Source organism: Chenopodium quinoa, unplaced genomic scaffold (assembly GCF_001683475.1).
Source record: "Chenopodium quinoa cultivar QQ74 unplaced genomic scaffold, ASM168347v1, whole genome shotgun sequence".
Classification (NCBI taxonomy): Eukaryota; Viridiplantae; Streptophyta; class Magnoliopsida; order Caryophyllales; family Amaranthaceae; genus Chenopodium; species Chenopodium quinoa.
In genome coordinates, this window is record NW_018743574.1 from 7,652,599 (window position 1) to 7,721,547 (window position 68,949).

At 35.4% G+C, this 68,949-nt stretch overlaps 6 protein-coding genes across 7 annotated transcripts; 5 read left to right on the forward strand and 1 right to left on the reverse strand.

The window, feature by feature from the left end:
- Positions 1-10,730: 10,730 nt before the first annotated feature.
- On the forward strand, positions 10,731-14,909 carry LOC110682466 (thioredoxin-like protein AAED1, chloroplastic). Of its 2 annotated transcripts, XR_002503418.1 has the most exons (8): positions 10,731-11,188; positions 11,797-11,843; positions 11,942-12,056; positions 13,387-13,431; positions 13,516-13,575; positions 13,668-13,763; positions 13,901-14,124; positions 14,526-14,909. XR_002503418.1 is itself a non-coding variant. In XM_021858805.1 (7 exons), exons 1-7 carry the CDS (start codon positions 10,868-10,870, stop codon positions 14,015-14,017), a joined length of 801 nt encoding a protein of 266 aa, XP_021714497.1. In that variant the 5' UTR covers positions 10,731-10,867; the 3' UTR covers positions 14,018-14,361. The 2 variants fall into 2 exon arrangements, 1 of the variants encoding a protein (XP_021714497.1); XM_021858805.1 differs by lacking the exon at positions 14,526-14,909 and having other exon boundaries at positions 13,901-14,361.
- Positions 14,910-26,744: 11,835 nt separating this feature from the next.
- LOC110682464 (AP2-like ethylene-responsive transcription factor ANT) lies at positions 26,745-31,144 on the forward strand. The gene is made up of 10 exons (XM_021858803.1): positions 26,745-26,993; positions 27,217-27,667; positions 27,825-28,488; positions 28,605-28,687; positions 28,872-28,880; positions 28,984-29,072; positions 29,166-29,239; positions 29,404-29,454; positions 29,539-29,615; positions 30,172-31,144. Exons 2-10 carry the CDS (start codon positions 27,256-27,258, stop codon positions 30,801-30,803), a joined length of 2,091 nt encoding a protein of 696 aa, XP_021714495.1. The 5' UTR covers positions 26,745-26,993; positions 27,217-27,255; the 3' UTR covers positions 30,804-31,144.
- An 8,408-nt stretch (positions 31,145-39,552) lies between these two features.
- Positions 39,553-41,043, forward strand: LOC110682465 (leucine-rich repeat protein 1-like). Its single transcript, XM_021858804.1, has one exon. The coding sequence runs from the start codon at positions 39,859-39,861 to the stop codon at positions 40,690-40,692; it is 834 nt and encodes a 277-aa protein (XP_021714496.1). The 5' UTR covers positions 39,553-39,858; the 3' UTR covers positions 40,693-41,043.
- A 2,303-nt stretch (positions 41,044-43,346) lies between these two features.
- LOC110682468 (DEAD-box ATP-dependent RNA helicase 16-like) lies at positions 43,347-51,033 on the forward strand. Its single transcript, XM_021858806.1, has 15 exons — positions 43,347-43,602; positions 43,689-43,847; positions 43,941-44,030; positions 44,132-44,260; positions 44,426-44,526; positions 44,718-44,832; positions 45,559-45,690; positions 45,945-46,010; positions 46,158-46,334; positions 48,249-48,344; positions 49,408-49,545; positions 49,858-49,940; positions 50,112-50,149; positions 50,233-50,444; positions 50,585-51,033. Exons 1-15 carry the CDS (start codon positions 43,441-43,443, stop codon positions 50,627-50,629), a joined length of 1,743 nt encoding a protein of 580 aa, XP_021714498.1. The 5' UTR covers positions 43,347-43,440; the 3' UTR covers positions 50,630-51,033.
- A 997-nt stretch (positions 51,034-52,030) lies between these two features.
- Positions 52,031-58,147, forward strand: LOC110682470 (squalene epoxidase 3-like). The gene is made up of 8 exons (XM_021858808.1): positions 52,031-52,552; positions 55,254-55,365; positions 55,495-55,669; positions 55,784-55,952; positions 56,131-56,352; positions 56,599-56,874; positions 57,002-57,280; positions 57,865-58,147. Exons 1-8 carry the CDS (start codon positions 52,046-52,048, stop codon positions 57,967-57,969), a joined length of 1,845 nt encoding a protein of 614 aa, XP_021714500.1. The 5' UTR covers positions 52,031-52,045; the 3' UTR covers positions 57,970-58,147.
- Positions 58,148-58,320: 173 nt separating this feature from the next.
- LOC110682469 (pentatricopeptide repeat-containing protein At3g49740-like) lies at positions 58,321-61,997 on the reverse strand. The gene has a single exon (XM_021858807.1). It carries the CDS (start codon positions 61,011-61,013, stop codon positions 58,821-58,823), a length of 2,193 nt encoding a protein of 730 aa, XP_021714499.1. The 5' UTR covers positions 61,014-61,997; the 3' UTR covers positions 58,321-58,820.
- Positions 61,998-68,949: the final 6,952 nt, after the last annotated feature.

Sequence of the window (68,949 nt, forward strand, 5' to 3'; positions counted from 1 at the left end):
TCATTTCCAGAGCTTCGGATAAGGGGTTACCTTTCTTTAAAGCCCTGAAACTCCCGAAAACAAAAGAGCTCGTTTGGGAGAAAGAGAAAAAAGAAGCCTTTAAGCAGCTTCGGGAGCATCTGGCTCAACTCCCAACGCTGGCTAGCCCAGCAGAAGGAGAAACTTTGTATCTGTATGTGGTCGTTAGCCCAGCCACCATCAGTGCAGTGCTGCTGAAGGAAGAAAGCAAAATTCAGCAACCGATCTATTTCGTCAGTCACACTCTTACGGATGCCGAGACTCGCTACCCTCTACTCGAGAAAGTCGCTTTTGCGGTAGTGGTAGATGCTCGGAAGCTGAGGCCCTATTTTGATTGCCATCAGATAGTGGTCTTAACTGATCATCCGCTGGAAAAAGTTCTCGGCAAAGTTGAAAAATCTGGTAGGCTGGCCAAGTGGGCTTTTGAGCTCACCGAATTCAGCATCAGCTACCATCTGAGGGCTGCCATCAAGGCTCAAGCTCTAGCAGACTTCTTGGCCGAATGCTCGTACCAGGAGGCGCTAGACAATGAAAAGAAAGTCTGGACCGTGTTTACGGATGGATCCTCCACCGAAAATGGTTCGAGGGCAGGGGTAGTGATAACCTCTCCCGAAGGCAAATCCTTTGAGTATGCACTAAAATTTTCTTTTAAGGCCTCGAACAACGAAGCCGAAAATGAGGCAGCAATCGCTAGCCTAGAGTTGTGCATCTCCCTGGAAGCCGAGCATGTCTGCCTGAAAACAGACTCTCAGCTAGTTGCTTATTAGATCAGTGGCAGCTACGAGGCCAAAGAGCCCTCCATGATAGCCTATCTTGCCAAGATCAAATCAGTCATTGCAAAGCTGAGAACTTTTGAGGTTCAGCTGATCCCAAGGGGTCAGAATACTCAAGCCGATGCACTCTCCAAACTTGCCAGTTCAACTCTCACTGAGCTGAACAGATCTGTATATGTGGAAGTGCATCGAGAAAGAAGTGTCGACGAAGCACCTGAAGTGTGCTGCGCTGACCCAAAGCCTAGCTGGATGGACCCCATCCTAGCTTTCAAGCTTCGGGGAGAGATTCCCGAAGATAGGATTTTGGCCTCCAAGATGAAGAGAACCAGCTCAAGGTTCATTGTCTTCAGGGGGGAGCTTCTGAAAAAGTCCTTCTCAGCCCCATTGCTGAAATGCGTGGGACCAACAGATGCAGATTATATCCTACGGGAGATTCACCTCGGCATCTGCGGGAACCATATCGGGGGAAGGACCTTAGCCCACAAGGCATTGAGGGCCGGATATTACTGGCCCACCATGATCGCAGATGCTAAGAAGCTGGTCCGGAAATGCAAAAAATGTCAAAAATACGCACCGGTTATCCACCAGCCAGCAAGGGATCTTCAGCCGATCCTTAATCCACTCCCGTTTGCCCAATGGGGACTGGATATACTAGGACCATTTCCAGATGTTGTGTACCAAAAAAAATGGCTGATAGTTGGTGTTGACTACTTCAGTAAGTGGATCGAGGCCGAAGCAGCCTCGAACATTACAGAGCAAACTGTCAGAAAATTTATCTGGCAGAATATCATCACTCGTTTCGGCATCCCGAGAGTATTTGTCTTCGATCATGGGAGGCAATTCGATAACTTACCGCTGAAGCGGTATACAGATCAGTTCGGCATCAAACTGGCATATTCAGCGGTATGCCACCCGCAAAGTAACAGACAAGCTGAAGCTGCAAATAAACAGATCCTAAATGCCCTCAAAAAGAGGGTGGAAGATCAAAAGTCCAAGTGGCTGGAGGAGCTCCCTGAAACCCTTTGGTCCCTTCGGACAACTGAAAAAGAGGCAACGGGCTATTCACCTTTTGAACTGGTGTATGGTGGCGAAGCCGTTCTTCCAGTGGAAATCGGCTCTGAGAGTTTACGAGTGCACCACTTCTCGGCTGAGAATGAGCGACTGATGAAGGAATCTCTCGATTTCCTCGACGAAGTAAGAGACTCGGCCCGAGACAGAATGGCTGCTTATAAGCAGAGAATCAGCAAATTTTACAACCGAAGGGTCCATGCAAGGCCTCTCAAAATTGGAGACCTTGTCCTTCGAAATGCTGTTGCAGTTCAGAAAAGCCGAATCCATGGGAAACTCTCAGCTGCATGGGAAGGGCCCTACGAAATCTGTGATGAGCTTCAGCCAGGGACATACCGACTTCGGCAGTTGGATGGAACTGAGTTGAAAAATCACTGGAACGCTGATGTACTGAAAAAATATCATGTGTAAACCCTTCGGGGCAGAACAATCTTTGTAAGTACATTTTGAATTAATGAAAGGCCTTGGAGCCACCATTTATATAAATATTTGCAACTTTTTATTCTTTCAAAGTTTTCTTTGTTCTATCTACTCTTTAAGGGTTTTTATTCAGCCTCGTCTGAAACCTTCGCCTTCGGGTAACTGGGTTTCAGATTGCTGACAAACTCGTCTTTTTAAAGAACACTGGTCTTTCAGCTGAAGTCAAACTTCAGTAAGACTTGTTCTCCAAAGGCATGAGTCCATGGACAAGTCTGGGATATTGCCTTAACTAAGCCTTGTATCCCAGAAAGCCATTATCCGAAACATTGCCTTCAGTTGGCCCTGTGTTTCGGATATCCATTTTTTAAAGATAGCCAGAAAATTAAGGATAACAACAACTGTTGGAAATTTTTTATTCAGCCTCGTCTAAAACCTTCGCCTTCGGGTAACTGGGTTTCAGATTGCTGACAGACTCGTCTTTTTAAAGAACTCTGGTCTTTCAGCTGAAGTCAAACTTCAGTAAGATTTGTTCTCCAAAGGCATGAGTCCATGGACAAGTCTGGGAAATTGCCTTAACTGAGCCTTGTATCCCAGAAAGCCATTATCCGAAGCATTGCCTTCAGTTGGCCCCGTGTTTCGGATACCCATTTTTAAGGAATAGAGAAATTGTTTATTCAGCTGAAGTCAAACTTCAATTTCTGGGGGGGGGGGGCAAGAGGCACTACTAGTGCAAGTTTATGTTCAGCAGAATTGAAGAAACAATACCGGAAGCTTTGTACTTAGCATATTTCTCAAATTCAGAAACAGTAAAGCATTCAAAGTAAGACAAATCAGTTGAAGAAAGGAACATCAGATTAATAATTCATGCTCAGAAAGTGAGCTACAAGTTCAAATAAACTAAAAACTATATCGGCAGCCGCCCACAAGCGGAAAATAACAGCTGCCGAAATACGTACAGAAGCAAAAAATAAACTGTTTGTACGACAAGGCAAGCTGAAGCAAAAAAAACAAGGCAAAAATTCAGAAAGCGGCAAGTCTAAAGTTGAGCGCATGATGAACCGCAAGATTCTGAAGACGACTGCCCGAGTTCCTATGCTTCAGCCCGAGGATCAGACTGATTAGCATTGTGGGGCCCCATGGTGGCCTCAGCCCCAGCAGCAGAAGAAGCAGGCTTTGCACTCTGCCGAGCCTCCCTTTCCCTCTGTTCAGCCTCCAACTCCTTTCTCCCAGCTTCTTCTTCGGCTTCCTCAGCCTTAAGGATTTCAGCTTCGATTGGAGTTGCATATTTCATATGAGGGTCTTCGGGATCCTGGACCCATTCAGCACATTTGGACCAGTCCAACTTTGGCTCAGCATGTAGGCAGACTCTTCGGCACACTATGAACCCGTTTCTGAAACCCATTTCATACTCTTCTTCGGTATAGATACGGACTTTGAGTAGAGCCTCAGCATCAGCCAACTTCTTCTTTGTCTCCTCCAAGTCTTCCTTGGATTTCTTTAGCTCATCGGCGAGCTTGGAGGAGGAACCTTTCTGCTCATTCAGCTCCTGCTGAACTTGGGAAGCCTCTGTCTGAGCCTGGGTTAGTTCTTCTTTTTTGGCCATCAGCTGATCCTCAATTTCTTGGAGCTTAGCTCTCTGAGCTTCAGCAGCATTAGCAGCCTCTGAGAGTTGGACATTCCGGGCTTGGAGCATCTCTTCAGCGGCCATTCTACTGGCTTCAAGAGCTTCTAGCTTTTGCTGCACTTCAGCTTGTGCAGCAGCTCCTTCCTGGATTCGGCTCCCAATGGTAGCCTTGAACTTGGAGATGTCCACTCCCATGTGTTCTTGAAGGAATTTTTCCCCTTCCATCAGTGAGGGAAAACTTCCTTCTCCATAGCATCGCATAAGGTTTTAAGGGCTTCGGCAGCTCTCTTTTCATATTCTTCACCCTTCTGCTGCTTCTCTTAAGCCGCTGCTTGCTTCAGCTTAGCAAGCTTTAGCTCCTCCTCAGCTACCTTCTTGTCGTACTCGGCAGCGTCTACCCTATCTTGTAAGGTATCTATCAGCTCTACAGTGAGAGTCTGATTGTGCACGAACTGGAAACAGGAGCACAAGTCAGCCAAAAAAAAAAAAAAAAACTGAATTGAAGAGCTGAATTGAAAAAGAGATAAAGGCAAGGAGAATCACCTGCATCATCAGCAGTTGGTTAGACCTGGCTGGGTCTGGAACTGATCTGCTGGATTCGCCCATCCCAGCAGTGGCCTTTAGCGACCAGATTCTTGCCCTATCTACTTCGGACATGCCAGCAAAATCGCCGAAGTAGGCTGCAACACCTTCTCAGTTCTGACCCCATATGAGGTCCCAGATGTGATATGGGATTGGAATTCGGGGGGCCGAGAAACCAATTTCTCCAGACTGTAGCGTCTGGAAGGAAGGGAAGGATGACGATGGAGCTTCTTGAATCTTGGATGGCTCGACATCCCCCTTCTTCTCAGCAGAGTCAATTATTATGACCTCTTCTTCTTCTTCAGGTGTGAGGACGAAAGCCTCAACCTCTCTTGCAATGTCTGCCGTGAAACCCTCAGCACTAGGCATCACAGCATCCTCATCTCTGTACTCAGCAGCACTCACTTGAACTTCCTCTTGGACCCCTCCCTTAAGTCCGGGAGTTTTCTGATCCACCTCCATCTCGGGAGGTGGCAGAGGGGTCTTTGGAGGTGATTGAGGTGGCGGCCGGGGAACCCTCGGCGATCCATTGCCTTCCTCAGGTTCCCTTATCTCGATGCCGATGGTCATCGGCCTCCTCTGAAAGTCATGCGGGCCGATGATGGCCATTCTTCGTCGCCTTTTCTGAAGCGGCTGCTCATCCATGTCTGAGTCTGAAGACTCTTCTTGTACCTGGTCTTCGGGACGAATAGGGGCTTTCCCTTCTTTATGTCTATTACTCTCTTCGGACTGTAAAAGACAGGGGGGAGGAAGAATGTGAGTAAAAAAAAAACAACAAAAAAAAACACAACAAAACAAAACTAAGTCTAAAAGCTCACCGAGGTCTTCAGCAAAGCCTCGTCTTCTTCAGCTGCCCTAGCTGCAGCTTCTTCTTCAGCAGCCCTGGAGGACCCTTCTCCTCCTTCACAAGCTTCAATAACCCGTGCAACCTCTTCGGCCGTACGGGCAGCTTCAGCTTCTTCGTCTAACAGCTGAAACCAGGGATCCCTCTTCTTCCACCAAGGCTTCTGCCTCTGATACAGAGCAACAACCTCAATTTGGAAATGGGAAGAGTCTAGATGAACTTCCCTATGCCTCGGTTCAGTGATAGAGGGGGCCCGATCAGTTACAACTCGTTCTCGGTTGACGCCAAGAAGAGCGTAGTTAATGCCGACGTTGGTCTCGTCCCGCTCTGAAAAAGAAGAGGGAAAAGGTCATTTCAGCTAGGTTGGCACAGCAGAAAAGTGCGAAGTGAAAACGGAGGAAAAGAGATAATTAAAAGGCCTCGGCCCCAGCCGAAGAAGCTTACCATCCCTAAACTTTCGGCTGAGGCCGACAACTGCTAACATGTTCTCTTGGAAGACATAATGCGTATCGGGGAGCCAAGTCTCCGGGATATGCTGCATTCGACCGCTGCCTCCCCGGTTCGGCAGCTTGCCGAAGATGTTCTGTTGATTAAGGTTCGGATCTGGGCCGTTATCTTCGGGGGGACCTAAACTTCCCATGTCGGGATCAGGCTCAGCAAGATACCTGGGAGCGCTGAAGACGCAAGGGTGGCCCGGGTCTGTGGGCGCCCTAACCCAAATCCATTGACCTCTCCAGTCCTTGTCTGAAGAGTCGTTCGGCCACATGGTTAGGTACTGGGGTCGAGACTCAATCCGGTACCACCCAGAACCGTGACTTCCGTGCCCACTTTGAATATTTGGCACTAGCCGATGGAGCTTTTTGAAGCAGTGCAGGTTCGGCACATACCTGAAGAACTTGCAGACCCATAAGTATGTCATCACCCTTCGGATGCTAATGGGAGTTAGCTGACATAGGGAAATATTATAATGGATCAGCAATTCTCGGACGAATACGTCCAAAGGGAACCTCAGACCATACTGAAGTTGTCTTGTGTACACCCCCACATACCCCGAGGGTGGACGATGGATTCTATCGGATGCCACGGGCATTCGGCACCAATACCCATCAGCTTCAAGGATGCCGTAATGCAACTCAATCTGCTCGGCAAACCGATACTGTTCAGCATTCTCTACCCACCACGAGTAGGGGCAGTTCTTTATCATGGCCGAAGCTACTTCAGCATCCTCCCACTCCGAAAACCCAGGAAGGATGTCCCAAAGGATAGCGGGAACTTCATCGTCCCGCCCAGAAGCGCTCGGCCCCTCCGTTCCCTGAGGAGGAGCCGAAGAAATGGGAGTCGCCCTAATCCCTTCAGCAGGGTCAGGCTCTACTCTCTGTCCATTCCAGGTCCCAATCCTGTTCCTAGGATCGGGAATTGGCCTTGCTCTTCTTGGAGCACGGGCTCTACCTCTAACTCCTCTCACCATGGATGAGTTTCGAAGAAAAAAGTCGAAAAAAAAAGGGAAAGAGTTCAAATTCGAAGAAAAAATAAATTAAAATCAAAGGAATTTACCTTAATCTGAAGCGAAAGTTGTCGATTTACGAATTGGTAGTGACGAGTCTCAGTTTCTAAGCTTAATGCTCGGGGAATTTGCGAAGTTTTGACGCGAGTTCTTGGGCTTTCTCGAGGATTATGGGTTTGTGTTGGTGAATAAGTGAGGAGAGATTACGCGCCTCTAATTATATCTCCAGAAATGGGAATTCTGGGAGTCCGCGTTTCAATTTCTCTTAAACACCCCACCAAGTAACCGTTAAACACACGACCTCGCGATTAAACCGCCCATTATCCGTCCAACTTCCACAATTATTCGCCTAACCGTTGTTATCTCATTAATTACGGTTTAAATTCAAATTTCTTGGATTAATTAAATCATTCACTTCCCTCCTTTTCTGATTAATCAAACCCGACCCGTCATCCTTCCAAATCGGGTCTGGGGGGCAAGTTGTTTGGGTCCAATTTAGTCCAATTGGGCCTAGTCATTAAATGATCCAATTAAAAGCCCAAGGTCAAGGTTCACCTCTCCAATTGTGCTAAAGTCAAGATCAGTCCACAAGGCAAGTCAATTGGGCTAAGGCCCAACTTCTCCATATATGCAAAGGTATAAAAGCCATCAATATTACATTTGTACATTCATTCAAACAAAGCCTCAAACAATTAATTCTCTTGCATAGCATTCTCTTTCTACACACTGTACTGACTTTAGCATCGGAGGGGCCTCCCTCGGCAACAGCCCCGAGGCTAGTTTACGTGTGTTTGCTGTGCAGGAAACCTTCGGCCCAACATCACTTGGACCGAATCCAGTCTTCTCCACTTCATCGGACCTTCGACAAGGTCCCATTATTTTCATCCGAAACACTTGATTTTAGTAATCAGGATTTCTTTAAATAAATTTTGGAAGTTAGTAAAATAATGTGTAAAACAGAGTAAAAGCAGGAGTAAATGTTTTATGTAATAGAAAATTAATTTTGGAACCCGAAATGTAGAAAGTAGGAGTGATTCTAATCATTTTGTAAGAGTAGTTTAGGAATCACATTATTATGATATTATAGACAATAGTATGTGGTTTCATTTTGAAGCAACTTACTTATTATGAATTGCAATTGTAAGTATTTGTGTACCAGAAACACATGCATTTTCACATTATGATAATTATTAAATTATAGTGATGTTGATAAGTTTGTTTGTGGGGTTATCCAGGGAGTGGAAGTTGTTGCACTGCTGAAGCATTTAGGATGTGTTTCCCGGTAAAATTATGCTTCAATTTCAAATAGTTAGTAACAGGAGTAGTGTTTTGCAACCGGTTGATTATATATTTGTACATTTACTTTTTAACTTAAAATCTGATCATAAGTTGACGTCTTGCCCTTAATGGATCAGTTCTAAAATCTTATAACTTGACCCGGTTACTTTCTTTCAGGGAGGAATGTTTGTCTTCGAACTGTTGTATGCTCGGAAAGAGGAACAAATGGGAGACTACGCCCCATTAAACGATGTTTTTAGTGCTTGCGAATTACCACATGTTGCATAAAGCTTATGTAGGTAGTGTTCCATGCAATCAGCTTATGAATAATGTAGTATACGCATTTACTTTAGGAAAAATTGCCCGAAATAATCCCACATTTGGGCCGTCCGCCCAAAATAATCCCACCTTTGGATTATTTTTAAATAGTCCGACCTTTATAGCTAATCCGCTCTCAATGGTCCCAAGTGACCTGTAACCGGTTGAGGAGGTAATTTTTTTTAAAAAAGTTTTATTTACACGTGTCACAACGTGATTGGTAAAAAAAAAAGTTTTAATTTTAACTTTGATTTTAAGAATTGATTAATATTAACAGTTAATTAACATTAATTAACAATTTAAAAAAAATTAAAAAAAAAATTAAACCAGCCACCACAGCGACCCTAGCCACCACAACCACCTCGCCGCCCCTACCAAACGAGGCCCGGAGAAGCCAGCCACACCGAAGACCCCCGCGGGCCGTTCTCCGACCCTCCCTACCCCTTTCCATCGCCACTAATTTACCACAACCATAAATCGAGGCGTGGGAAGGGGATGATGGTCGAAATTGGGGCGTGGGGAAGGGAGGTAGCCGGAAAAGGGCAAAGGGGATGAGATCGAGGGTTTTAGAGAGTTTGCAAGGTGTTGGGTTTGGAGTCGGTGCTGGGGTTGGAGTCGCGCTGGAGTGGGTTGGTGGTTCGGGGGAGGGGGAAGGAGGTCGTCGGCGCTGCGGTGGGATTGGAGTCGTGCTGGGGTTGGGTTTGGGTTGGGGCTGGAGTCGGGGGTTGGAGCCGCGCTGGAGTGGGTTGGGGTTGGACCCCGATGCCGGCGCTGGGGTGGGTTCTGGTGACCGGAGCCGCGGAGGTGGGGACTCAGGCGGTGCTGGGGTGGGTTTTTTTTTTTTGTTTTTGAATTTTTTCTATAAAAAAATATTAATTTTAATATTAATTTTTTGTTGTAAATTTATTTTATTTTATTTTTATTTTTTAGACCAATCACAGGTCGCCACGTGTCAAGTAACTTGATATAACAGGTTACATGACTGATTGGGACCATTTATAGCGGAGTGGGTATAAAGGTGGGATTATTTAAAAATAATCCATAGGTGGGATTATTTTCAGCGGACGGCCAAAAGGTCGGATTATTGCAGACAATTTTTCCTTTACTTTATGACGCTGATCATTTTTTTTTTAATTTTTGCTACAGTATCTAGTAAACAAGAATGATTTTATTACTTATTAATATAGGGGAATTCCTGCCATTTTAGTTAGCAGCAAACGTAATTGCTGGATTAGAACGAACACTGCTGTAAAAAGTTGTGGAAACATGGCATTTTTATGAGGATGTGGCTCATGTTGGTTAGACTTGCTTGCTCCTTTTGACAAAACTAGTGAGATTAAAAGTGTATTTTGAAAGAAAAATGTGGGCTGCTAGAATTATTGAATTAAGATCATTAGGCTTACATCGGCCCAGAGTTTTGAAAATGGAATAAAAGACTAAAAGACTAAAGCTTAATTTGTGGGTCGCAGCCCATGCAAAGAGTCTGCTTTGATTTGTGGGCCAGAAATGAAAAAATTGTTAGATTTTGTAATGTAGGCATTTTCCTTTTTTATTTTGAGAGTCTGAGCATAAGGTGATAGACCAATTGGTTGTTGGTGTAATGGTGATTAAGACTACACTTGGTAAGAATGACTTGTGTTTGATCCCCTGCAACAACAATTGGGAAGGGACTGGAACCTAATTGCCCATAACTGATCACCGAATCTGGATTACCCAAAGAGTGAAATGGATGGAACTAGGGTTGTGCATCGGTCCAAAACCGGATCGGACCAGGACCAGAATGGACCGGAACCCGGGATCGACTTTTTTTGGGGATCGGGACCGGACCGTAATTCCTAAGGAACTTGGAAATATTGTTAGATGAGATTTGCGAGATTCGACCCCTTGTCTTGCCTTTATAAATTAGAAAACTAATCGCTCAATAAAAAATGTTTGTAGCAAGACTTAAACTCGAGACCAACAAGTATTAAGTTATAAGTGTTATCATCTCAGCCATTCATTTATTAATTTTTTTATCAAACAAAATTATAGTTAAGTTTAGATAAGATAATTAGTGTTTAAAAATCCAAAGTCATGAAATTTCAAAATGATTATCAAAACATTGAATAAAAATAGTCAAATACAATTAGCAAACTAAACAAAGTACAAAGTCATATTTAGAGGCATCATCTAAAATACACACCAGTTATATCCTTAAAAATGAGGATTAATAAATACCCAGAAATAGTACTCGTAAATTGTTTCTTTGGCACAACAATTTTTTGGGCTTGTGTGAGTTGTGTCTAATCGTTTAGCCGTTAAAAAAAAACTGAAAGCAACAAGGGCGTGTTTGGTTGAAAACACGTCTCAACTCTGAAGTGCCCAAATTTTTAGGGTGTATTTTTTTATTAATTAATTAATTTCATGTTCTAAAGAGAACAAAAAAAAAAGGGGGGGAAATGGGGTTATTATCAGCAACAGCAGGAATTACTGCAAATCGATATCTTAATCTTCAACCTATTTCTGCAATTCATCAAATTCGGGAAATCCCCTTATCATTATCATCACGTTTACCCACTTCGATTTCCTCTGTTTCTGTCTCGTCTCTTTCATCGCGAGTTCTAACCAGTCCGAATTCACGACTCGTCTCCAAAGCTTCTGTTTCTACTGCTTCTGATGCAGCAGTTTCTGATAATATTGGGAATATTTTGGGTGATGTCACCATTTTCAAGGCTACTGGTGAACCTGTCTTTTTCAAGGATCTTTGGGATCAGAATGAGGTTTGTTCATCTCTTTCCTCAATACCCTTTTTATTTATTTTTTTCAATTTCTTTCGTGGGTTAATTAATTTTTGAACAAGATTGAATGAATTATGATTATTGAATTATGAAATATGATGTATTGGTGTCTTAAATTTTGGAAATTTGATTATTGTTGTTATTATGATTGTCATCATTAATACTCCGTATTACAGTATGTATGAACTGCAGTACTGCACCCAATGATTATGTTAGTTTTAGTATATTCTTGTGTGAGACGGTTGTACTTGTATGATACTGATTATAGTTATCAAGTTTCACTTAAATAACTTTGAAATTAAATAAAATATTGTGTAAAACAGAATATGAGGAAAAATCTAGACTTTAGTGCAACCCAAAATGTAGAAAAAGTTAGTGATTTTAATCACTCTATGGAGGTTAGAGGAATGATGTAAGATGAGTAGTTTAGGAATCATATTATTATGATATCAAGTTAGTTTCATTTTGAAGCATCTTATGAATTGCAATTCTAAGTATCTGGGACCTAAAACACATGCAATTTCATATTATGATAATTATTATATAATAATTATAACCATGTTAATAAGTTTGTGTGTGGGTTTATCCAGGGAGTGGCAGTTGTTGCACTGCTGAGGCACTTTGGATGTGTTTGCTGGTAAAACTGTGCCTCAATCTACTGTATTAACTATTAAAGTAGTGGGGTGTTCCTTTTTTTGGTTAACTGATTTAAGTTTTCCAATGTGTTCTGTGAAGCTGGGAGTTTGCATCAGATTTGAAAAAAGCAATGCCGAGATTTGATGCTGCTGGTGTTAAACTCATTGCTGTTGGTGTTGGGGAACCTGAAAAGGCCCGCTTGCTTGGAGAACGGGTACTTCTTTTTGCTTGCTGTACCTGTTAGGTTTAGAGTCTAGCTGAAGACTCAAATATTTAACTTGAAAATTTGCAAACTGAATAAGAAACATGTTTATGAGTTCATGAAGTGACATGTGAGAAGCCACTTTAATAAATTATAACTGCCTAGGTTTTTATACAGTGGCAAATTTGGATAGACTTTGGTGGTGAGGATAGTTAAAGAATGAAGACTCTTATAATCACGATTCTACTGTATGTCTTAGATTATGCCTTGAAAGAACATTGACCTATATATACAACTGCATCTCAGCCGCAATATGGAAGTTAACAAACTCTAGTGACTCTGCTTGCAAAGTTTACCTTCCTCTTGATCATGTTACACTTTCCCGAAAACTCTTGCATACTCATGTCCTTGGCAATGCTTAATAATTTGGTTGTTGTTTCCACTTAATTATTTTGGGAGCCAGTGAATAGTTATTGTGGTTTCTAGTACTGAGTTAGCAAATGCATCATCTTGCTAGGCGTTGGTTTCTATGATTGTTAGCAATTTTCTCATTTCTTGCAGACTGTCACTACTCATGACTAAAATTTCTTTGAATTTCAGGGCAAATTTCTAAAGACTTTATCTAGTGATCTGCATATTTCATGAATGTGTAGTTTGTCATATGATTTTTTCCTTTGCGATAAGTAGCATAAATATGATTACGTAATTAGTCATATGCTTCATTACTTCATTTGTATTATTACTGAACAATAAGGTTTCTGATGTGTTATTTTGAAGATCATTTTTCACATGCCCATTGGTGTGCTAACATATTATGCAATGCAAGTCCTTTTAGTTAGGTAGAGTGTGGAGTAGGTAGCTGCCTAAGGAGAATCATCCAAAGTCAATTTAGGTATCAAAGCAGTTGTTATCCCTCTATCGTATTTGGAGCGCCTTTCTTACAAACTGTCTGGTCACTTCCTCCTTGCCCACGTTAGGCTCTGTATTTCCATCACAATTCTCACTTTGTTAACAGCCATCCTATTCTTTGCTTTAGACTTTTCCGCATGCCTTAGTGCCTCAGAGATCTCTCTTCAACTTTATGACACTGAAAATCTTTTACGAAGTATTTAGCTTGCCCCAGATTCTTTCTACTCTTCTAGGTGTAACATTCAGAGAGGCTCAAAATCTTTAACTGTGTTCTAGCAATACGCTGGTCAATTTTCTGCTCTTGTTTCAGTTAGGAGAGTTTACTAATCTTGTTATATTGGTTGCTGCTTGTTAAACTTTCTGATCTTCCAGTTTAGGTCATTCAATGCCTTATTTCATTTTGACTCATACTCTTATCATTTTACATATCCAGTTACCGTTTCCTATGGAGTGCCTTTATGCTGATCCTGAACGCAAGGTGAATTCTACTAACAATTATTTGCAGAGATATATTGCTAGTTTCTCATAATACAGACACTCATTGAAATGCTTGTTATTACAGGCATATGATTTATTGGGTTTATATTATGGTCTTGGTCGGACATTCTTCAATCCTGCCAGTGTAATCTTTCAACCCTCTTTCCTGAGATATTGTTTCCCCCTAAGTTATTCAAGTCCACTCAATAATTCACATCCATGGTTTTAATCTGACAGAAAAAGGTTTTCTCAAGGTTTGAATCCCTGAAAAAGGCCGCGGAGAATTATACAATTCAAGCTACACCTAGCGACAGGAGTAGTGTTTTGCAACAGGTTGATTATAAATTTATACATCTACCCTAACTAAAGATGTGATCATATGCCAGGCCAAACCTCTGGAAATCTTGCGGTCTTGCCCATAATTGATCATCTCTAAAATCTATAACCTGACCCTTGTTTCTTTCTTCCAGGGAGGAATGTTTGTCTTCAAAGGGAAGGAACTGTTGTATGCTAGGAAAGATGAAGGAACGGGAGACCATGCCTCCTTAGAAGATGTCTTCAGTGCTTGCAATGTGCCAGTTGCATAAAGCTTATGTGGATTAAGTTCCACGCAATCAGCTGACAAGCTTGTGAATGATGCAGCTAACATATCTACTTCCTGGCGCTGATCAAAATGTTTTTGCTGCAGTATCTGGTAAACAAGAATGCCTTGATTACTTTTATAGTACAATTCCTGCATTTTAGTTAGCAGCATATATAATTGATGGATTAGAACACTGCTGTAAAATAATTCTTCAGTATATATGAACTAGGAACATCTTGTTCATAGTAATCGATAAATTCATTGTGTATATGTTCAGTTCATCCGGGTCCCTAATATCAAACATTGAAAGTTAATTTAATAAAAGCTTTCTAATATCTTGCTACTGCATCCTGCATGATCCCTCAATCATATAAACTCTCAACAAACTTAAAACTGAAACATCTATCTGAAAGTGAATCTTGGATGTTTTTTTAGATTTATAGGCATTGTACTCTGTATTTTTCAAGAAAACTCAGTCTGAATGTTGTGGAAAACTGGCATTTGCTCTACAGGAACACGATTTTTTTTCAAGTACACAATAGCTTACTTTTCGGAATGACCCACTTGTGCGGTGAGATTAGTTGTCTCACTTCAAAGAAACAGAGGGAGAATCACTAAGATATGGGTAGGCTATCACGTACGGAACTTGAAAATTCCACTTTTGGCTCGAAATCCACCACAACAAAGTTTCACTTCTGAGGATGTGGCTCATGTTGCGAGACTAGTTTGCTCATTTTAACAAAACAAGTGAGATGTAGAGTTTGTATTTTGAAAAAAAAAAAAAGTGGGCTGCTAGAATTGTTGAATTAATTAATATCACTATTTAAGGTCATTGGGCTTACATAGGCCCAAAGTTTTGAAACTAGAAGTAAAATACTAAAGCTTAACCTGTGGGCTGCAGCCCAATGCAATAAGTCTGCTTTGAAGAAAAAGAAAAAAAGTTGTCAAATTTAGCCATTTAGGAATGTTGGCATTTTCCTCAAGGTTTTCAAAAAATTGACAAAACAGGGTTAATAGTAATAGTAATTAACTAATTATTAATTTATTATTATCTTCATAATTTCTAAGTAAACATTTTAAGAATATGGTGGAAGAAATTAGCGGATAATAATATAAGAAATTTGTTCAACACTTTCTTGATTCACGAGAACACTACTATACGAATTAAGGAAAATGGGTTCCCTTAACAGAAGCCCTTTCTTAATCTTGTTTTGACAAATTCCACTAATGTACCCTTTTTGTACTACATTACATTTTTATCACAGATTAGGTTGTCACCATGCTCTATTTTTCCTAATTACCATTACTTTTTCTAGAATTTAGTACGATTAATTACTAGCACACATGATTAAATCTTGCATACATTGTTTGTTTTTTTTGTGACTTCCTACATGTTATATTAATAAATCAAAACTAATTTTAAACAATGGGAATAACTTACTCCGTACTAGAAAAAAAATAATAAAAACACGAAGTAATAAAACAAGAAATGTACTTAGGTTGTGATAAGATATCATTAATTTTACGCTTTGTTGTTACACACAACGAAGCGAAAAGAGTAAAATCAATAATAACAACGGGACGAGGGTCCTTTTCACGAAATTCACAAGTCAAAAAATTGTCTTGTGAATAGAAAATGCCATAAATAGAAATATCATCTTAGTTGTATTCATTGTCTAATTGTTTTTATGAAAGAGAGTGAAGATGCACAAAGAGTATAAAATTATAAATGGAGAGGAATTAGCAAAAAAAATTCTCCTGAAAGGAAAGAAATTGGAAATAGACATGAAATGAATATATGAAAGGCACTTATTTGTTACTACTGCTAGTAATTGGAGTAGTTCTTGTCTAAAGCAACCCCACCAACCAACCACTTTGGCAGATGTGATATTAATTTCTAATTTAAAACTTTATATTATAAATTTTATACTAATGTTTCTCATTTTATTACTCAATATTAGAATTTTCCTTGTTTGCATTCTATGCTCTTTTAGGAAAAACAGAACAAATAAGGGTCCTAGGAGTATGGGTGTTTCTGTGATTTGCTTTGGATGGATCAATAATTCATTTACTTCACTTCTATCTTTTTTTTATTATTATTATTATTATTATTATTATTATTATTATTATTATTATTATTATTATTATTATTATTATTATTATTATTATTATTATTATTATTATTATTTTTATTCAATTAGTTATGTTTAGTGATAATTATAAACTTTATATGATATACTAGTTAGAATTTGGATGTGACCAGCAGTCAATGTTTGTGAGAATCGTGGACCCCCTTTGGTTTGGAATCCTAATGGAATGAAACAGAATGTTTGAAAATAATATGCAAATTATGTATGGAGTATATACTCGAATTATTTGGCCTATCTAATTAGCTCATGTGTAAGTTTGCATCTTATAAGGGTACATTGTAATTACATGTTTATTTTTATCTATGATCTAAACAATTAAAGCAAGAAATGTGATTGTCCCATTGTTGTAAACAATGTGTAATTGTAAATTAAAATTAGGGTATGTTCTCATTGACTGAACTCAGATGAACTGAATATTTTATAAGAGAAGAAAATTAGGAGCGGAGCCGAACTGAACTGAGCTGAGCTGAGCTGAACTGAACTGAACTGAACTGAATATTTTATAAGAGAAAAAAATTAGGAGCTGAACTGAGCTGAGCTGAGCTGAACTGAACTGAACTGAACTGAATATTTTATAAGAGAAAAAAATTAGGAGCTGAACTGAACTGAATTTCAACGTAAGAGAACAGACCCTTAAAGGATCAAAGTATTTAAAATTATGGTTGATTATCTTACAAGAATATTGTGTATTGTACTATGTTTTTCGACTATAGTGTACGAAATTCAATCCCACGTCTAAGCATTTGTGAGTTTGATTCGTATTCAATTCCCGGTAGAACTTAGATTATTGAATTAATATTCAAGATGGATGTGTTAAATAACTTTTTGAACTTGATCGAATGTAGGAATCCAACTTTGTTATTCCTTCTTTTGCTAATTTTGCTAGCTAATACAGAATACATCCTCTTATGTCCTTGCCCTAGCTCTTAATAGCCTTATGAGAAAAGAAATAAGGAAAAGGTTGTCATACAATCACTTGGCAGGATGAGAAGATGATAGCTAGGGAGCATGTAAGCATTTTTGTTCCCCTTAAAAGGTACGTCACTCTACTTATAAACTTTATCAGTTTAACTGTTTTAAACAAGACAACAAGATAAATCCTATTGAAAATCGATCATGGTAACTCTCACTACACAATTGCACCATTGTTGATGCTCATAAGAACCTATAAACTTTACTTCGTATGTGCTACAAGTTATGGTCTTTGATCTCCGATCATAAAATACTCGAAAATGATCATCAATTAGTATGTATACGTACAATATTGTGCGTGAATTTGTCAATATGATCTCCAAGTAACAATTAGTTGTGTTAATTTCCATAATCACTAACTTTGATACTGTATTAGATAAGATAGAATGAAGGAAAACATAAAAATCACAAACCAAAAATGATTTTGTTTACAAGTCAATGCATGAGTCAATCCCTAAGTACAAAGGTTAAATTAGGCACAGATAACGAGAAGATTGATACATTCATTCCATAAAAAATAAATAAAATAAAATTGATAATGTGTTATATTTGACATTAGATGAGCATTGAGCAATAGAGCAGTAGTAGATGCAGTATAGCATGCTAGAAAAAACAAAGATATATAAGGGGGGGGGGGGGGGGGAAGCTTTATACAGAGATAAGAATTGAAGGAAAGCAGTTTCTTAATTAGTGATAACAAAATCTAACAAGTATATAGTACTACTATGAACTATGCAGTTCCTACTAGTCTACTACTATCTAGCCTGATCCCCCCATTTATTGTTTTAGTCTGACCATTTTGCCTAAACTACAGCCAAATTTGTGTAGATCATACATTTTGTTCTTTCTTTGTTGTTTTGTTTTAATGTTTTAAGTTCTTACTCAACTCCGGTATAATACTTCCACGGCACTTTGTAGTCGTAGTTGTTTAACCTTATGAGTAATTATCACGGAGTACTTTGTATTACGTGGACACTCCGTAAATATTAGGATAAGTATGACTTTGGTATGGAGTAATTAAAAAAAAGTTGGCTAGACAACTCTAAAAGAAGTACAGTATAATTTACACAGCTATATTAATTTGTTCAATGGAATTAAAGCCAATATTTCTTTTATTTTTTTTATCGCGACATATTTTTATCAAAGAGTAAAATAATTTCTAAATTACTATGAAGGGTCTGTTTACATTTACTTAATTTCATTTCAGCTTCAATCAATTCAGTTCAGTTCAGCTCTTAATTTTCCTCTCTCATAAAATATTCATTTCAGCTCACTTCAGTTCAGTAAATGTGAACAGGCCTGAAGTATAGAATACATTTTCATACTATTTTGTAATTATTTTTCTTTTTATTTATGACTTTCCCTCTATGCCGCTTATTTTTATTTCTCTCATTTTTAAAAATTATGTATTCGTACTTAACTATACTATTTACGTATACAATAATAAAAAAAATAAACGGAGGAAATATATACGAGTCCTAAACAAAGAATGGACAAAAATAGACGAAAATGTCTCGGCAACGGCAGCTAATAAGGCAAAAGAAACGAAAAAAGCAAAGAAACAGAGCTAATAGTACGTACACTCTATTAATAATGCAGCAGATCAGAACACAAGACCTCCCTCAGACTCAGAGGTTTATTTTATCTGCTCGAAAGAATCTCTTTACTCGTATAATTTAAAAGATAGTTGTGAATTGTGAATATGACATGACCCGCGTTTTTGCCTTCAACCCTCAGACGATGACGTTTCAGTAATTTTTTTTTATAAACATCCATCTTTCTTCTCTTCTGCTTTGCTTCAATTAAAGCTGCTTTGCATGCTTCTAGCCCGGCCCATTTACCCGGCCCAAACATACTGCATGTCATGTATGAATGTCTGCATGCACCCCCTGGACTGTTGTCTGAAATGTCTGGGTTTCTTACGTCGCTCTCACTCTCTATTTTTGTTTTGTTTTTTGACTTCAATTTTTCTTAAATTTGTTTTACCACTCCATATCTTCCTTTAGATTTTGTTTTGGATCTTCTGCTTTCAAACGCTTCACTTCTAACTCCCATACTACTACGGATGACTCGTATTCTCTTAACATTTTACGTGCTCATTTTCCTTTCGTTCCCAAGTACTTTTCCATGTAATTTTGTTCATTCTATATTTTTTTTAAAAAAAGTCTTACGAGTGTCACTGAAGTTTTATTCATTTTTGAACCCTTATATGGATTAAATTAGAAATTTCAGACGAGGTTAACAGAACAAAGCTTAAATGCTTGTGATATTTAACTCACTTTGAGACACGTATACTTGTGTTGATGTACTTGTATATACAAGTACCATTTACTTGTATGAAATTACTCTATCAATAAACAAATTAATAATGATTAACATTCCATAAAAAAAAAAAAAAAATCAGCTCATTAATAAAATAATGTACATGGACCACATTGTTGCTCATTATTCCAAACAAGTAATTTGTTCATCTTATAAACAAATAATTGGTCATAGGAGATAGAGATAGGTGTACATAATGTGAAGTTTCATGTAACATAAATTGGCACCACGCTGTAATAATAAAGGAGTATGTTGTAAAAAGAGGGGTTCATTTAATGAACAGTGGAAATTCTATTCCATCATAATAATGTACACCGTATTTGTTTAAGCTTGATTGAATGCATTTTTATCTGTTTCGATTTGAAAGTCTGACTTTCAAGCAATGCAATGCAACCTTTGCAGGGTCAATTTAATTTCATGACGTAGGGTCATCAATCTCTGCATTTTTGTTGAATTATGGATGTCCTTTTTTTTTTTTTTTTTTTTTTTTGAAAAATAAACTTTAGATACAAAAATGGATAAGAAAATTATGAGAAGGAAGTGACACAGTGTTGTTACTAATGTAAAGACGTGTGACTATTTGAGCTGACCCTATTTCATCCATTAAAGACAAGCCTCTCATTGACGAATATGTCATCATCAAGGTGGAATTTTTCTTTAGTTGATATTTTAAAAAAGAAAATTTTGGAGATTTTTTTAGTTTATTGAGTATTTGAGTGTATATCAAAGGTTTAGTATCCAAAAAAACTAATTTGTCAAACATTTTAATACAGCCACTTAAACAAATCAGCTTATATAATCAGATTATCAAACCAATTGACATAATCAACTAATACTAACAAAACTTTATTCCATTTTCTAATAAAAAATACGGTACTAGATTTTGCTTTATACATTATTAAATTATTAACAACATCATTAACCATAAAGATTAAAGACTAGAATGTAGTACAAGTATTACGTATAGACTAGAGTATTGAGAAACGGATAAATGACATCTTTTTATCCTTATGATCCATCTTTAGGTGTTTTATAAAAAATAAAAAATAAAAAAAAAAGAAAAAAAAAAGAATTGGTACACAACAATTTAGTTGTGATCATATAATTTAATTTTTTGTTTGTCTAGAAATTTTGGAAAAGACGACAAATAGGGGAAAAAAGAGGGAATGGAAATTCCAAATTGCTGTTAGCTCTCCACAAAAGTTGGGGTACGATGGTGATCGAAAGTGAAAGGGAGTGGGCAACTAAAAATGTGCATGAATTAAAGTTTTTCTTTCTCTTTTTCTTTTTCAATCAATAAAAAAAAAAAAAAAAAAAAAAAAAAAAAAAAAAAAAAAGCTCCCTTTATTAGAATTAAAATAAAAAAGAATATGTAGATAGACAGTATAAGGGCACTTACCTAAGTTGTACTCGTAATGTAATGGTGTTGGTGGTAGCTTATGATTACCACAATCAAAAGTGGTCTCCTCCAAAATCTATCACTTTTGGCCCCCATCAATTGCAATTATATGAGAGTTTTTTGCTCATTATTTCTACTTCTCTTAACTATTTCTTGTCTCCTTTTTCAAACTAAATCATTGCTATGAGAATATCTGTCTCCATGCACTTACATACATTCCTAATGCATTATTGCATGCATATTCATACTTTGATGATCCCCCAGTTAACTTGAGTCTTGGTTTAACTAAATCTTTCGGTTCCAATTTAACCATCACTTATGTAACTAATCATAAATTAGTGTTTCGAAGAAGAAATGACTAAGATATGTTGGCAAATTAATAGATTAATGGCATTTTTGACAAGTTCAATGTGCCAATGATTCATCATATTTAAATTTAGGGCAAACATCATGCATGCATAGTCACAAACACATGATTGGTAAGATATGGTATTAATAAATATGATATGTAAAATATTATTAGTATTATAAATATGTTCTTTATTTCTCCTTCTACATATATAATTAATCCTCCCTCAAGTATAAGGGGAAAATTGTAATTATGTGGAATTTTAATATGTTACATTTTCTTCATAAAAATTCTATGTTTGAATATTACATTGAAACTACTAAAACATCAAGATGGATTAATATTATAGTTATTGGTCCAAAAGATAACCTCGTCAAAAAAAGATTCTTAAGAAGTATTTTAAAGTTTAAATTAAATAAGTTCATCACGTTCTCCAATTAGTATCTAAAAAGGCTTAGACCAACATAGTTGAGCTTGACATAAAACAACCAGTGCTTAAATTGCTTGTGATCTAAAACTTAAAAAACTAATTATCATAGTTCCACTCTACTTTTACACCCTTGAAGACAAGTTTATTAAAATTAGTTATAGAATCTTCATAAGTATTTTATTTTCCTTGTTGAGCTAAGAGGTGGGGACAAAGTCTCAATTTAGAGTGGTGCACATTAATATATTATCAAGATCAACATTGATAAATTAAAAGAATTAGGTCATCTTCTTTTGAGCTGTTGTAGTTTACTCTATCCGCTTTACTAAGTATAAAATTAGTTGCTCTATTCCGCTAAAATTTGCTCTGCTAAAATTTACTAAACTCTGTTAGAAGTTCAAAAAAAACAATCCTAATAAAAGTATGTTACACTTAGAGATGACAATATTAAGTGGATATCCACTAACCCGCTCCACCCGTTTAAAATAAATGGACGAAAACCCGAATTAAATGGATGAGAAGCGGGTGACGGATGAAGCGGATGATGGATCGGATCGGATGTGGATGATATTTTTTTCACCCGCTAACCATCCACCCATCCGTTTAACATATATTAAATTTTTAATCAAAGATTTTTACTAATAAAATATAGAATGTGCAAGAAAATTACTTGTCTTTTTTTTGTTGCAAATTAATTTTTCAAACAATATGTTGTTATTGTTTCTTTTTTATTAATAAATTAAAAAAATTATTATATAAATAACCAAAAATTAAAGTTTATCTGAGTTTTTTTTTTTTTCATTTTAGTACTCATCCATTTATCATCCGCTCCACCCATTTCATCCGCGGATGATGGACGAACGAATATGGATGATGGGTGAAGCGGATGACGGATGGATGTGGATGGAGCAATTAGGATAATGGATGGATGCGGGTGAAGCTCCACCCGATCCAAATCCGATCCATTGCCATCTGTAGTTACACTTTAATGTGCTAAAATTAATGTAATAAAATAGAATACGCCATTTTGATCTTAATACTCCATATAAGTTATCAGTTATTGTGAGATGATTTTATTCTCCTATACAATTAAACTTAATTAATAAATGGACAAAAGACATTTCCAACATATCTTAGGAGCTACTAAAAAAACATGTCTTAGGCACTTACTCCGTATTGTTAACACATGGCAAGATATAGTTAAAAGTCATCTGATATTTTACTCTTTAATAAAGAAAAGAGAACAAAAAAAAAGGACTCTTGGATCATATTGTAGCACGCCATAGTAGTGGATTGTTCTCCAATTTTATCTTCTTTCTCCAAGTTGAAACATACTTTATGCAAATTTTACCCTGAAACAGTAAAAAAATTAAACCTACAAGATATAAAGGCCTTAGCATATACGGTCCACACTCCACTGTTTGGCAAAGACGTTTCAGCTGAGGCCTGAGGATACGTGAGATTTTTATGGTATACTCTTAGGACGGAGTAATTAATACTAGTACGTTGTATGAATGTATGATAACAACTTACCATGTAATTTTTTTTTTTTTTATATCAATCAAACAAACAAGTCTACCAAGTGGATATGTATAGATCAAAACAAGTTTTCTAATTAGAGTTTTTGTTTATTTTAAGGATTTGTGGTACAATTGTCACTTATAATAAACAAAAACTCTAACCCAAGGCTTGTTTTGTTCATCTTAAAATATTTTAGTGTTAGTTGGGGTTTTAATATAGAGTGAAAACTTACTTAGGTTTAGGTACCCTTGTTTTTTCTAAATAAAAATTAACTAGTTGAAACTAGTTAACCCTTATAATCGATCTTTTGAATTGATCTTATTTTAGTTACAAATTGAGCTTAATTAAATATTCCCTTTCTGTTTTAATACTTTAATTACCTCGCTTACCTCTTATTTTATTCAAGTCAATTTAATTGTTTTAAATGATGTATCAATTAAAGTATAACACTTATCAAGAAAGGAGTAAGTTTTTATTTTTCAATAATTAGCTTATCAAATTGAATTGATTCTTACTAAAAATAAGTGAAATATACAATATGAAAAGAAAAAAGCCTAGGTAATTAATCAAATTGCATCTTTATAATGAAAAATGATGATATAACAAAATCTGGAAATGCTGTCTTCCTCATTCTTTTTTGATTCATAAAAGGGACCTACTTGTCACCTTTTCGGTCTGGAAGTAGTTGCGGACAACCATTAATGCCAAAATTAAAGCAAATTCCAGCATTATATCAATTTTTTTTTTTTTAGTACATGAACATTACTATTTACTACTATTGAATAATCGCCTTAGATTTTGACTTTATGAGTAATTTTGAGTTAAAAGTCCCACTAAAGTTATTGATGTCTTATCTTACCGTGGATAATATGTTACTTAACGCTAATTTTCTTTAATTAATTTGCCTGTAGTGGAAGCATAGATTAGATAGCAGACTTAGTTGCAATAATGTGATCTGAAATTGTTGTTAAAGTAAACTTGTATACTACAGTTCGTCAGTGAAAGTTCTTTTTTGACGTGAGGAATGTTTACAGTATATAATTATATTAGATTTAATTACTCCGCTAGAAAGAGTTTAGCTAATATATCTAGCCTACTACGTACTACGAGTATTATTTTTGTATAATATAAGATCGATTTTGAAATACCATCTTCATAGGCATAGAATTCCCATGTTAGTTGAATAGAGCTGGCTTTTTCCCGATTTCAGGTAAATTCCGAAAACAATTCTCATCACACCCGCCCTTGTTACTTTCTAAACATCAAAAAATAAGGTACTTGTACATTATACTTCATAATGATCCCTTGTTGGTCTCTAAACATCAAAAAAAAAAAAAAAAAAAAAAAAGTACATTGTACTTCATAATGATTAATAATAAAAGTAAAAACATACTTGTCATGGTATGTATAAAGAGCTAATAAATGTGATTAGAGTTTTTTTTTTTTTATCCAAACCATATATACTCTGTACAAAACTGTCATGGTATGAAAAGGAATGGAATTTGTAGTCCATATTGTGGAAAATACTCCGTAATAATATTGTAATAATGCATAGGATATAGAAAGTCTTGTTAGCATTGATAACAAGAACCAGACCTATAGAATTGAAATGAAACATAAGTCAAAACTCTTTTTTTTTTGGAAAAAATAGCTTAGCTGGGTGTGAAATGACTCGTTAAAAACGACGGTCGGGGTGGGGGGATATATTAGAATTAGACAGTTAAGAGGCTTAGCCCGTGAAAATACTGTTGTATACAATGACGAACCAGCTAATATGCACTACAACTCTCTTATTATCTCGTTCTCTCTCTTATTGTAGTAGTACTTTAATCTCATCTGAATAATCGCCTGCATAAAGCTGCCTCACAACGCCAACCGTCACCATTTTTTGCTTGGAACTTGTATTTCTTTACCTAGCTTTCACTACTCACTCTACATACCTATCTATCTTTCTTCTTCTTCAATCTTTTTTTTTTTTCAACGAACATTTTTTTCAGTTTTTACAAGTCATCATTTTTCTTTATTATTATTACAACATGCATGCATTTTTTTAATTGTATAATACAAACATTAGATTTAAAATTGGTGACATGATTAAAAGATTTTGGTTATTGTACGTTTTAATAAAAGATTTTATACCAACATGGAATATTCTCTACAAATACAAGTACCTGGCCTAAAGTCAATCCTACACTAATTTTCAAGTTTAAAGTTGAAATTGACCTAAATAACATGCATGTATATAATTTAGCTTGGTCTACCAACGAGGTCTTGATTTACCTGGTTTTAATTGATGAAATGCATACGCACAATAAGGGCTTAGGGCCTGTTCTCTTAAGTTGAAATTCAGTTCAGTTCAATTCAACTCAGTTCAGTTCAGCTCTTAATTTCCTTCTCTTATAAAATATTCAATTCAGTTCAGTTCAGTCAATGAGAACAGACCCTTAGTCTCTTCATCTTATTTTTATTTTAGTTCAGTTCAACTTTAATAAGTTAAGTTAAGTTCTTAATGTAACAAGTTTTTCACATGATATTTTCATTATATTGATATCAGTGGAACTTGAACTTTAACCTCAAAGAGTAAATTAAAGTGTAACCATGCATTATTGTAAAATAAAGAGAGTACGTAATAAGTAAAATTTAACCAGTTATGATACATTGTACTCCGTACTCTATGATAAATAAGATGAGTACTGTACAAGACTACAAGTACAGTATGATGGCCATATTCTCGATGAGATTATTATATCTTGGGTAAAGTTTAAGACGAAGATCTAACACCTACACCTCAAAAGGTTACATAAATGCAAATGATACATAGTTTAACCCAAAAATCCAATTGCAAAATTTACAAGTGATAAACTTTCTAAAAATAGGCAAACATAGTTTGTAAAACGTAATGCAACACGGATAAGTTACCCTAATACTGTTAAAAATCAAAAAAATTATATTAAGTCCAGAAAAAAGCATGCATGCCAAGCTTAGGTATAACTTATTGTGTACTCCTTCATACTGTATACTCTCGTAGTATAATGTTAATGTTAATGTTAAATTCATAGCACAGCACCAGTCCGTCCTTATGGCCAGTCAAAATTGATGACAAAGCAACAGGGTAAAGGAACAAAAAGGAGATCTAACACCCTATTCCATGTCATTTTCACTATCATTATATCAAATCTAGTGATATATACTCGTAGAATTGTACCTATATCTATTAATTTTTTAATTAATGGATTCATGTATACTTTTTCTGTCCTCTTTTGTTTGTTACAACTTTCTATTAGTTTGTCCATTTAAGCTTGTTCTATGACACGCATATTTTGTTTAAAAATGTACCAAATTTATACTACTACCCTCAATTCGTCTCAGTTTATTTGTTTGTAACTATTTGTGTAAGGTTTTATAGAGGAAAAATAATAAACGAGTGTGGGATTCAATGATCTTAATCAAGAAAAAATATAGAGAAAAAAGATTTCTTTATGGAAAACGAAAAATCTATCCCATAGATTGAGTAGACAAGTACCACTAAATACACTTTACTATTTATGGCACTTTATATTGTATTTAATCGTTTTACTCATTTGTAGTAAAAAGTTGCAGCCTAATCCACCAGGTCTCTTCTTAATGAAAGTAGCAACTTAAAATAATTTTTTTTTTTAAAAAAAAGGAAAATTTGTGAATAAGAGAAGGGCGCGGGGAAGAGGAGATAAAGCCAAAGTTGAAAGAAGGAAAGAAAAGAATTAAGAGAGAGAAAATATAAGAATTGAAAGAAAGAAAGAAAGAAGAAATGTCTTTCTCAAACACAGATCCCTAAATGAAGTTTGTTGCAGCAACAAGAAGGTTTTCATTGCCTCTCTTCTCCAACACTATCTCTACTTATATTTTCATTCTTTTTGCTTCATTTCATTTTTCTTTCACTTTTTAAGTCCTTTTCTTACCTCTCTCTCTAGGGATTGATTATCCATTAATTTTTACTTGATTATTTTTATTATTATTATCATATCATTAGTTTTTATATTTTGGTCAATGATTGAATTGGTTTTTTTTTTTTTTCCTTGAGTAGAACAATTTAACAATCATACAACAACCTAGTTTATTTATCATGAAGTCAATCAACAACAGTGATGATGGAAGTAGCTGCAACCCCAACAACACCACCAACAACAACAACAATGGTTGGTTACTAGGTTTCTCTCTTTCTCCTCAGATGAACAACATGACTCAACAACACCACCAACAACAGCAGCAACATCAAAATCCTAGTAGTACAAGTTCAGTTTCAAGTTCACTTGCTACCTTAAACAGTTTATTCCCTTCCCATCAGCTTTACCAACCAAACAACAACAATATTTACACTGGTAATTATTATGGAGGTGAAAACAGTGATCTTCATCAACTGCATGATAATAACAATAATCATAGCAGTAATCATCATCATAATCATAATTTGTTATACTCTCATCCTTTCTCTCTCATGCCTCTCAAATCTGATGGCTCCCTCTGCCTCCCTCAAGGTATCATATACTCTCACTTATCTTTTACTCTTTGTTTTCTTGCATGTTCCGAAATTATTAATTAATAGTCACGTTGATAGTGTAATTTAAAACAAAATAAGACAAGTAAATTCCGTATTTTATTTATTTATCTAATTTTGACTTTGAATGTGAAAAGGAATGGTGCAAGCTGCAATAGGGAATTGCTCTACTACAACCAGCTCTACCACAACAAACAATAATGCAACACCGAAACTTGAGGATTTCTTCGGCGGCGATCATCATCATTACGAGCATCATCAGCAACAACAACAACAAGAGGTTGTGCACGTGCAACAATACCCATTTTACCCTCAAATAGTAGGAGATCATCAACTCACACAACCACCAACAATGGGAGGAGAAACAGAAATATCAGCTGGGTTAAGGAATTGGGTACAACGGAGCTACATTGGGTGTATGGGATCGGTTGATGCTGATCATCATCATCAAAATCAAATCAACGGTGGAGATCAAACTGTGAGTGTCAGTAGTAATGGTGGGCCTGCTAATGGGCCTAGTGCTGGGCCTATGGGTGGGATAGGTTATGCTGATTTGCAATCACTGAGCTTGTCAATGAGCCCAGGGTCCCAGTCCAGCTGTGTTAGTGGGTCCCACCAACAACAACATCAGATTACACCCACCAATGTCACACCCATGGGAGCTGAGTCGTCGTGTTTAGGGATTGAGATTAGTCGGAAAAGAGGAGGAGAGAGAATTGAACATAATACTAAGCAAATTGTTCATCGTAAATCTTTGGATACTTTTGGCCAAAGAACTTCACAATATAGAGGTGTTACTAGGTATAATAATTAATATAATCTTTTTAATTTTTTTGTGTTTTTATTTATGTTACATTTATTTTTATTTAGAGTATGGTTTTAAAATGATTAGTAATGTGATATGATTTGATGAACAGGCATAGATGGACAGGAAGATATGAAGCTCACTTGTGGGACAACAGTTGCAAGAAAGAAGGCCAAAGTAGAAAAGGAAGGCAAGGTTAGTCTTAATTCATACCTAACCCTTATCTTTTTTTTTTGTCACGTTCATAGTGTAATTTCAAATCGTTACATGACAACTAAACCCGAGCATAAATAGTAAATTTTATCATTCTATAACTAACTTTTTTTTTTCTTTTTTTTTTTCAATTTCGTTGTGGTGGCCTGGATGTCAAATTTTGCAGTATATCTAGGTAAGTCTTGCAGGAATATTTTCTTGTTTTTTTTTTTTCTATTTAAATTTTGTCTTGATGTTTGAAATAAAGAAAATTCTAATAATAAAATGGACAATTATAGGAGGATATGATACAGAAGAGAAGGCAGCAAGAGCATATGATATGGCTGCACTCAAGTATTGGGGGTCCTCTACTCATATCAATTTTCCGGTAATCATTTATTTTATTATTGTTTGTTTCAAAGTAGACCAATATTTCCTGTTTTCTGAAATGTTTGGTTTTAAATTGTTACTAAAAAAACAGTTGGACAATTACCAACAACAACTTGAAGACATGAAGAACATGACTAGGCAAGAATTTGTTGCTCATCTTAGAAGGTACTACACCATTTAATTACCTTCTATTTTTTACTTCTTGTTTAATTTTGATTTAAAATGCACTGATTTTATAATTATATAATGTTTTTTGCGATCATATATTCATTTTAATTATATCTTAGGTCAACAATTAATTATATGGTAATGTTATGTGTTTACTGCAGGAAAAGCAGTGGTTTTTCAAGGGGTGCATCAATCTATAGAGGAGTTACAAGGTAAAATGATTAGTCCTAGTTTATAAACAATGCAACCACATTTAGTGCAAATGTATCACACTAATTTGATTGCTTGTATTTCAGGCATCATCAGCATGGAAGATGGCAAGCACGAATCGGGCGAGTAGCCGGGAACAAAGACTTATACTTGGGAACATTCAGTGAGTTTTTTCTCTAATCCAAAATCAATTTACACCCAATTTTTAGCTAGCTAGTTAGCATAATCTAACAGTTGGTTAAAACTTAAATCTAAATCATTAATTATTTTTCACGTGTTTTGTGGTGTAGAATCTTTGATGAGCAAGTAATCATAATAATAATATTAAAGGGACTTCAATTCTTTATGATCTAGAAAAAAGCCATCCTTTAAATCCACTAAATAAGTGTATATCATCTTTTTGGACACTGGTGATATGATCATAATAATACTTGCGCAAGTATTACTACTATTAAATGGGTCTTTTGATCAGGCTGTTCGTAAGAGAATATCTTTAAATCAATCCTTTTTTCTGTTGTTGCCTTCTCAACATTCTTTCACTTTATTTTCTTAAAAAGCAAAGATCATCATACAAGAATTTAAGTTGATCCTTTTTTCTTTTCTTTTCTAAAAGAAACTCTTTTGTTTAGTACTAAAAAATTCTGTTTTTTGTTTTTTAAGTGGATCAACTTGTTGCTTTGATTATGAGTATTGAGTTTGACTCCTTTTTATTTACTTAGGTACTCAAGAGGAAGCGGCCGAGGCGTATGACATTGCAGCAATTAAATTCAGAGGGACTAATGCTGTGACCAACTTTGACATAGCTAGGTACGACGTAGACCGTATCATGGCTAGTAGTACCCTGTTAGCTAGCGAGCTAGCTAGGCGAACCAAGGATCCACTACCACTGCCACCACCACCGGCACCAGAAAAGAACGTAAACGAGGAGGAACGAGAGAAGCCTGATTGGAAAATCGTCCTATACCATTCCTCTCAGGAACAGCAACAACATCAGCAACAGCAGCAGCAGCAGCAACAGCAACAGATTGAGCAGGCCTCAATGGGAATGGGCTCAGCCCAAGCCAATGGCACAATGCTGGGGTCAGCCCAACAAGACATTGGTGGTGGGACCCATTACTCTAACACGTCATCATTGGTTACTAGCTTGAGCAGCTCAAGAGAAGAGAGTCCTGAGAAGAATACAAACAGCAGCTTGCCTTTGGCCTTCACAATGCCACCTTCAGCAACCAAATTGTTTGCTAATCCTGCAGCAAACATTGGCACTTGGATCAACCAACCCGTCGAGCTTAGGGCCCCTTCCATTTCACTCTCTCAAATTCCAGTTTTCGCCGCTTGGGCAGATTTACACTAAGTTACTCGTGTTTTGCTAGTGTTACCTGTATTTCTGATTCCCGCGGATTATAATCCTATAGGTGTGAATTGGTACAGTGGTACAATTTGCGTTCCCATACCCGTACCACGACTAGGTAACATTGTTAGTTTTTGGGTATTGATCACGGTCATTAGATTCGTAGTAGTAGTAGTACTAGTATTTATTTGTATGGAGTAGTAATTAAGGCTAATGTGGGTTAAATTTATTTCATGGTTTTTATTTGGATGTAAGGTTAATTAATTTTATGTAGATCTTTTGATCAAAAACTGAAAGTAACAGTAAGGAAAGAAGAAAGCATTTTAAGCCTTTACAGGTTATCATTGAAATTCTATGAAATGAAATTTGACAAAGGGGACATAAATTCATCATTACATAGCATAATATAGCTTTCATTTTACCTAAGTACATGACCAAATTATGCATAAAATTTGTTTTTTTGACTATGATATTTTTTTTGTAAACACTTTTTGACTAACCCAAAAAAAAAAAAGGGAAATTAAATTTTAGTTAGATCCTTTATTTTCCCCTCTTATATGGACATCATGATTACATATTTTTTCTCTTTATCTTTAAAACACTTTGCTTTCTTCAAAGGTAACAGACATGTCATTCCCTATGATTCAAAAAATAAAGATTCCCAAATGACCAATTTTGTGATTAGATGTTATGTATATCTGCCAGTTTTCCTGTCATTTTTTACTTTCATCTTTGTAATCTTGGGAACTAACATTTTTGCCATTTTCAGTATTTTTTCATATCAAAACTCTTTCTTCCTGATAATCCATTAACTAGGATAAACGACAAGATTTTTGTAACTTTGTATAAGCGTGACTTGATGCATGTAAATGTAATATTGTAATCTTTATATGTGTGTGTTTTACACAGAAAAAGAAGTATAAAAAGGTGTAAATAAATCTTGTAAAAATCTTGAGAAGAATTAGATTGTTTCCTTAATTTGATGCATAAATCTGTAAGACTGCTAGCAACTCAATGAGTAGTTCATTTAGAACCTCGATAGCTTCATCTTAAGGCTCAAGTTTTTCACATTATTTTGTTGAAAATACTCCATATTTTAAAAATGCATGTTAGAGCAAAATCTTATAAAAGTCATTATAACATCAAAATGAGGTGATTTTATTACCTATTCTTGCGAATTAGTAGAAATTATTTTTAAAAATACATGTGCATTTTCTTAAAAAAGTTATCGTGAAAATTTTTACTTCCTATAATATCAAAATGAGGTCAAAGTACAAAAAAAAACTACTCGTAAAAGATTACTTAATGTCATAATAAACTCATACGGAAACTCTTTACTTCAGGTATAGATACAGTATAAAAGCCCAAGATCGTGTAAGAACCTAATCTATAAGTTAAAGTAATAAGTCTTAATTAATACAAAGCTTCACTAGAGAATTTATAAAAAAGTTGTGCATGTTTACTTTTCTATTTCATCGTTTCTTTTTTCCCCCTATATGTAATGTGGTCTCTTAGATTGTGAAGAACTTGGCATTGAGCCAAATAGGTACAATCTTTACCAAAGTAGACTCATGGAGTATGGTGTGTTGTGCTTGGACCTCATCTCATGTTGATCAATACAAGGCAAGAGGGGCATCTTGTAAGTTGGTATGTAGGGAAGGAAACTCCGGACTAATGTTTGCGTTGATTCTATCTTGACTCCTCTCTTATCAACTAATCAAAACACTTGTTGACTACGTAAACTATGAAAGTAGCCTATACTTCATACTTCGTATTATAATTTCATTTTCATTTTTTTATTGTCTTGACATTTGCCATAACCCCATAAGGTCCAATTGTTTTCTTTTGTTGCTATACATTTAGGCCAATTAGTATTATGTGCACCATGGTGATTGTTCAGATTTGTTTGACTCGTAATAATTCAAAATTTGTGATTGTTCAGATTTTTTTTACTAAATGTTCAAAAAAATTTATTGTTCATATTTTTTTACTAAAAGTTCAAAATTATAGGTATGGTGCATTGTGATTGTTCAGATTTTTTCACTAAATGTTTAAAATTGTGATGTTCAGATTTTTTAACTAAATGTTCAAAATTCTTGATTGTTCAGATTTCTTTTACTAAATGTTCAAAAGTATAGGCATGATGCATTGCAGTTGTTCAAATTTTTTAACTAAATGTTCAAAATTTGCGATATTCAGATGTTTTTACTACATGTTTAAAATTTGCAATTGTTCAGATTTTTTTACTGATTGTTCAAAAGTATAAAATTAACGCTTTTAGGCCCAATTGCAATATTGTTTTACATACAAGACTGTTAAAGCCTCAGAACTAAGCTCTTCGGCCCGTTTTCACCCTACTGGGTCAGGCAGCGAAGTTCATTAGCTGTTAATATAACCAAGAAACTAAAAGATGTTACTTGTTACTAGTTAGCTACACACGTAGGAAAAATCAAGTAAAATAATTCTGTTGGCTATGAAGTTTTACTTACTGCCTAAAATTTTATGTATTTCGTATTTGGCTGTCAACTAAACGACTTCTTATGTTTATCATCCTCATAGTTTTCACTCACTAATATTCAATCTTAGAATCAATACAAAAAATATATATATATATATAAATATATACGGAGTATGTATTACAAAAGGTGCTATATTTTGAAATGAAGTTTTCTTTGCCATATGAAATTTGGACTAGTCAACATGATAATAAACAAAAAGTAAGATATCTTCGTTTATATCTGGATCCTAAAATACCGAAAAGGACTTAACAATATATTGGTTCAATGAGACAAAGACTTATGTATGATCCAATATTTAGAAGGAGGCCCAACCTGTGCTAATTAAACAAAATAGGACCAGGTCCAAATCTTTGAAAATGAAAACAAGATATTTGGGACAAAAAACAAATAGACCCGTGAATAATCCCCAATCATTTATTGAAAAAGGGTTGATTAATACAGTATGTGCTTCAATTTTTATCTACATATCAGCATCCCAGGAGACACAAGAAAATTGAAATTTGTCCAAAATATCTCCAAAACAGCCAATCAATTTATTTGGATTTGTTTAGTTTGTTATCCTCTCAAATTGCACGACTTTTGGAGGCTTGTGTAATGAGAAAACGTATTGTTTTACATTTTTTTTTTGAAAAGCAAAAATATTTCATTAATTAAAAGTCATACGACATGTATAATAAAGATTCGACGTTAACAAATACATAAGATATTGAATCAAATAGAATATTCCTTCATAAAAACTACGATCGTCGAGTAGATCTTGCACTGCGAAGCATCTCCCGCTTATATCACTGAAAATTACAGCCTTGTTGGAAAGACAATCTAACGATCCTTTGTAGCCGTGAGGATGTTTTCCTTCTAATTCATCTGTTCGTATTCGAAAACTTGATAACTTTTTCACCAACGAAATAATTTCACGACAATCCATTAGATCTGCTACCATGGATTCAAAACTAAGAAATTTCTCCCTCGAAAAGAGGAGATAAACCTTGTCTTTCGAAGGAGGTCGAAAAACCCTTGTCTTTCAAAGGAGATCGGAAACCCATTCTTTCGAGGGAGAAAAATTCCTCCCAAAAGGGGGAAGTATTATTATAAACCTAAAAAACAATAAAGAAACAAGGATTGGGGCTTTCCACCGATTAAAATCGATGGAAGCCCCTTCAAATTTCAACAATGGAGGCTAGGGTTTTTGAGAGAGAAAGGAGAAGAGAGGTTTTTTTTTCAGTTTACAAATTATACGTATTGTTTTACATTTTTACACGCTAATGATGTTTTTACCATTAATGTGTAGGAGTAGTAGTTAGAATTAAGAGTTTGTGTACAAGTATAAACCTTTCCTAATTGCAAGTTTAAATCTATTTCATGAAGTATCTAAATAAATTTTAAGTACTATAACGTTACATAGAAATATAGAATGAGATCATCTAACTAATTAATTTGGTATGTAAAGAGTATGATGTATGATCACTATGACGTCAACCACACATAGTAAAGTATTTATATTGGTTATTTTACTTAAGTTTTTCCATTTTTTTTTCATTTCATTTGCTTTCTAGCTGCTCAACCATTGGTCCAATAATAACCTTTAACAAATACACTTATACCAACGCAAACATTGAACATATATTAACATTAAGTTTCAAGCATGTTTTAATATTACCTCCGTTAACAGTTATTTGGAACATATATTATAAATGGATGCTAATTATTATGTGTAACAAATGTTTTTTTTTCCTTTTTAGGTAATCATTTATCTCTATGTCTCTCCTCATCACATGCACCCAACTTTTTCTCTCTCCATTTTACTCTCACAAATAAATTTTGCCTAGGAGGCCGCAAACACATCCTTTGTTGCAAATAATAGTTAACGGAGGAAGTATTATGGATTCTAATAATAGTAGTAACAAATATTAATGTATCTCAACAGTCAACATCCCCAAATCCTCCTTTCTTTTTGATTGAAATCATACGTTTGTTGATCGTATACAAAGTATATAATATATATAGAGTATTAAATACTAAACTTTACGATTATGATTGATACTCTGTATTAGTTAATTTAACCCAGTATTTGATTAACAAAAATTATCCTTAATATTTAATAGAAGAAAATAATTAATAGCATAATCAGCCAAAGAAAAAGAGGCAAATGGCTAATAAAATGAAGGCATATTACCTAACAAAAGCATATAATAATGTAAGGTAGCCCTCCAACATGTCCACTGGCCCATATCATGTATGTTTCATGTTTGGTAGATGAATAATGAATGTCAATGCAAATAAACTTACTCCATTGTATTATTTGCTGTTAACTAAACTGGACTTGTCACATCCTAACTTAGCTTGGTTCTTTCCCTCTGTCTCTTACGCATGACTTTTGAATACTCTTCAATTTTGAATCTCCAAACTCTATTTATTACACACGTATTAACACTCACCTATCAACAACATCATCATCACTCATTATATTAACTTCAGCATTAGCATTAACATTCACTACCAAAAAAAATGAGAATAGGCAACACTTAATATTGCAACACTTACAGAAATGTTACTCTTAATAATCTAACGCAACAATACTTATTTGTTACCTTGAACTAAAGTAACAGAAAAAAAAAGTGTTGCTCTAGACTATATAAGGCAACAGTCGCTTAAAGTGTTACCTTTTTCTTGTCTAAGACAACAAATATAATAATTGTTGCATGAAAAGATAACAATAACAAAACTATTGTTTGAAAAATGTAACATTAATATCTATGTTGTCATCTATAGCAACATTTATATTAAAATGACAACATATATATATATATATATATATATATATATATATATATATATATATATATATATATATATATATATATGAGCAAGTTTGGTAGAGTTAGTGGGGAACTTATCTTGTGACTACTAAATGTTTGGGAGTGACAACATTTTTGTTTTAGCTACAAGGCAACACTTTTTTTATATTAGACAATGGTTTTGCATTGTTACCTTTGCTTTATTTTGTTGTAGTGATTATTGCAAAACTTCAACCTGATTTTTTATGTTACGATTTAGGACATGTTAGAGTTGAGGATCGGGGATCTAATATATATTAAGGCAGTATTACGAGTATTACATAGTAGGTGATAACATAAGAGAATATACGGAAAACTAAGGGTCGGTTCTCATTGACTGAAATGAGCTGAGCTGAACTGAACTGAATATTTTATGAGAGAAGGAAATTAGGAGCTAAACTGAATTTATTAGAGCTAAACTGAACTGAAAATAATCCATTTGTTCGTTAAAGAAGGGAGAAATATATAGCTCACAAGTTGCTGAAGTTCGACTCAAGCCCATAGTGAAGCTTCTTATGTATGTATGGGTAGTTAGATTTGCTCTTAGGTATGTTTTTCCAAATTTAACTATAATGGAAACTTTTATACTCCGGAATTTTTATTCATTTACAATTTACATATCGAGTACAAATTAACACTTCATCATTGAATTAAAGCATTGACTAACATGAAAATCAAAATGTTGTTGCTAGAATTAGTAATTAATAGGAATTTTAATGGAGGGTGGGACAAAGCACTAACCAGATACTTTGGAATTGAACGAAAAGCACTGTGTTGCTAAACTACTGCTGATTCATGTCGGACGTCATGACTAAGTATATGAAAAATTAGCAACACAAGAAACAGTGAAGCACCAAAGTAGATTATTTGTTCTGGAATAAATAGGACACGTGGGTCCATTTAACTTGTATTCTGTGGTGTAATTGTGTTATGTTGTGCTTTGGACAATATACTTTAGTTTGCTAACTACATTAATTCTTAATTAACTCACATAATTATTTGTTGATACATTATGCTTAACAAGTACAACAGTACAACTGAGTATTATTAGCATGTGCAAACTTGTAAGTTCCTAACATAACACACCCTTAGCTGTAAAACTGTTAAAGATAATCCATTTTTTAAAGTAAATTACAAATATTTTATTCTACTAGTAACAACTACTTGTGGAAAATCTTCTCATATCTGAGACAAGAAGAAAGGTCCGATCTGATGGATAGGATACTCCGTATTATAATTTGCTTGTACAGAAGATACGTTGGTCATTTTCTTATAACGGTGTGTTGATGTATTCGATAATACTCATACTTCATATTACAATAACATTTTATGGTTGATACATGCAATGACATATCTTGGCCTTTTTGCTAAAAAATAACAATACTTAATTACTGTGTCATAACTTTTTAAGTGTAATTATTAGACATTATATCAGTTAACACCAATAACGTAGAATATTAAGGGGGGGGGGGGGGGAGCCCCGACCAGCCGCAATAAAGGTCCGCTCCTGGATACATATGTATTGGATACAAAATAATGTATTTAATACAAGTTAATTGTTTTTCTATTTCAACTTTACTATAAAAACTTCCTGTCATGAAGATAATCACAAACTCGTGCAACTATGCAAAGCTTTTAAGTCATGAATGGCTAATGGCTAAGAATAAGATCATGGTGCGCGACACACTCAAGCATTATGCAACTATCAAATGACTATTTTGCCCTTTTAAAATAATTAAGTAAAACATGGTTTTGGCCACAACTCAAAAGCCACCAAATATGATTAGGATAAGCCCCACCAAAGAATATAAAATATGTTTTGTGAAGTTAATTCTTTATTCCATTGGACAAAAAGTATAATAAAATCACAAAGAAGACGTATTAAATCACCTATATTACGACTCGAAATTGCTAAAAAGAGGGGAGAAAATCTTCTCCCTAATCACGCCTAAATGCACATGCTTGAGCGTATGATGTAATTCTTGCACCAAAAAGTTCTCCATTGTGGACTCCTTTTGCAAAAAGCAAAATTATGATATCGATATGTTAGGGCATACCGGCAAATCTTAGATCTTATAGTTTGTATTTGGTATTACCTCCGTTTTATATTATTTGCAACGATTTAATATAAAGTAGAGAAGAAAAATGTTTAATCGTTGCAAATAATATAAAACTGAAGTACTAATTAATTTTAGGAAATTTTGACTATTAATACCATCAGATACATACTTTGATTTTTGGTACATATTTAAAGTTTTATTTTATTTTGCTACCACAAAAAATCTAAAATTTTACTTCCTCCGTTTTCTTTTACTTGCAACACAACTTTTAAACATGTAGTTTTAGGAGGTGATTAATGAAGGTAAACAAACTTTTTTAAAAATATAATTTTAACACTAGGATTAGAAAGGGATTAAGTATCATCACTTAAAATTATTTTGATTAATTTAGTTGTTTACATTATCCAATTTCGACCTTAAAGTGTGTGCCACAAAACTTTGTACGTAGCAATTATTTAGATACCGAAAAATTGATTTTATTATGTTAAAGTTCGGATTATTATAAGGAGAAGTGAGTACTACTTCATATATAAGTTGGGATTATGTAAAAAAAAATGGGTCAAAGTATTATTATAAGTTCCACTGAATAGATTTTGTATAACAACATAAAAATTTCAAGTTTATCAAGGTAAATAGAATGAGTCCATGACACAAGTGGAGGGGAATTGGGGGAACTTGTAAGCAGAGAAATTTACTGAAGTAGTGAATAGTAGTACGAATTTGTTGAGCCCATGAACAACCTACATGTGAGCATTCTTCTTGTCCCACACTAAAAACACTAAACAGTAAAAGGGGGAGTGTAGTGGTAATGAAATCCCACATTGAAAGAATTCAAGATTTACCACCACAATATAAGGCTAAGGGGCTACTCCCCGAATCCCCTCATTGCCATATGGTTTTGAGGTGGAACCTTTTTGGTATTGTGAAGTGGTGGACTTGCACTCTCCCGTGACGGGTGCGGCCCAGACCCGTATTTAACAGAATTAGACCCTGTTTTTTAGAGTCGTTCTGCGCTGTTCTGCTCTACTCTACCATGCTCTGCGCTGTTCTGCAGTGTGTGGAAGCCTAGCCCTGCTATGCTCTACTCCGCTATGCTGAAATCTGCTCTACTTTGTCCTGCTGTGCTCTGCTTTGCCCTGCCCAAAAGCTCAAAAGAACAGGGCCTAAAAGGTATGTTCTCTTCAGCTTAATTTCAGTTCAATTCATTTTAGCTCCAATCAGTTCAGTTTTAATTTCTCTCTCTCATAAAATATTCATTTCATTTCACCTCTAAATAGTCAATTCCTAATTTCTTTCTCTTGTAAAATATTTAGTTTAGTTCACTTTACTTTGCTTCAATTCAGCTGAGGAGATCAGAATAGGCCGTAACTACGGTAATACTAATACAGACATTGAGTACATAGTAATCCGTAAAACAAACGAAAAACTAAGCGCAGAATGACGCATTCACCCTCGAATTCCATTCATTTCCATATTTCTTTCCTGAATTTCAGTTTCAATTCTCCCTGAAACCAACACCAAAAACAACCAACCCAATACAAAATTCAAACTCCCACCTTCTCCACACTCTCTCTCTCTCTCCTAAATTAAAATCAAACTCCCCCAAAAATCACAAAATTAACCCACCAAATACAAATTCAAACCTATGAAAAAACACCACCACCGTCAACACCACCACATCTCCGCCGTATTCCTCCTCCTCATCCTCCATGTCCACCCCTCAACCTCAGATCCAAGCGACGAAGCCTGTCTATCCCAACTCTTCGCCTCCTTCCAAGACCCGGCCCATAATCTAAAAAACTGGACCCAACCCAACTTCGCCAACCCATGTAACGGCTTCGACTCTCACCTCCAAGGTGCCACTTGTAACAACGGCCGCATCTTCCGCCTTTCTCTCTCCTCTCTCTCACTCCAAGGTACCATCTCTCCTTCTCTCTCTAAATGCAATAATCTCCAAACCCTTGACCTCTCCTCCAACTCTCTCTCCGGCGAGATCCCTTCCGAGTTAAAAGACCTTTCTAACCTCGCCGTCCTCAATCTCTCCGGCAACCGTCTCTCCGGTCAGATCCCTCCCTCTCTCTACCTCTGCGCTTACCTTAATGTCATCGACTTACATCGGAACCAGCTAGTGGGACCCATTCCTCAGCAACTAGGTCTCCTCGTACGACTCAACACTTTCGATGTGTCGTATAATAAGTTGTCCGGGGTGATTCCGCCGTCGATTGGGAATCGGAGTGGGACGTTGCCGAGGTTTAATGCGACGTCGTTTCAAGGGAATAAGGATTTGTACGGATATCCCTTAGAACCGTACAAAAATAGAGGGTTGTCTGTGATGGCGATAGTTGGAATTGGGCTTGGAAGTGGGCTTTTGAGCTTGATTGTTAGTTTTACAGTTGTTTGTATTTGGTTAAAGGTTTCTGAACAGAAGATGGCTGCTGCTGAAGAAGGCAAGATTAGCCACCATATGCCTGATTATTGATTTTTTTTTTTCTTTTTTTAAATTTTATTTGCTGGGAAATTGTTTGTTAGTATAAGAAAAATATAGGTTGTTTAGTTGACATTTTTCCAGTTTGTATGAATTTGATCTTAGTCGCTACTGATCTTCATTTTCAGAGGGAGGGGAATTGAATTATGGTTTTGTTAATTGATTTGACTTTTTTTTTTTTTTTTTTTTTTGGGTGGTTTTAAAGGATTTTTTTTTAAGTTCGGAAATCGACAATGTACAAAGAAAAGAATTCAACATGTGAGAGATTCATAAATTAGTACAGTACCAGTATATACCAGTTTATGTTGAATGCATCCAATTATTATTACTCGTTTATTTTTTGAATTCTTTCCTTTTCTTATTACTAGTACTACGTATTATTGTCGTGTATGGTTAAAAAAATTGTTGTGTGAATCAAAATTTACGGCCTTGTTTGACAATTATCGTCCTAAATTGCCTAATGTAATGGACATTCTCTTTGCCTTCCATTTAATTGTTGGGTTTATTAGTTGTTTTAATTGCGATTGTGCTAGTAGTTGAGACCTACAAGAAATTCCGTATGATAACTTTAGGCTGTCATGTTTTCCACCAAGATGATTATCTTTATCAAACTTAATTAAATTGTCTGAAATTATATTATCGGATTTGTCATATCATATACAACTGTACAAGTACTATGTTATTGTTCTTATCACCATATTATTTGACTAATTAGTGAAATAAAGCCTATTTTCTCGATTGAATTTCAAAAAAGTTAATTACGAGTCAATGAGTTTTGATGGATTTGAGGCAATTGGCGGGCCTCTAAGTTTCCAAATACGAGTACATGAGCAGTTTGGTCATGGAATTTTGATGAGAATTATAAATTGTTGTGATAGGAAGGCTAAGGTTAAGGACCACTCTAGTATAGTTGAATACTTGAGCCACAAGTTGTCATTTTGTGAGTGGGAAATTACGCAGGCTAAGGAGAAAGTGACCGAAAGTTTCGTTGTTAGCTTGTTACTGTATTGCTTTAGTGGGTGATATCATTGGTATATTGCCATTCTGCTGGTATTTTTAGTAACGCTAATAATCATTCCACAGGGTCTTGTCCCTAAATAACTCGAAGAATCAATTACAACCTGTTCGTGAAAAACACATGGAATTAACCTTACAACAAAAATAAGTAGTACGGAGTAATAAGTTTTTGAAATATGATAAATATGACGTAACAACAATCTTGATATACTAAACAACGTAAACTTACTTAACTCGGGTGAAAGAATAGTAGATTACAGTACCTTTTAAGGCGTAAGGGGTGTTTCGGTCCATGGAGTGGCTCTTAGGATTGTGTGGTAGTTAAGAAGGTTTTGGTAAATGGGAATATGGGGTGGTGGGAGACCAAGACCCTTTGGAATTGGGAGGAAATACTTTTGTTTTTGTATGGGTTTCTTGAGATTCCATTGACGTGCTTTTAGCCAGAAACATTCTCAAGGAGTATATTGCAGGTACTGTAGTATAATACTAGTATCACTACTATAGTTTGACCCACCTATCTACAGTACTCTCGTATTTTTATAAAAAATATTTTAATGTTTTCCACTGTACTTTTTTTTTTTTTAAAAAAATTTGATTTCTTCGTTATGTTGCTCACTTAAATCCTCTCTTTTTCCCCTCTTTAGCAAACATGAACATGACCTAGCTGCTGCTTGTTGGGTATAAACACACATGAAAATGTGCTGTGTGCATAATAAGTTTTTTTTTTTTTTTTTTTTTTTTTTTGTGCATAATAAGTTAATGAGCTAATGTTAGTAATGTACTTTTACCTCATGTAACAATATACTCCCTCGGATATAGAATTATTTTGGATATTTAGCATAGTTTGCCATCCAGACAATGTATTTATTTATTTTTATCTTTTGTGGTAATTTTCATCCCTATTTACATATACTCCATATAAATTTTTTAAAAATTTAGTACAAGTGTCTCTAACATCTGTTGAAAATAAAGGTCAAATATGTAAAAGTTAAACCCAAAAGAATATATGATATATATACTACAATTTTTTCCTTTTTTAGTATAAATATTTGCAATACATGCTTGTTCTAAATTATTTTTATATTATTAAAGTATATTGTCTTCCCATTATTCGGCCATAAAATCAATCCTATATTCCTATGGGACCATTTGGTTCGCGCAGGGAAATCGAAATAGGACGAAGAAAGGGAATGAAGGAGAAAGGAATGAATTGACCTTGATTTAGCTTGGTTGTATAGTTGTGTTCTAAAAACAAAATGAACTGCTCATTGATTTCCTTTATGACTGTTTAGTAAGAGTACAAGTTGGCCAAAAAACAAATGGGCATTATGTTCTTGTTAATTCATGAGTTATGATATAATTTTTTTATAAAAAATAAAATAGACATAACCTGATAGTGTAGGTCATTGGCCGGAAAAATAAGCTCAGGCAGATCAAAATACCCACTTTGTTAATGTTGAAACTTCAAAACCCAATTTGTAACAAAGCCCAAAGTTAAGGACCCAATTAACTTCAAATACAATTGGAGTTGTTCACTCAAAATATCCGTCGGTCCGTCCGATACACGTAGCAGTAGGCCAGCTGGCCAGTAGTATTCAGATTGGGCCAAATCGCCAAACATCAAAATAGAACGCATCATCATTCTTCCTTTTCTTAACGCTAAAACCCTAAACCCCAATTCTCTCTTTCCCACGCTTCTCTCTGGTAATCTCCTCACCTTCTTCAATGGAGAATTCAACGACGACTCAGAAAGAAGAAATTGAAGTAGACGAAGATAACCAGAGCTTTGAGGAACTAAGCTTGGATCCTCGTCTTCTTCGAGCTCTTATTAAGAAAGGAATCGAAAAGCCAACACCAATTCAGCGTGTCGCCATTCCCCTAATTCTCGTAAGTTCTTCTTCTACATTCGTTAATATTCAAATTAAACCCTAATTTTCAACGAATTTGTTCACAAATTGGGTGAATTTGAACAGGAAGGTAAGGATGTGGTTGCCAGAGCTAAAACTGGGTCAGGGAAGACATTTGCGTATCTACTTCCATTGCTCCAGAAACTATTTTCCGATACCGGCTCGAATAACCGCCTCGGTCCTTCCGCATTAGTTCTTGTTCCGACCCGAGAATTATGTCACCAGGTTTTGAATTTAATTTATTCATGCTTTCATTTTTCTAATGTGGGTTTAATTTGGGGATTTAGGGTTTTTGATTTGTGATTAAAATTTATACAGGTTTATTCCGAAGTGAATTCTATTATAGAATTGTGTAGAGCTCAGTTGAAAGTTGCTCAGCTTACTAGCACTATGTCAACTATTGAGATGGTTAGTTGTCATTTATAAGCTCTTTTTTTAAGTTGTTCGTTTTTGCTGTAATTTGAGCATGTTATCAATGATTGATGTCGTTTGTTTGTAAATTCTATCAGAAGCAGGCGCTGTCCGGCCCTGCGGATATTCTGGTGTCAACACCTGCTTGTGTGCATACTTGTTTGAAAGCTGGTGCTCTTCAACCGAAAGCTATTCAGGAATCGCTTTCTATGCTGGTTCTCGATGAGGTTAATCTTGATTTTAGTATCTCTTTGTTGTTGATACTTGTTGTCTCTCTTTTTTTTAGAGCCGAGCAAGCTGTGGAGCGTTAATGTACGGAGTATTAGTTTAGGCTAGCAGTTATTTGTGGCACTGATTATTTTCCATATTTATAAACTTGTGTTTATGTTCAGGCAGATCTTCTGTTGTCTTATGGATATGAAGATGATCTAAGATCTCTTACAGCCCATGTCCCTAGACGTTGTCAATGCCTCTTGATGTCAGCTACATCAAGGTTTGTTCTTTTTTATATTTATTAATATTTTTTTTCCTTACTTGATTCATGAATTTCTGTTTTCTTTCTTGGCTCTTTAAGATTGATCAACGAATAGTTTTTCTAGAAGTGAATTCCATGGGGATAACACTTATATATGTATTTATAATTTATTAATATGCCTGATTAATATTTCTTTATTACCTATATAGTGCTGATGTTGAGAAGCTGAAGAAACTTATTCTACACAATCCCTATGTTTTGACTTTGCCAGAGGTTGGTGGTACCAATGATGAACTTATTCCTAAAAACGTGCAACAGTTTTGGGTAAGAGTTATTTTGTATCTATTATGATCTAAACCCCATACTTCATTTTGATAGAGCATCCCTGTTTTTGTGTCAGCTTAATTATCATCAAATGTTGAGAATTAAACTGATGAATCATAAATAATTTACGAAGAAACTCCATGAACTAGCATGTGGATTTCAAATAATACAAAGTGACAGAAAACTTATATATTATGGATCTTTGAGTGGGAAAGACTTATGACCCCTTAAAAATTGAGACAGTCAATACTGAAGAGTAGGAGAATGCCTACTGCATTAGTCATTTGAAGAAATATACATGTACTGTGTTTTTGTGATGGGGATAACTTCGATGTGGTGCTGTCTCGATGCCTTTGTTTTTTCAATTTTACTTTTTGTTTTGCGTTAGATATTGATTGTAGGGTGATGTGAACACCAAGTTGATCTTTCTACTATTATCCTGTAAACAATAAGCAAAACAAATTCTTGTTCTAATTATGACTCAAAATGACTTTGCAGGAAGTTCAGTGAATTAAATATGTGTTTTGTTGTTTGTTTAATAAGTATACTCATGAACAAATTCATCTCTCCATGTGTTTCCTCGTGATTTTAATGTTTATGAAAGTTTAGGAATCATTGTGTTCCCTTTTTTTTTTGCCCAATGTGTGTTTGTTGTCAGTTATGGGTTATGTGCTGCTTTTATATTCTTTATGTAATAAATTTACTTTTCTTTTTTCCCCCCCCTAGATTTCTTGCAGTGCTCATGATAAGTTCATCTACATTCTTGCCCTTTTAAAGCTGGAATTGGTTCAGAAGAAAGTACTCATCTTCACTAATACAATCGACATGGGATTTAAGTTAAAACTCTTTTTAGAAAAGGTATTGCTAATTATTTTTTTTTATTTTTTTTTTACCTTCACAATGACTGATAATGATGTGCTCGTTTTCGGATGTTTGACATAATGTAAATGAACTTTCATTTTGATTATTAATGACTGAATTGAGGATATAAACTTTGGGCCAAGTGTCGTTGAACCTTGCTCAAAGTTTGATTAAATGTGGCCACAGTAGGTAATGTTGAGTACTGATTTCATGTCAAGATTTTTTTAAAAATATTTACATTTGTATGGCAGTTTGGTATCAGATCAGCTGTTCTAAATGCTGAGTTGCCCCAAAATTCTAGGCTTCATATGCTTGAGGTATGAGCTGTCTCCGCCATTGCTTTAGCCTTCAATTTAGTTGGACCTTGTGCAACTTGTGCTACCTATGCCTTTGGCTGGCTATTTCCTTTAAGAATTTGGACTTTGGGACATTGGTTCTTGACCCTGTAGCTCTTTGTTGACCAGGAATTTAATGCAGGTCTTTTTGATTACTTAATTGCAACTGATATCAGCCAAGCTGGAAAGGATCAGGAGGTTAGTGAGAAAAAATCGGAAGGAAAAAAGTCCAACAAACGCAGGAAGCCAAAATTGGATGCAGAATTTGGTGTAGTGAGAGGCATAGACTTCAAAAATGTGCACACGGTATGTGATATATATATATATATATATATATATATTTGGCGCTTTAGGTTGTTGATCTATGCTACCTTCATATTTTCAAGGCCCGGTGATTATTTAATCCATCACATGTTATCTAACATTTTGTTCATACGACTATACGTGTCAATCTCTGGTTTAGCCTTTTGTGCTAGCCAACAGATCTTTTCCTTGTGGTAGCATATGAGAAAGATCACAGCTCCGACTTTTGCATGATTTAGTACTAGAATAGCATGTAACTACATGTTCACTCTTAGGTGTATCGTTTGGTGGACTCTAATTTTAATTCAGAAATATTTATATACCTAACAAGACTTGAAGCTCACATTCTCCTAACTAAACTAGGGTCTACAATCAAGACCTATTCTTTGATCAATATGCAACTTGTTGTAAGGAGTAATAGAATGACTGTTAACAAAGTACGACAAGTTTGTCATCTTCCGAACATGTATTTTTATGATCCTAATCAATCTGTCATTGTTACTGTTAATCATCATTATTTATAGTAATTGTGTATTGATCAAAGTTTAAGGTTTTGGTTGCTTGTTACTAATTCTCTTAAGATTTTAGTTGTAGTGCATGATCTAGTTTTAACTTCTCAATGCTGTTATCCAAAATAATTAATTTAAAATGATTTTATGTATGCACTAATAATTGTTAAGATTTTGATCGAGAATATTTGCATCTTGTCTGAAGCTATTATAAAAGCACTCGGTGAATAAAATTGAAATCGTAAAGGATACAGCCAAACTGTAAGAACCATAAATTGATAGACAAACTGATTGTTACGAGTACCAGTTAAGTGGAAACTGATCATTACTCCACCGCGCATTTCTCTTTCCTATTTTCAAAGGGAAAACTTTTAATTCAGCATTATAATTCTTTGTTTTTGCCTTTTTGGTTTGTTTCTATTTGAAGTCAGTTTGTTTTTTGTTTTGATTTTAAGTAGGGTTTTAGTTTGTCATATTTTTAGAGATCAGATTTAAGTCTTAATTTACTTTTTTGATCTGTGAAGTTTGGTAATTATAGTAATGTCAATGAAGATGTGGCATTTTGTAACACTTTGGTTAGTTTAAACTTGTATTATTAACGAATAAGCAATAAAGATGTGATTTTTGAGGAAAGTAGGCAGCTTTTGATTAATGAAAATGGATGAAGTTTGCACAATGGTGGCTTGAGGCCACTACTCTCTGATTTAGTACTTTTAGGGCACTACTCTCTGGCTCTAATGCTTACAAATCTCTGCCTGCCTGCACATTCCTACCCTCCCTTTCTTATATATACATGATCATCCTAAAAAGAGAAAAAAGACAAAAGATTATGGCAGCTGTCATGAGAAGAGGGGCTGCTCACTGATTTGGTGGCTGTCCTTCTGTCTCATTCCCTAACATTCCTGTTTGCTGACCTCTCCTCCTCCTACGCTCATAAGTGATCCACCTACGGGAGTAGTGTATCCGTTACACATTTCCTAATTTTCTTACAAGCTATCTTTGGACAATTATGTTAACATGAAACAGGATTTTGAATTTATGTGTTAATTCATTTCAATTGTCTCCCTTCTTTGTTTGGGAGACATAAGCTTGAGATGAATAAGGTTGTTGCTCTGTGATGGAGTTTATCCTGGAAGCGTTTGTAACATTAGCTGCAGAAATTCTTGATTGACCTCTGGAGCACATGATATGATTACTGTTTGATGCCAGAATGTGGTGGTTATATTGTCTCTTGAATTGGCTTTTTTGTGTATCACACAGCATCAATTACATAATGTGCTGCTGCTATATGATAGCTACAGGCTATTCACACTTCCTTAGAGTGATTATCTGCTTTGAATTACTTGAGTGGTCTTGTTGTAACACACTAACAACACCTGGACTTTCTCCTTTATTTGTTTGTTTATAGGTTATAAATTTTGAGATGCCTCAAAGTGTTGCTGGATATGTGCATCGAATTGGACGCACTGGAAGAGCTTTTGCTACTGGAGCATCTGTTTCTCTTGTAAGTTTCGTTAGGTAGCATATACATTGTTTTATAAGAGCATTAAACAGTGACTATTTAGTGATTTCATATATTGTTTGTGACTACAGTTATATCTTTTAGTTGAATGCTGGAAAAAAATGTTCAAGCAACACTTCCTGCTTCTTTTTTCTTTCCCCTATATTGGCTTAGGTATATAAATTCCTAATTTATAGACCCTTGATATGATAGGAACATGTACAAAATATATGCAAAACTCACTGGCAACTCCCATTTGATAATCTGGAGGGGTATTTAACCTTACATCATACCAGGTTGCGGAGCGGTGACTTGACTCTTAAATCTCTCAATGGTGGTTCACATTTTAAGCTTCTCTATGTTTAGGAAAGATGTTTAAATAGTAGAGCAACCATTTTGTATCTGACAGCTTGTCTTCTTTTTTTAATTTGTCCTGTGTAGTTCTAGATATATTTATTCTTGTCAAAAAAACATGTTCTGAAGTATGGTGATATGCATGTGATTAGATGCTGCCTACTGCCTATGATGTTTACTCACCCTTGCCAGCTTTTTTGGGGTTTAGAACAATAAAATTTACTTTATGGTAAAGAACAACATTACATTGAAATTGTGTCCTTTTTGAGCATGATGCTTATTAATCTGCTGATCCTTACCTGTGGATTGGTGAAACAATGCAGATGTAAATGACTGTTTAGTGCGAAGCAGAGCTAAATTTTGCAATTCAATCCAATAATGAATTATGTTTATCTTATCATGTGAAATTGTTACAACTGCTTTCCATATAATCGAGTTTTCATTTTTTTCCTTCTATGTTCTGGGAGACCATATGGTTTATTTATAAACAAAAGTTGTGTCTTCACAGCGAGGAAGAACATATGTGTTATAATTACTGGTATTTACTTGCTCATTTGAGTTCAGTTCCTTAAATCATAACTTTTCAATATCTGATTTTTATTTTAATCTTATGTTTCTCCTATTTTGATAACTTAACGATGAGCAGGCTTGTGCTTGATAAAATTATGAATGCTTTGGTTGTTGGTGTTCTGATATTTTCATTATATGGTAGGTCTCTCCAGACGAGATGGAAGCTTTTGATGAGTTAAAGGCTACAGTAGCAGAGAAAGCAAGTGATGATACCAACTATATTGCTCCATTTCCCCTACTCACAAAGAATGCGGTGGAATCGTTGAGATATCGAGCTGAGGTATTTTTTAACATCTGTTCTTTACTTAGTACACTGTATAACTACTGTCAAATTTGTTTTTTGTGATTGAGGAAGAGGTTTGACTCATATGTTAACAGTTATATTTTATGTATAAGATTGAAAGGAATGACCTTCACTGTCAATAACTCCTCCTCGCTCTTTAGCCTTGCTCAATTAAAAATTATTTCTATCCTGAGATTGAGCACTTATATGGGTCAACAAAACTTACTTCTTTAATTGTAACTGGCATAGATTACATCCTTTGCTTTATGAATAAGGATATATTGTTGAAGCATTGGTTTCAATTTATAGGATGTGTTCAGGAGTGTGACTAGTTTTGCTGTACGAGAATCTCGGGCACAAGATCTAAGGAACGAGATGCTCAACTCTGAAAAGTAAGTTTTGGCTTCTGCTGTATTTGACTATTTGTTACGCTTACTTTTATCTTAAAAAGGACTGTTTTTACTTTGTGATTTATGAAACAATTCTATTCCTGTGGAGAAGCTTTATGCTGTATTGACTGACTTGACACTGATCTTGTTGTTGCCGTGCAATTTTTTGTTCAGGTTGAAATCCCATTTTGAAGCTAATCCTAGAGATCTAGGTAACTAATTGTCCAGATAATTCTCAATTTCTGCTTAATATCTTATATATTTGGATTTTAAAGAGAAAATCTCGTCTATTCAGATCTTTTAAAGCATGACAAAGTCCTCAGCAAGAAGGAACCTCCGGCGCATCTACGTGATGTTCCAGAATATTTATTGGACCCAACCACACAAGAAGCAAGCAAGATTGTCAAACTTGCTCGAGCAGCAATGGGTAATAATAGAAAGCCTGGACAACAGGGTTTAAAGAGAAAATCGAGGAAGCGAGATCCCCTCAAGACATTATCAGCCGAGGTATTTTCTTTTCATCTTTGGCAAAATCCTTCTTCATAGAGGAAAATGAAGACTTTTCCGAATCAGCTGGTCATTGTTTCTGCTTAAAATGACAATTTGATCGAAGCAATGTAATTTTGATGTTTGCTTCTATATTATAGGGACCAAAGCAACGAAAAAGGGTTAAGAGGAACAATCAGAAATGACCTCAAACTTAACTGAGAAATGTTTCCAATTTGGGCATCATACTAGACGGAGTATACGAGTCTTGATATGGTAGCGAAAACAGGGTTCTCAACTTGGCGCAAAATACGGCTGAGAAATCTGTACTCAAGTTTGAACCTGCTGATGCTTCTCCAAATCTCCAGGCAGAGGAACCAAAAGTCTGCCCATATACTCTGCATTTCCAGATTCATTTTGTTAGTTGTAGAGAAAAATGTACTCCCTCCATCCGAAAATAAATTTCACTGATATACAATTCAAAGTTTTATTCGGATGAAGGTAATATTTATCCCCAATCTATGCTGGCGTTTCTCAAGTTTTTTCATACCCAAATGTGTAATAGATTTAATTCACCAAACTATAATTAAGAAATTTTGGCTTTACGGTATCTGCTACTCTGCTAGCCCCTCTAGTCTTCTTTAAGTCAACATATTTGCCCCATGTAATAATTGCGTATACTCGAAAATCCAATTCTAATAAAGCCTTAAGCGCAGCAGCTTTAGTATCGAAGGTAATTTCATGCATAACATGCAGTAGCTTGTGTATTGAAGCTAGTCTAATACGGATTGTACACATTGAAATTATTTCTTTAGCAATAGTGCAATATGTAACTAATTTCCTTTCAGTGACTACAATTGATGTTGTAATTATATGAATTATTCCTGTATGAATAATTAGAGATTCCTTAATATGTACTTGTATTACATAAAATCTACGGAACAATAAACTTGTGGAAATAAAGTGTACACGAAAGTTAGGATAGTCTAGCAACAATCATAGTCTGGAGTACTTGACTGCCATCGCCGTGTGGGGCCGTCCATCAAACCACAGAAGCAATCAAAATGGAGACACAATCTCTCGTTTGATCGTTTCTATCTTGCACCTCGTGGGAAGCGTGGAGAACTCTCCCTTCTAACGGCTGCTGCCCTAAATATATTTGTAGTAGTAAATCTATTACGTAGTCTGAAGTAGCATATGGGCTAACTATAGCTTACGCGTTTGATCCTAGATGTTGCTCCACGACTGTAATGTATAAATTTAATTACTCTATTTGTTATTCCGTTTCATAATAATTGACGCAGTTAAATTTGATGTAATTTTTATCTAAAAACATTTTACATGATACCTACTTGTTTTTCATACAAAGGCTTAAGTTAAATTAATTTATGAATTGTAAAAAATGTTACATTGTGTGAATTAGTATAGAACAAAGAGGGTAGAATTAAGAAATTAAAATTATACTCCGTACTTCTTAAGTAAAAACCACTTGAATAAAACGGTAATTCAAAAGTGAAAAGCAGTCACCTCAATAACCCGCGAAAGGAAAGCACACCCATGGACCCATGGTGTAGATTATAACACGACAACTACAACCTAACCATAATTTTGGAGGAAATTAAATGAAACCCCCTTTTTTTCCCAATATTAAATCTTATCCTTTGACGTCTTCTTCTTCAACTGTCTCTCTTCTTCATCTCCACCACAAATCCAAATCCCTACCTTTCAATCATTCATCTTTCTCAATTTCTCTCTCCATTAAATCATCTGCTAGAACTACATTCCCATTTTCTGGAGAAATTAATAATAATTGTACTTGTAATATCAAGAACAAGGTTAAGAGGAGAGCAATTGAATTCGGAAAATTTGATTTTGTATCAAAAATGGTGGTATTTGATCAGTACATTGTTGGGATTTCCATAGTCTCTCTCCTAGGGTTTGTTCTCTTCTTTTCGCTTTTCCGTGACGGTATATATAAGAGCAAGAGAAAAGATAAACTAAATTCCGCCGGAATTCAATCGGAATCTGTTCGGAATTCTGATGAAGTTAGCTCTGTTTCCGACGGACCTGACGTCATCATCGTCGGCGCTGGCGTTGCTGGCGCAGCTCTTGCTTATACCCTTGCTAAGGTGATGCTTATACTACAAATAATTTCCTTTTTATTTTGTTTTTTTATAAAATTTGGAATTATGTTGTTTGCCTGTCAAATTGTTGTTTGAGCAGCGTGGTTGAATATTTATGGATAAAAATTTCCACTTGTAATCAATCAGAGAAAGTTCTGAACTCACATGGGATTTGATTGTTTTTTCTCAACTCTTAGTTTCAATTGAAATTATTGTTATTGGTGATTGTGCAATTTCTGGATTTAGCTTCTTTATATTCAATTGTTTAATCCATTGGACTGTTCTAGTAGCATATATAATTCCCAATATAATATTATACTAGTCAAAGTCGGTTTTGATTCCGGTTATACTAATTGTTTGAAACAATTCATTGGGAATCTACTCGAGTCAACCCCATTTTTTTTTAATGTTTTAAGTAGGAATTCCAAATTGGGGTTAAAAATTTGTGTTTAAGATTTTGTATTTAGGTAAAGCTTAAGTTAGATTACATAAGATTTCACAGCTCACGCGTCTTCATCTCTAGCTGCTAAGAATGGTATGTGGTCCTTGTTACTTTGATAGAATCTGATCAATATGAGATAGACACTCATGAAGGCAGTAACACTTTTCAATTCATTAAATGTTTTGCATATTTTGGATTAAAATCGCTCGTTAGTTTAGGTGATGTCTAGGTTCTGTAATTCATTTGCAAATTTTAGTCTAGAACAAACATTAGATGACATTTGTTGCCTTGTTACAACTCTAGTTATTCTTAATAGGGACTAGAGTGCGCTGTCATGAGCTTATTATCTGAATTTATTGGAACTTATTTTGTTTGCAAAAGCAAAGAATTGTCTATTGTATAGAAAAGAAGACTCTGAAGCTTGTTCTTGCTGAATTTTTGGTTCTATTACCATCACCAAAATTGGAAACATTGAGAAAAGCTGTACGTAGTATGCTTTTTGCTTCATTTTACTGGTGGATTATGATGGATATAATCTATGGACAGATTATGTACCTTTTTTTTTGGATTTCTTATAATCAACCCTTTTCTTGAAGCAAATTAAGGTTTGTTACAATTGTAAGCTCAGTTACTTATTCAATTATATGTTAGAGGTTAGTTGACTTGCATAAGTTCTAGAATTGTTGTTTATTAAAGAAGTTAAAAATTATGGATCACTAGGAAATATAGGAATTTCCAAGTTCCAGTGTGTTGTTGCATGTGTTTGCCTTTGAGCAAGTTTGATGCCTTAAAGCTTAAATTCTACACAAGTAGACTTTGTAGGCTTGCTATAATTTTCATTTCTTCAATGTTTGGGTAATATACATGTAAGGGAAGATACCTCATTGTGTGAGATCTAGGACTGTTGTAGGTTGGCCTAAAGACTATGTTAAGGTAGTGTAAAGCTGTAAATGCCTTAACAGATTGTTTACCTTCTCTGGTTGCAAATGAGGATGTTATTAGCTCCCTTAGTCAGCTTTAAAGGAGTGATTTCATAAAGTGAAATGGAAGACAGTTAGAATATCTTATTGCACCTATAAGGTAAATCTTGGAAATTTTAAGTCGTTTTTTTGCAGTTTATATACGGGCCAAAGTATCTTGTTTTATGCACTCTACTTTTATGTTGCATTTTGCTTATTGGCTTATATATAATTTATTTTGGAGATAAATTTTTTGACCTTTTAGGGTTAAAACTTAAAATTGCAAAAAAAATTGGATCTTGCCCTAGGGCACGCTTAGAAATTTAGAATTGTAAAGTTGTCTCCTTTCTTTCAGTATGGCTTTCCAATCAATTTTTGTGATCTAAATTTGCTAACTTTGATATATATATATATATATATATATATATATATATATATATATATATATATATATATATATATATATATATATATATATATATATATATATATATATATATATATATATATAGGGGAAGGATCCGGTGAGAATAAGTTCATATGTGAGAATTCATACTTATATGAGAACTGATCTAGTATTTAGAACACGTGAGTAAAAATTTAGAACATGCGACTCAAATTTAAATTTAGAACATATGATTAATAATTTAGAACATATGACTAATAATTTTGAACATGTGCTTGAGCAATAATTTAGAACATCTGATTTAAGAATTAGAACATGTGAGTAAAAATTTAAAAAATTTGCTTTATGAAATTTAGAACATATGATTAAAATTTAGAACATCTGATTTAAAATTTAGAACATGTGAATAAAAAATTTAGAACACTTGGTATAAAATATAGAAATTGGGAGTAAAAATATTGAACATATTAGTAAAAATATAGAATATGTGAATAAAAATTGGAACATATGCTTTCGAATTTAGAACATATAACTAAAAATCTTAGAACACACGCAAGTTTTAAAATTTAAAACATATAAGTTAAAATTTCGGAATAAGTCATTCGAAATTTATAACATCTAACTTAACTAATTTATGGTTTAGAACATGTGAGTACTAATTTAGAACATCTGATTTAAAATTTAGAACATAAAAAGTGTTCTCACATAAGAAAAATTCTCACGAGAGCCTCCCCCTATATATATATATATTGCGACTTATAACATGAAATAACTTAGAAAACCTTATAGTCAAATTATCAAATTCTACTGTCAAACGAGGACTATCTGTGTAAAACAAAAGGATTACTTGTTATCTTTTCTCCTCCTCTTTCCTGATCTAGACTTTTGCAGTGATTGCAGGATGGTCGGCGTGTTCATGTGATTGAAAGAGACTTAAGTGAACCTGACAGAATAGTTGGGGAGCTTCTACAGCCAGGAGGATACTTGAAATTGATTGAACTGGGCCTTGAGGGTATGCACAGAATCTGGTTGTGTTTTTATAATAGTCCTGCACGCATGTTTTCCAGAATATTTTACCTTCAATTATTTTCAGCAAGTGATTTGGAGTTTTTCACTGTATTTATTCATCTCAACCTTTCAGACTGCGTTGGGAATATTGATGCACAGAGGGTGGTTGGATATGGTATTTTCAAAGAAGGGAAGAACATAAGAATGTCTTATCCCTTGGAACAATTCCATTCAGATGTGTCTGGGAAGAGCTTTCACAATGGACGTTTCATACAAAGGATGAGAGAAAAGGCTGCTTCTCTTCCCAAGTACTTTTGTTTTCTCTTCACTGTGTTTAATTTGTTTCGTTGAACAAAAGGTTTGCTATCGCATTATCTATTGCACTAATTACTGAATCTCCATTTCCTTCTATTTTGTTCCAGTGTGCGGTTGGAACAGGGAACAGTTACATCATTGCTTGAGTTAAAGGGAATAGTCAAGGGGGTTCACTACAAGACCAAGAATGGTGAGGAGTTGAAGGTCTATGCACCTCTCACAGTTGTCTGTGATGGTTGCTTCTCGAATCTGAGACGTTCTCTTTGTTCACCAAAGGTGATAGTTTCTTCTTAAAGTCTTAATTGGTCATCGATACTCTGTATAGTCTTTCTTTTACGTCTTTAAACTTGAGGATTTAATTTTGATTTACCAAACAAATTATATCTAGCTTTTGCTTTTCCCTGTTAGATGCTTGGCATGCGTCTCTTGCTCACTGTGTCGTCTCATTTCATAGGTTGAAGTGCCTTCACACTTTGTGGGGTTGGTGCTAGAGAACTGCCAATTGCCTTACGCGAATCACGGACATGTTATTTTAGCGGACCCCTCACCTGTTTTGTTTTACCCTATTAGTAGTACAGAAGTCCGTTGCTTGGTTGATGTACCAGCAGGGGATAAGTTGCCTTCTATCGCTAATGGTGAAATGGCCAAGTATCTGAAGACAGTGGTGGCGCCTCAGGTGTGGTGGATATATATATATATATATATATATATATATATATATATATATATATATATATATTATATATATATATATATATATATATATATATATATATATATATATATATATATATATATATATATATATATATATATATATATATATATATATATATGCTATCTTGTTACTTCCTTGTTCTTTTCTTTGGTAATTTGAATCCTTCTGGCATCATGATTCCAACGAGTTATGTTACTGCATCAGGTACCTGCTGAAATTAGAGATTCATTTGTAGCAGCAGTTGACAAGGGGAATATAAGAACAATGCCTAATAGAAGCATGCCTGCTACTCCTCAGCCTACTCCTGGAGCCTTACTATTGGGCGATGCTTTCAACATGCGACATCCTTTAACTGGAGGTGGGATGACAGTGGCATTGTCTGATATTGTTGTACTCCGAAACCTTCTGAGGCCTTTGAAGAACCTAAATGATGCTGATTCGTTGTGCCATTATCTGGAGTCTTTTTACACCTTGCGTAAGGTATATGCATGCATTATGCAAACATGACAACAATTACACACACACATGATATACTCAAAATAAAAATGTGCGTGTGCGTGTGTTTAAACTGGATATGCTAAGTTTTAGATGTCAATTTTTCTTGCAGCCTGTGGCATCTACAATCAACACTTTGGCAGGTGCCTTGTATAAGGTGTTTTGTGCTTCATCTGATGAAGCTCACAAGGAAATGCGTGACGCTTGCTTTGACTATCTTAGCCTTGGAGGAGTATTTTCAAATGGCCCAATTGCTTTACTCTCTGGTCTAAATCCTCGGCCATTGAGCTTAGTAGCTCACTTCTTTGCTGTGGCTATATATGGTGTTGGTCGCCTGTTGATTCCTTTTCCTTCAATAAAGGGACTTTGGCTTGGCATAAGATTGCTATCGGTATGACATCTCCTCTCTAAATGTAGGCTTATTTTAGTCTCATGTTTGTTACACATGTTTTTGTAGCAAATTGCAGCTGAATTTATGCTCTATTTGGCAAACCTACCTGAAAGTATCAAGTTTAATGTAAAAAGGGGGTTATTACTAGTTGAAGTTAAAAACTGTTACATTTGCAATTGTTTTGGTAAAACTAATTGTTGAAGTAGATGAAAATCGCAAACCAAAATCAAAGATCATTATTTTTATAGTTGATATCTGATTCCAGTAGGTACTTATGGACAATGTCAAAATTAGAAATTAAAAATAATGCTGACCAGTACGAGGTGTGCTTCCGTTACAGACCAGTAGCACCTAAACTATTTCCTTTAAATACTAGTAGCCAAATTTAAATACTCTGATCTGTAGCTGTTTATTTTACCTTAGCTTAGCTGGAATGACTGCCAAAGACTTTGATTCCAGTCTCTTGTGAGAACCTTCATAGTTGTGGCTGCCTTTTTGTTTCCTTTTGCTTGCTATGGTCAATGAAGAATACTACGCATTTCTATTGCCAATTTGATTGACAAAACTGTTAATCTCTTTTGCAGGGTGCAGCCGGCATCATCTTTCCCATAATGAAGGCAGAGGGACTTAGGCAAATGTTTTTCCCTTCAACTGTTCCAGCATATCATAGGCGTATTCATGTAAAGTGATGCTTCTAAAACAGTAAAGAAGATAGTTCACGCATCCAAAATTGGCTGCTATGGTGCTGAATATACTAGTCTCTTTGAAAGTTAATCAGGCTTGTTCTTTATAAGCTGCTATTAAGAGCAAACCGGAGTTAATTGTATTAAGATACCACTTCTATTTATCGAACTTCATTCATGATTATCAAGGCTGTCATAAACTGATTTATATGTATATTTTTCCATTATGAATGTTATACTTTCTTCTTTTTTTATTTCTATTTACTTTTTGGATCCAAAAGTTTTTTTCAACCATATACGAAGTACTATTACTCGTACTAGTATACTACTTGCTGGTTCTTGGTCTATAACAAAGTAATGCGTTTTTTGTATTTATTTTTTAATTATTTGGTTTTTCGTTTAAATACTGTATTATTCATTAGGCAGGTGATGGATGGTGGAGGTCCATTTGTTTCAATACAACGCCAGATTGCTACCTGCTATAGCTAATAATATGTGCTATTCCCATAAAAACAATAAACAAGGACTACAGTCAGACAAAGATGCTGCATATATTAAGGGATAAAGCTTGGTTAGTGTATGTATGTTGTGAGGGCGTAAGGCAGTAGCAAGCAATATCAATGGACCCCAGAGCTAAAGGAGGCATTCTCAGGAGATGTAGGATTTCTGAAACGATTGTCCAAGGCCGTTCTCTTTCCTCTTGAATTTCTGAATTAAGAGCTCTAATTTTTTTGTTCACTATCTACTGAAACCACCACAAACCAAATATCAGAACAATCGAGTCAATATTCTGAAGCTGGAGCTGGCACTAATGAAGTTGTGTTAAAGAAGACGGTCAAATTGATTTTTCGACATTACTATGGCTTGATCCAACTGCACCCAGGTTGCTTTATAACTCGAACTGTTTTCATCAATTCCCTAACTTGAGCTGCATCTTCCCATTGTCCAGCATTTGCATGAATATTTGACAGCAATACATAAACTGCTGGGTCGTTTTTCTCAGTTTGAAGAAGCAACCCAGCAACAATCCTTCCCAGCCTTACATTTCCATAGACTGCACATGCACTAAACAGAGTCCACCAAATATTCGGATTAGCCTTGTAATCCTCACTCTCAATTAGTCTCTCCATCTCATCAATGTATCCAGCTCGTCCTAGCAGGTCTACAAGGCAAGAAAAGTGATCTATTCCAGGTTCCAACCCATAATCATTAATCATTGCATTAAATATGCGAATGCCATCGCAAATTAAACCAGCACGACAACAAGCAGATAAAACAGCAGTAAAAGTGGCTTGGTCAGGTTTAAGCCCAATCTCATTATGCATCAATGTGAAGTACCTGACAGCTAGTTTCCCTTCTCCATATTGTGCTAATGCAGAGATTATGGCATTCCAACTCACAATGTTCTTTGTGATCATGCATTTAAATACCTTAACAGACCAATCCAGAAGCCCGCATTTTGCATACATGGTGATGAGGCCATTCCCCAAGGAGATTTCATTTAGAAATAAACGTCTTAGGATATAGCAATGGACCTGCTTTCCATGACTTAAGGCTGAGACGCTGGAACAGATGCTCAATACAATAGTTAAAGTGTATACATCTGGTCTGATTTTTGACTTCTGTAGCTGAAGAAACAGTTCAAGAGCTTGCACAGGGTATCCATTTAACAAGAATCCCGAGATAATTGCATTCCAGGTAATCAGATTCTTAGAGTGCATGCTGCAGAATATTTGACAGGCCAGATCAATGTCACCTTGCTTAGAGCATGCAGACACCAAAGCATTAATAACTTCACTTGTTAAACTGAGGCCATTTTTCATCACAAGGGCATAGATCATCTGGACAATTTCTAAGCTACCTGAGCTAGATAAGAGGGCTCCGATTGTATACTCGTCTGGAACAAACCCAATCCTCTGCATTTTCATGTAAGTTGAGATTGCTAATTGAATATCATTGTTATGAGCATATCCAGCTATCATAGTGTTCCATGAAACAACATCCTTCACTTCCAATTTTTCAAACATTTTTCTAACAGAATCTAACAGCCCATGCTCAGCATACATGGCCATGGCAGCATTGCTCACAGCTGTGCAAGGTTCATAACCTGCCTTTACAGCCTGAGCATGTAACTGGAGGCACATGTCGAGAACCAAACCCGAGCTCATAAGGCTCACAAAAGTTAATTCAGTAGGTCTTAATCGAGCCTCTAACATTTCTTGAAATATAACCAAAGCCTCTTCCTTCCTCTCAAGACTTGCTAACCCATTGATCATTGCATTATAGGTAATCACATCGCGCACCATCTCATCTGCATCTTCAAAAAATTTACGAGCATCAATGGAATTTCCAGTGTTAAAATACATTGTAAGCAAAGAATTCACCACCGAGCTCCAACCCAAACACCCACTCTTAAACACCAACGAATGCACTTGCTTCCCAAAGCCATGTAATTCGACAACAGAACACAAGCTAAGAACGCAAGCAAAAGTGTAATTGTCATGCCTCACACCCAACATATGCATTCTCCCAAACAATTCAAATGCAATATCATCATACCCAATTTCAGAACAACCAGTAATTACAGCATTCCAAGGCGCAATATTTCTCACAGGCATTTCATCAAGCAGTTGGCAGGCATAATCAACCTGACCCAACTTAGTATATGCCGATAACAAAGTAGTCCAAGAGTAATTATCAGGGGAACCCAATTCAGAAAACACAGTTTTGACAGAACCCAAGTCCTCAGTTTTGGCATAGAGTGAAAGGAGAGTGTTTGAGACATGGGGGAAAGCTTTAAGTCCAGTGAAAATGGCATGAGCATGAAGCTGGTTTCCAAATCTGGAGTTGGGTATGTTGGCAGAGGCAGTAAGAGCAGAAGAGAGAGAATAATGATCTGGGTTCAAGCCATCAGATGAATGGATTTGCAGGAAAAGAGAGAGACAATCATGGTGACGATTTGAGCGGGTAAGTTTCGACAATTGGGAGTTGAGTTTTATGAGTTGTTTTGCTACAAGTTTGGCTCTTTGGGTGTGGCATACCAAATTCATCAGCTTGTTGCATGAGTCAAGAGCTAATCACACCTACTAGTATTAGTAACGATATCAATGCTAATCAAAGTTATCAAACACATCTCCTACGCCGCAAATTTGGCGGGTTTGGGCAGCAATTTTGGGTTGGGCATCAATTTTTGGCCTATATAGCTCAAAGTTTGCTCTTTTATATTTCAGACATAAAGTTTTCGATCTAGCTCACTATTAGGTCGGAAATGAGATTATTTAGCCAACAACGTGAACTGACTCATAATCACATCTATATTACATTATTACTCGAATATAGAATTGGCGATTTTTAACATAATGCGATTGATTAATGTTTCAAATAATAATAATAAAAAAAAAATGATATGATCACACAAGTCACAAAGAGAAACTCGAATCCAACATAACACGAGCACAAATCAAGCCTAAATCTAAGCCAAACAAGTATACCACTCGTATTGTTTAAGAAAACAAAACATGCTATTCATACGTGTACTATTTCTTTTTTTTCTTTTTTTTTGAAACCACGAGTAGAGCTATCAATTCGGTAAACGGGTCAGGTTTGGACCGGGTCAACTCAGGTCGGGTCAATTCAAATTAATTCCATAACCTATGCGGTTCGGGTTTGGGTTGGGTCATGCTTGAATCGGGTCACGTCGGGTCATACTTCTTATCGGGTATGGGTCGGGTTTAAGTCGGGTTAATAACAGGTCGAGTTACATTTGGGTCGGGTAAACAATAGGTATGGTTTGAATCGGGCTTTCACGGGTTAAAACGGGTTAGGGTAATTCTCGAGTTCGAGTCGGGTTCGGTTCAAGTCAATAATTTGCATGTTAGAATCAAATTGGGTCATTATCGGGTTTGAGTCGGGTTTGGTTCAAGTCAATAATTTGCGAATTAAAATCAGGTCAGTCATTCTCGAGTTCAAGTCGGGTTCGGTTCAAGTCAATAATTTGCTGGTTGTAATCAGGTTGGGTGATTTCCAAGTTGGGTCATTCTCGGATGCAAGTCGAGTTATGTTCAAGTCAATAAGTTGCAGGTTACAATCAGGTCGGGTCATTTCTAAGTCAGGTCATACTCGGGTTCAACTAACTATAAATAGATAATTATCATTTTTATCAAGCTAATTATTTCCTATGACTATAATATATGTGGAAATATACTAGGGAACTATAGTCTATAATTTAGGAAAATAACTATCTCCTTTGATCATGCAACAAATATATACTATATTTAACACTTAAATTTGAGGATGATGTTCCTTTCTTTTTTGGCCTGGACCGACTTGGTCTCCCAAGATTAAATGCTTTGATCAACAATAATAAGGTGGCCATAGTAGGCTTTTAAAGTGATTATTATATGTTGGTCATAATAAGGAACCAAATATGATCATTATATGTTGTTATAAATGTTCATAGTAGACTTGAATTAATGAAATCCGTGCAAGTTGTAAACTGGTAATTAAATTGGCCGTTTAAAGTCAAATTGGATGGTTCCACCAACCCAATTGGACTCCTGGAGGTTATTAGAGAACATGGTAAACATTTCAACAATTTTCATTTCCGGGCGAAAAAAAGTCAAAAAATTCCAAAATTTAAATCCACGCTTTTTGAGATATTTTGTAGGTTTCGAGGCACGATGTCGAAAATCCTTGAGATTTTAAGAGATACATCTCGGGGCCATATAATGCCGTTTGGAAACACATATGATCATTATATGTTGTCATAAATGTTCGTGGTAGGCTTTAGTTAATGAAATCGGTGCAAGTTGTAAACCGGTAAATTGGTCGTTTAAAGGCAAATTGGATGGTTCCACCCATGCAATTCAACTCCCGGAGGTTATTAGGGACCATGCAAAACATTTCAACAATTTTTATTAACAGGCGAAAAAAGTCAAAAAATTTCAAAATTAAAGACTAATATCCATGCTTTTTAAAAAATTTTGAAGGTTTCGGGGCCCGGTGTCGAAAAGGCTTGAGATTTTAGGGGATACATCTTGGAGTCATGTAATGTCGTTTAGAAGCATAAATGATCATTATATGCTGTCATAAATTTTCATGGTAAGCTTGAATTAATGAAATCGGTGCAAGTTGTAAATCGATAAATTGGTCGTTTTAAGGAAAATTGGGTGGTTCTACCCAACCAATTAGACTCCCGGAGAGTATTAGGGATCATGGTAAACATTTAGGCAATATTTATTTCTATGAAAAAAAGGTCAAAAAATTCCAAAATTGAAGGCTATATCCACGTTTTTTGAGAAATTTTGGAATTTCCGGGCCCGGTGTCGAAAATGCTTGAGATTTTAGGAGATACATCTTGGGGTCATATAATGCCGTTTAGAACTATATATGATCATTATATGTTGTAATAAATGTTCGTGGTAGGCTTGAATAAATGAAATCAGTGCAAGTTGTAAATCGGTAAATTGGCCGTTTAAAGGCATATTGGATGATTCTACCCAACCAATTGGACTCCCAGAGGGTAGTAGGGACCATGGTAAACATTTCGGCAATTTTAATTTCCGGACAAAAAAAAGTCAAAAAAATCCAAAACTGAAGACTAATATCCACGCTTTTTGAGTAATTTAAGAGGTTTCAGGGCACGGTGTCGAAAAGCCTTGAAATTCTACGAGATAAATATAAGGGTCATATAATTTCATTTGGAACCATATATGATCATTATTTGTTGTCATAAATGTTTGTGGTTGACTTTTATTAATGAAATCGGTGTAAGTTGTAAATCGATAAATTGGACGTTTAAAGGCAAATTGGATGGTTCCACCCACCCAATTGGACTCTTGGAGGGTATTAGGTACCATTGTAAACATTTTGGAATTTTTTTTTTCCTGGCGAAAAATAGTCAAAAAATTAAAAATTGAAGGCTAAAATCCACGCTTTTTGAGAAATTTTGGAGATTTACGGGCCCGTTCTCGAAAAGTCTTGAAAATCTATGGGATACGTATTGGGGTAATATAATTCCCTTTAGAACCATATATGATCATTATTTGTTTTCATAAATGGTCATGGTTGACTTGTAATAATGAAATCGATGAAAGTTGTAAACCGGTAAATTGACGTTTAATAGCAAATTGGATATGGTTCCAACACCCCAATTGGACTCCCGAAGGGTAACAGTGAACATGGTAAATATTTCGGCAATTTTTTATTTCGGGCGAAAAATGGTCAAAAGATTCCAAAATTGAAGGCTAATTATCCAAGCTTTTTGAAAAATTTTGGAGATTTCAGGGCCCGTTGTCGAAAAGTCTCGAAAATCTATGTGATACATCTCGGGGTCATATAATGCCGTTTGCAACCATATATAATCATTATTTGTTGTCATAAATGGTTGTGGTTGGCTTGTATTAATGAAATCGGTGAAAGTTGTAAACTGGTAAAATTGGTCGTTTAAAGGCAAATTGGATGGTTCCAACCACCCAATTGGACTCCCGGAGGGTTTAAGGGATCATGGTAAAAATTTCAACAATTTTTATTTCTGGGCGAAAAATAGTCAAAAAATTCCAAAATAGAAGACTAATATCCACGCTTTTTGAGAAATTTTGGTGGTTTCGGGGCCCGGTGTCGAAAAGTCTTGTAATTCTATGGGATGCATCTTGGGGTCTTATAATTCCGTATGAAACCATATATGATCATTAAATGTTGTCATAAATGTTCGTGGTTGGCTTGAGTTAATGAAATTGGTGCATGTTGTAAACCGGTAAATTAGTCGTTTAAAGACAAATTAGAAGGTTCCACCCACCCAATTGGACTCGTGGAGGGTAATTGAGACCACGTTAAACATTTCAGCAATTTTTATTTCCGGGCGAAAAAAGTCAAAAAAATTCTAAAATTGAAGGCTAATATGAACGCTTTTTGAGAAATTTATGAGTTTTCAGGACTCGGTTTCGAAAATTCTTGAAATTTTAGAGAATAAATCTCGGGGTCATACAATGTTATTTGGAATCATATATGATTATTATTTGTTGTCATAAATGTTCGTGATAGGCTTGAATTAATGAAATCGCTGTAAGTTGTAAACTGGTAAATTGGTCATCTAAAGACAAATTGGATGGTTCAACCCACCCATTGGACTCACAGAGGGTATTTGGGATCAGGGTAAAAATTTAGGAAATTTTTATTTTCGTTTGAAAAATAGTAAAAAAAAAATCAAAAATTGAAAGCTTCAGGTCCCTAAGTCGAAAAGTCTTGAAATTCTATGTGATACATATCGGGGTCATATAATGTCGTTTGGCACTATATATGATTATTATTTGTTGTCATAAATGTTCATGGTTAGCTTGAATTAATGAAATTGGTGTAAGTTGTAAACCGGTAAATTGGTCGTTTAAAGGCGAATTGGATGGTTCCACCCACCCAATTGGACTCCCGGAGGGTATTAGGGACTATGGTAAACATTTCGGTAATCTTTTTTACGGGCGAAAAGTAGTCAAAAAATTCCAAAATTGAAGGCTAATATCCACGCTTTTTGAGAAATTTTGAAAGTTTCAGGGTCCGGTGTCAAAAGTCTCGAAATTCTATGTGATACATCTCGGGATCATATAATGCTGTTTGGAACCATATATAATCATTATTTGTTGTCATAAATGTTGTGGTTGGCTTGTATTAATGAAATCGAAGAAAGTTATAAATCGGTAAATTGGTCGTTTAAAGGCAGAATGGATGGTTCCAACCACCCAATTGGACTCCCGGAGGGTATTTTCGTCCATGGTAAACATTTTGGCAATTTTTATTTCCGGGCGAAAAATAGTCAAAAATTCCAAAATAGAAGGCTATATCCACGCTTTTTGAAAAATATTGAAGGTTTCGGGGCCCGGTTTCGAAAAGTCTTGAAATACAATGTGATACATCTCGGGGTCATATAATTTCGTTTGGAACCATATATGATCATTATTTGTTGTCATAAATGGTCGTGGTTGGCTTGTATTAATAAAATCGGTGAAAGTTGTAAACCGGTAAATTGGTCGTTTAAAGGAAAATTGGATGGTTCCAACCACCCAATTGGAATCCCGGAGGGTATTATGGACCATGGTAAACAATTCAGCAATTTTTATTTCCAGGCGAAAATTAGTCAAAAAATTCCAAAATAGAAGGCTTAATGTCTACGCTTTTTTAGAAATTTTGGTGGTTTCGGGGCCCGGTGTCGAAAAGTCTTGTATTTCTAAGGGATACATCTTGGGGTCTTATAATACCATATGGAACCATATATGATCATTAAATGTTGTCATAAATGTTCGCGGTTAATTTTAATTAATGAAATCGGTGCATGTTGTAAACCGGTAAGTTAGTCGTATAAAGGCAAATTAGAAGGATTCACCCACCCAATTGGACTCCCGGAGGTTATTAGGGACCATGTTAAACATTTCGGAAGTTTTTATTTACGGGCGAAAAATAGTCAAAAAATTCCAAAATTGAAGGCTAATATATCCACGCTTTTTGAGAAATTTTGAAGGTTTCGGGGCTGGGTGTCGAAAAGTTTCGAAATTCTATTTGATACATCTCAGGGTCATATAATTCCGTTTGGAACCATATATAATCATTATTTGTTGTCATAAATGGTCGTGGTTGGCTTGTATTAATGAAATCAGTGTAAGTCGTAAACCGGTAAATTGGTTGTTTAAAGGGAAATTGGATGGTTCAAACCACCCAATTGGACTCCCGAAGAGTATTAGTGACCATGGTGAACATTTAGGCTATTTTTGTTTTCGGATGAAAAATAGTCAAAAAATTCCAAAATTGAAGGCTAATATCCAAGCTTTTTGAGAAATTTTGGAGGTTTCGGGGCCCGGTGTCAAAAAGTCTTGAAATTCTATGGGATACATATTGGGGTAATATAATGTCGTTTGGAACCATATATGATCATTATTTGTTGTCATACATGTTCATGGTTGGCTTGAATTAATGAAATCGATGTAAGTTGTAAACCAATAAATTGGCCGTTTAAAGGCAAATTGGATGGTTCCACCACCCAATTGGACTCCCGGAGAGTATTAGGGACCATGGTAAACATTTCGGCAATTTTTATTTTCGGGTGAAAAATAGGCAAAAAAATTCTAAATTGAAAGGTTACTATCCATGCTTTTTAAGAAATTTTGGTGGTTTCGGGGCCCGGTGTCGAAAAGTCTTGTAATTCTATGGGATACATCACGGAATCATATAATGTTGTTTGGAACCATATATTATCATTATTTGTTGTCATAAATGTTCGTGGTTTGCTTGAATTAATGAAATCGGTGTAAGTTGTAACCCGGTAAATTGGTCGTTTAAAGACAAATTGGATGGTTCCACCCACCCAATTGGACTCCCGGAGGGTATTAGGGACCATGGTAAATATTTCGGCAATTTTTATTTCCGGGACAAAAATAGTCGAAAAATTCTAAAATTGAAAGCTAATATCCACGCTTTTTAAGAAATTTTGGAGGTTTCAGGGCCTTGTGTCGAAAAGTCTTGAAATTCTATGGGATACATATTGGGGTAATATAATGCCGTTTGGAACCATATAGGATCATTATTTGTTGTCATAAATGGTCGTGGTTGGCTTGTATTAATGTAATTGGTGAAAGTTGTATACTGGTAAATTGGTCGTTTAAAGGCAAATTGGATGGTTCCAACCACGAAATTGGACTTCCGGAGGGTATTAGCAACCATGGTAAACATTTTGGAAATATTTATTTTCTGGGGAATAATAGTAAAAAAATTCCAAAATTGAAGGCTAATATTCACACTTTTTGAGAAATTTTGAAGGTTTCAGGGCCTGGTGTCGAAAAGTCACGAAATTCTATGTTATACATCCCGGGGTCATATAATGCTGTTTGGAACCATATATAATCATTATTTGTTGTCATAAATGGTCGTGGTTGGCTTGCATTAATGAAATCGGTGAAAGTTGTAAACCGGTAAATTGGTCGTTTAAAGGCAGATTGGATGGTTCCAACCACCCAATTGGAGTTCCGGAGGGTATTAGTGACCATGTAAAATATTTTGGCAATTTTTATTTTCGGGCGAAAAATAGTCAAAAAATTCTAAAATTGAAGGTTAGTAATATCCACGCTTCTTGAGAAATTTTGGTGGTTTCGGGGCCCGGTGTCGAAAAGTCTCGAAATTCTATGTTATACATCTCGGGGTTATTTAATTTCATTTGGAACCATATGATCATTATTTGTTGTCATAAATTGTCGTGGTTGGCTTGTATTAATGAAATCGGTGAAAGTTGTAAACCGGTAAATTGGTCGCTTAAAGGCAAATTGGAGGGTTCTAACCAACCAATTGGAGTCTTGGAGGATATTATCGACCATGGTAAACATTTTGGAATTTTTTTTTTGGGCGAAAAAATAGTATAAAAATTCCAAAATTGAAGGCTAATATCCACGTTTTTTGAGAAATATTGAAGGTTTCGGGGCCCGGTGTCGAAAAGTCCTGATATTGTATGTGATATATCTCGAGGTCATATAATGCCGTTCGGAACCATATATGATCATTATTTGTTGACATAAATGTTCGTGGTTGGCTTGTATTGATGAAATTGGTTAAAGTCGTAAACCGGTAAATTGGTCGTTTAAAGGCAAATTGAATGGTTCCAACCACCCAATTGGACTCCCAAAGGGTATTACTGACCATGGTAAACATTTCGGCAATTTTTATTTCCGGGCTAAAAATAGGCAAAAAATTCTACAATTGAAAGCTAATATCCACGCTTTTTGAGAAATTTTGGAGGTTTCGGGACCAGTTGTCGAAAAGTCTTGAAATTCTATAGGATACATATTGGGGTAATTGTAGACACCCAAACTTGTCTCCCCAAAACAAAACCCAGTGATGAGTACCTTTCGCGTCGAATCATGATCGAATGAAGCGAAAGTGTGGAAAATTTAGTGTTGCGGATAGTTTTAATTTCTTTTCTCTTCTCTTTGTTTTTAAAAACTTATTTTAAGAAAA

What these genes read in the sequence shown, in the direction of transcription:
- LOC110682466 (XM_021858805.1), top strand. Translation starts at nt 10,868, where the DNA reads ATGGGGTTATTATCAGCAACAGCAGGAATTACTGCAAATCGATATCTT. An exon ending in ATCTTTGGGATCAGAATGAG is followed by an intron (nt 11,189 to 11,796) that starts GTTTGTTCATCT and finishes GGGTTTATCCAG; the next exon opens with GGAGTGGCAGTTGTTGCACT. An exon ending in ATGCTGATCCTGAACGCAAG is followed by an intron (nt 13,432 to 13,515) that starts GTGAATTCTACT and finishes TTGTTATTACAG; the next exon opens with GCATATGATTTATTGGGTTT.
- LOC110682470 (XM_021858808.1), top strand. Translation starts at nt 52,046, where the DNA reads ATGAAACCCCCTTTTTTTCCCAATATTAAATCTTATCCTTTGACGTCT. An exon ending in AAGGCTGCTTCTCTTCCCAA is followed by an intron (nt 55,670 to 55,783) that starts GTACTTTTGTTT and finishes ATTTTGTTCCAG; the next exon opens with TGTGCGGTTGGAACAGGGAA. An exon ending in CTTTTTACACCTTGCGTAAG is followed by an intron (nt 56,875 to 57,001) that starts GTATATGCATGC and finishes TTTTTCTTGCAG; the next exon opens with CCTGTGGCATCTACAATCAA.
- LOC110682464 (XM_021858803.1), top strand. Translation starts at nt 27,256, where the DNA reads ATGAAGTCAATCAACAACAGTGATGATGGAAGTAGCTGCAACCCCAAC. An exon ending in CTACTCATATCAATTTTCCG is followed by an intron (nt 29,073 to 29,165) that starts GTAATCATTTAT and finishes CTAAAAAAACAG; the next exon opens with TTGGACAATTACCAACAACA. An exon ending in TTTGTTGCTCATCTTAGAAG is followed by an intron (nt 29,240 to 29,403) that starts GTACTACACCAT and finishes TGTTTACTGCAG; the next exon opens with GAAAAGCAGTGGTTTTTCAA.
- LOC110682469 (XM_021858807.1), bottom strand. Translation starts at nt 61,013, where the DNA reads ATGAATTTGGTATGCCACACCCAAAGAGCCAAACTTGTAGCAAAACAA.
- LOC110682468 (XM_021858806.1), top strand. Translation starts at nt 43,441, where the DNA reads ATGGAGAATTCAACGACGACTCAGAAAGAAGAAATTGAAGTAGACGAA. An exon ending in CCCGAGAATTATGTCACCAG is followed by an intron (nt 43,848 to 43,940) that starts GTTTTGAATTTA and finishes AAATTTATACAG; the next exon opens with GTTTATTCCGAAGTGAATTC. An exon ending in CTATGTCAACTATTGAGATG is followed by an intron (nt 44,031 to 44,131) that starts GTTAGTTGTCAT and finishes AAATTCTATCAG; the next exon opens with AAGCAGGCGCTGTCCGGCCC.
- LOC110682465 (XM_021858804.1), top strand. Translation starts at nt 39,859, where the DNA reads ATGAAAAAACACCACCACCGTCAACACCACCACATCTCCGCCGTATTC.